Below are 71,499 nucleotides of genomic sequence, written 5' to 3' on the forward strand. Positions count from 1 at the left end.
CTTCATCGGATGCATATTGTGGAAAGTGTAGAAGATCTTTTTATATACACACAAAGCATGAAAAAATACCTCCACCCACCCCACTCTCCTGCTGCTAATAGCTTATCTAAAGTGATCACTCTCCTTACAATGTGTATGATAATCAAGGTGGGCCATTTCCAGCACAAATCCAGGGTTTAACAAGAACGTCTGGGGGGGGGGGGTAGGTAAAAACAAGGGGAAATAGGTTACCTTGCATAATGACTTAGCCACTCCCAGTCTCTATTCAAGCCTAAATTAATTGTATCCAATTTGCAAATGAATTCCAATTCAACAGTTTCTCGCTGGAGTCTGGATCTGAAGTTTTTTTGTTGTAATATCACAACTTTCATGTCTGTAATCGCATGACCAGAGAGATTGAAGTGTTCTCCGACTGGTTTATGAATGTTATAATTCTTGACATCTGATTTGTGTCCATTTATTCTTTTACGTCGAGACTGTCCAGTTTGACCAATGTCACATGATGGCATATATCACATTGGTGGATGTGCAGGTGAACGAGCCTCTGATAGTATGGCTGATGTTATTAGGCCCTGTGATGGTGTCCCCTGAATAGATATGTGGGCACAGTTGGCAATGGGCTTTGTTGCAAGGATAGGTTCCTGGGTTAGTGGTTCTGTTGTGTGGTATGTGGTTGCTGGTGAGTATTTGCTTCAGGTTGGGGGGGTGTCTGCAGGCAAGGACTGGCCTGTCTCCCAAGGTTTGTGAGAGTGTTGGGACATCCTTCTGGGAGACAAGCCAGTCCTTGCCTACAGACAGCCCCCCAACCTGAAGCAAATACTCACCAGCAACCACATACCACACAACAGAACCACTAACCCAGGAACCTATCCTTGCAACAAAGCCCATTGCCAACTGTGCCCACATATCTATTCAGGGGACACCATCACAGGGCCTAATAACATCAGCCACACTATCAGAGGCTCGTTCACCTGCACATCCACCAATGGGATATATGCCATCATGTGCCAGCAATGCCCCTCTGCCATGTACATTGGTCAAACTGGACAGTCTCGACGTAAAAGAATAAATGGACACAAATCAGATGTCAAGAATTATAACATTCATAAACCAGTCAGAGAACACTTCAATCTCTCTGGTCACGCGATTACAGACATGAAAGTTGTGATATTACAACAAAAAAACTTCAAATCCAGACTCCAGCGAGAAACTGTTGAATTGGAATTCATTTGCAAATTTGATACAATTAACTTAGGCTTGAATAGAGACTGGGAGTGGCTAAGTCATTATGCAAGGTAACCTATTTCCCCTTGTTTTTTCCTACCCCCCGCCCCCAGACGTTCTTGTTAAACCCTGGATTTGTGCTGGAAATGGCCCACCTTGATTATCATACACATTGTAAGGAGAGTGATCACTTTAGATAAGCTATTAGCAGCAGGAGAGTGGGGTGGGAGGAGGTATTTTTTCATGCTTTGTATGTATATAAAAAGATCTTCTACACTTTCCACAATATGCATCCGATGAAGTGAGCTGTAGCTCACGAAAGCTTATGCTCAAATAAATTGGTTAGTCTCTAAGGTGCCACAAGTACTCCTTTTCTTTTTGCGAATACAGACTAACACGGCTGTTACTCTGAAACAAGACATGAGAAGACTTGCAACAGAAACTCAGTTCTGCCCTCCCAATACCTGCGGCAGTGGGCAGTGTTCTATAGTGGGGCGTCCGGCTCCTTTTGTGCCAGTCACAAGGGTGAATATAACTGTGTGTGCCAGTGTGCAATAATTCCAACACCATGCAAACACCGTTGTCATTTACCCTGCACATAAACATGGGGTGATAAGTAGCTGCCAAACCCATGGGCGACCCATGCATACAGCGATATCTTCCCCATAGATTTTGTGTTCTGCTCTTTTCTGAGCTCATTCGGTAAGAAGTCTTTTTACAGCCATTTGATTACTCTGTGTGGGAATCCTCTCTGCACTTAACAGCAGCTCGGCCATTATCCTCATGTCTTCCTGGGAAAGAGGGAGGATGCCAGCAACATGAAGACTAGAGTCAGTTGAATCCCAGGACTTGCCAAATAAAATTGTCCAGTGACTATCCCCCCTATTTACTGAATAATTCACTGAACTAGTTTTTGCCCAGCAATAAATTAGATTGACTATCACTCACTCGATCATAGACTACATGATTGGAAGAAAGCTGCTGACATTCTCAGATAATGCATTGGCTGGACAGTCTGCGATCAAATATCATAAAGTGATGTCCTTGGAGAGCCTGCAGAGATTTCAGTTGAGGAAAAGCTGTGGTCACCTGCTTGCTCCATGGTGGTTCTTACAAGGGGATGGTATTTCCCCACTGTGCAGAAAGACAGCACATGGCCCAGGTCCATTGAGCTTAAGTGGTATAAGTTGGCTCTCTCTGGCTCTCTCTCTCTCTCTCACCATACTCACCTGTCTGTCAATCTATTGTGTCCACCCCTATTTTAGCCCTCCTCACCCTTCAGTCCTCAGGCTGTTATTTAGACTGTCAGCAAGACCCTTCTGTCCAGTGTTCCAAATAGGAAGGAGTCGGAGAGAGAGATTTCCTCATTCTATCTGAATCCAAAAGTGAAGAGGAAAACTCATGCCTGACCCTGGCAATAGAGACAACATCATGCTATGGGGTCACCTGGTCAGGAACAGACAGTAAAGGTAAATGGGGTGCAGTGTGTCCAGACACTGTGTCTGACCCCCTCCTGAGTGTGTCGCACCCTCCTCTAGCAGAGACTGAAGGGTCTGGCTGCCCTGGCTCAGCTTGTCATGCCCACCAAGTCTCATTGAGCTGTATTGAACTGAATGGCGTAGCTCTGGGTCAGCAGAGGGTTCAGATAAGTGCTGGAAACAGAGTGGAATGAGAAGGATCCATGACTCGCTATCCTAAATTGGTTCCCTTTTGGAACAAATCAAAAAGGACCTGTATTCTCTGGCCTGTGTTACCCAGGAAAGAAGAGCAGATAACGACAATGGTCCCATCTGGTCTTAAAAGCCATTAATCTGTTTGCATTAGGAATTGATATTCCTTACATTCCTTACATGGAGTCACCCAAGATAAGCAGATTTACATCTGCTGCCCTCTCCCCAACCTCCAGCCCAGAGAGGAGGCCAGTACCTTTGGATAGTGGGGGGGCCAGGGGGAGGGCAGCAGCTTCAGCAGATGTTACTGAGCACGCTCAGTACAAGCCAAGCAGCAACTCTGTGGGAACAGAGCATGTGACCTCCCCCCCACATGCATCCGTCTCTGCTCCAGTCTGATACACCTCTTCCTAGCAACAAAAATCTTGATTGCATAGGGTGACCAGAAAGCAAGTGTGAAAAATTGGGATGGGGGGGTGGGGGGTAATAGACACCTAGATAAGAAAAAGCCCCAAATATCAGGACTCTCCCTATAAAATCAGGACATCTGGTCACCCTATGATTGCAAGAGAACTGGAGTTGTGAGCACCCCTCAGTAATGTTCACATTCAGCTCAGCAGTGTGAACAGCAACCTTTCCAGAGCACCGTCAGCAAGCATTTTGGAATACTCTTAAACAGAATTTGGTTTCAACCATGTTTTCAGCCCTTCAGATTCACTTTCTGAAAGCTTTTTTGCAAGAAGAATTACGCTCTGAGAGAGTGCGTGCTGGGGTGTAGCTGAGATTTATTGAAATGAAACAGAACTCATTTGGGAGAAGTGTGCAGTGGTGACGGCATCCAATTGGGGAACAGAACCAACACCGTGTGACCTAGTATCCAATAACACATCTCTAATAACAAATTATCAATTATCAGAGGCGTAGCTGTGTTAGTCTGTACCCACAAAAACAACGAGGAGTCCGGTGGCACATTAAAAACTAACAGATTTATTTGGGCATAAGCTTTCGTGAGTAAAAAACTACAGATGCAGGCATAAATATACTGGCACATGAAGAGAAGGGAGTTACCTTACAAGTGGACAACCAGGGTTGACAAGGCCAATTCAGTCAGGGTGGATGTGATCCACTCCCAATAATTGATGAGGAGGTGTCAAGACCAAGAGAGGGAAAATTGCTTTTGTAGTGAGCCAGCCACTCCCAGTCCCTATTCGAGCCCAAATTAATGGTGTTGCATTTGCAAATGAATTGTAGCTCTGCAGTTTCTCTTTGAAGTCTGTTTTTGAAGTTTTTTGTTGAAGGATGGCTACTTTTAAATCAGTTATTGAATGTCCAGGGAGATTGAATTGTTCTCCTACTGGCTTTGGTATGTTACCATTCCTGATGTCTGATTTGTGTCCATTTATTCTTTTACATAGGGACTGTCCGGTTTGGACAATGTACATGGCAGAGGGGCATTGTGTTATGAAAAGCCTCCAAAATCTGAGATTGAAGTGATTTAGGAATGATCACTTGCATTCCCCATAAGACGCAACCATCATTCACAGATGATTCACACTGATGTGACATGAGTTGTGTAAACTGGGGATTCTTTTGCTCAAGCACTGTACCCAGTAGTACCATCCCTTTCACAAGAGGAGCACATCATCTTTCGTGGTTTCTTTGTTGATGTCTGAACTAGTGCTGGTTAAACTATCCATCCCATTGAGATAGAAAACTTTGCCTGAAGTTTCTTTGGGTTGATGAAAACTTAGGCATGGCAGCCGCAACAGCCCATCTGCATTGCCATGCTGAGCCCGTTAATGGAACTGAATAGTATAGGAATGAGCTGAAAGTAGCAATGCCCATAGTTGCATACAAGCAGCAGCAAATAGTTTCGGTCCCAAAATTGAAAGTAAAATGTGACGATCCATCAGCTCAGTAAACATGTCTACCAGGCAGGTAAGTATGGAACTTTCCAATTCTGAAGACAATTCTGAGAGCTTCTCTCTCTATCTGTGCATAGTTCTTCTCAGGAGTAGTGAGTGTTCAGGATGCAAAAGCAGTTGGTTTCTCCAGGCCATTAGGAAATACCTGGGAGGGAACTGCACCTACTCCATATGGTGAAGCATCACAAGCCAATTGCAATGATAGCGAAGCATTGAAATGTATAAGAACTTAGTCTGATGTCAACAGTTTTACTTGCATAATGGCAGGTTTCAGAGTAGCAGCCATGTTAGTCTGTATCCGTAAAAAGAACAGGAGGACTTATGGCACCTTAGAGACTAACCAATTTATTTGAGCATAAGCTTTCTTGAGCTACGGCACTGAATGCATCCTATGAAGTGAGCTGTAGCTCACGAAAGCTTATGCTCAAATAAATTTGTTAGTCTCTAAGGTGCCACAAGTCCTCCATTTCTTTTTAACAGTTTTTCTGTTACCTTAAATGCATGCACCCACACTCGCCAGTCCATTTCCATTTCTGATTTGCCTGTAATAGTCCAAGTAAAGGAGCCAATACTGTCTCCAGGTTAGGCAGACATTTTCCATAGTAGTTAAGCATTCCTAAGAATGAATGCAACTGTGACACGTTCTCTGGCTTGAAGAACCACCTTCTCTTTCTCTGGCAATTTCCTTAAGCATATGGCATCAATTATATGCCCAAGGTATTCAATTAAAGGTTTGAAAAACTCGGATTTGTCTTGATGTATTCGCAGTCCACAGTCTTCTAAACACCTCAAGACAGCATCCAAATTTTGAAGATGATCCTTTCCTGTAACAAGGATGTCATCAAAATAGCACTGACTCAAGAGGCAACCTGTAGTAACAAAACAAGACTTTGTGTGTGTTGATTGGGAGATATGTGTTAGATACTGGCTCAATCTCCATTTGTAGGTATGCACTAAACAAATGTAATTTCCTGAAACATTGTCCATCACTAAGAGTAGCAAACAATTTTTCAATATGAGGTAGTGAATACTGGTCTGCAGATAAAACTGGTTTCAATGTCATGTTGAAAGCTCCACACATTCAGACAGAGACATCCTTCTTGATCACTGGCTTGATGCGTGTAGCCCACTCCCTCTGCGAAACTGGTGACAAGACTCCAATGTTCACTAGATGGTCCAAATCAGCTTCCACCAGAGGCTTCAGAACATAAGGCAGAACTTTGGGCTTGCAATATTTCATCTGGCTGTCAGAGTTAACACTGAGCTTCACTGGCACATTGCTCATTGTTCTTTTTCAAAAACTTTGGCGGATCTGTCCAATATCTCTTGAAGATGTCTAGGTATTTTCATCATTGCCTTGATTTCAGTCCAATTCACCCTCAGCTTCTCAAGCCAAGCTATGCCAAATCATTGTGGATACTTTCCTTCAATCACATACAGTGGTAAATTGTCCATCTAGCTGAACTTTCACCTTTTTGGACTAACTTTTTTCTAGTATAAATATTCAAAGCTGGAGCTTTCTTCCAGGGAACTCATGTCAAAGTCTGGTGATACGTAGATGCAGAAATCAGTGAAACAGCAGCTCCAGTATCCAAGCTCCATTCTTGTAGGAACTCTTTCAATCAAGGGTGTAACCCAGATGTGATCTTTGACTCCAGCTTCTGATAATACATGTGGTACTAGGTCTTGGTCAGTGTCACTAGAGCTTTTATCTTTTTCCACATCATGTGTTCCTGACTTCCATCCTTTCTTAGGTTCAGAGTTCATCGATATCTTCTTGGATGTACAGTTACTCTGCATAGCTGGTCGTTAAACTGTGCGACAGGGCATGGCAATGTGTCCTTTCTTCTGGCACTTTCTGAAAATAACCTGATGTACCCAGCAACCCTCAGTGTGCTTAGTTTGAGCACAATGGCCACATGGAAATTCCTTACTTTCCCATGGTCTCCCGTCTCACCGATGCAGCAGGGGAACATCTCAGTCAGGGTGGGCAAACTTTTTGGCCTGAGGGCCACATCAGGTTTCCAAAATTGTATGGAGGGCCAATTAGGGAAGACTGTGCCTCCCCAAACAGCCAGGCATGGCCCGGGCCCCACCCCCTATCCGGGCTTCTCACCCCCGACGTCCTCCCCAAGACTCCTGTCCCATCCAACCCCTCCATTCCCTATCCCCTGACTCCTCCCCACCCCCCGGGACCTCTGGCCCATCCACACACACCCCACTCCCTGTCCCCTGACCGCCCCCGGACCCCCGCCCCTACTACTTCCTGCAGCCCCATCCAACCCCTCCTCTCATTCCTGACTGCCCCTCCCCCGGGTCCTCTGCCCATCCCCATTCCCTGTCCCCTGAGGGCCCCTCTGGGACCCCTGCCCCATCCAGCCCTCCCTGTCCCCTGACCGCCCTCAGAACCCCCACCCCTGGCTGCCCCCCATGATTTCAGAGGGGTAGCCATGTTAGTCTGTATCAGCAAAAAAAGCAAGGAGTCCTTGTGGCACCTTAGAGACTAACAAATTTATTTGGGCATAAGCTTTTGTAGGCTAAAACCCACTTCATCAGATGCATGCAGTGGAAAATACAGTAGGAAGCTATATATACACAGAGAACATGAAACAATGGGTGTTGCCATACAGACTGTAACAAAACCAATCAGTTAAGGTGGTAAAAACTATTTCCCCATTATAATTTTTTCCCCTACTGTTACTCACACCTTCTTGTCAGCTGTTTGAAATGGGCCATCCTGATTATCACTACAAAAGTTTTTTTTTCTCCTGCTGATAATAGCCCACCTTAATTGATTCGTCTCATTACAGACTCATGACCCTCTCCTGGCTGTGTGCTTATATGCACCTTTGGATGCTCTTGGGATCCCTCTGCTAGCTATAGACCCTCAGTGCAACCTAAGCTGCTTACCTGCCTGCTTGTCTGCTAGCCCATGGCCAGTCAATATGGCTGCATGCCTGTACTCATGGCTTCTTTGTTTGCACAAGCTCTGGGCAGGCAGCGGCCTATTCCTTTATTCTGCTTCCATTTGCCTCCTTCCCTCTCTCTAGCTAACTGGTTCACACTGTCCCAGGGGCAAAGAGCTGCCTGTCACCATGTACCTCTGGGGGAACTTAACCTCTTTTTTCAATAGTATTATTTGATTACTTTTCCTTCATCTTGGGCAGGCAATGGGAGCACTGAATACTGGAGGGATATAAAAGCCTCGATGCCAAATGTATTTCTAGGGCCTGCATTGTAGGAGACAGACAGACGCAGAGGGAGATGATGCTGTGGTGGCTTTATTGTTCTGGCTGCAAAACTGAAACTAACATGAAGGCGAGGCTTTGCACTGGAGATGGTGTAACGAGGCTGGTTCTGGTGGGACCCAACCAAGAGTGCCAGTTCAGGACAAATTGCTACAAGCAGGGCTGTTACAGCCCAAGGCTGGGGTTTCTGTGCACACCAAAGCAAACCAAACCAGCCAAACAGAGAAGACTTTGGTTTTACCCCACTGGCTAACCACAAGTCACACAAGCAATTCCCTCAGACACTCCAGTTTCCCAGTATCCCCACCAGTGCCCCTCGTCATGGGGACAAATGGTTATGAAAACTGATACCCCAGTAAAAGAAAAAAGGTTCTCTCGATCCCAAAGGACCAAGCCCCAGACCCAGGTCAATATACAAATCAGATCTTACCCACAAATCACGCTGTTGCCAATCCTTTAGAATCGAAAATCTAAAGGTTTATTCATAAAAGGAAAGAAATACAGATGAGAGTTAGAATTGGTTAAATGGAATCAATGACATACAGCAATGGCAAAGTTCTTGGTTCAGGCTTGCAGCAGTGATAGAATAAACTGCAGGTTCAAATCCAGTCTCTGGAGAACACCCACAGCTGGGATGGGTCTTTCAGTCCTTGGTTCAAAGCTTCAGTGTAGCAAAGTCCCTCCAGAGGTAGGAAGCAGGATTGAAGACAAGATGGAGGAGCTGCAGCAGCTTTCTATAGTCTCTTGCCATGTGGTCTCTGCTTTCTTTGTTCCAAGGACAAGCTGCCCATCCCATGGCCTGGAAACACCTTAGAGTTCTGTCCATAGGCAGGTCCCTGCCTACCTGGCTGAGTCCCAAGGCGTGTCTGCCTTCTCTCAATGGGTCACTTGTATAGCTGATGGTCCTTAATGGGCCATCAAGCAGGCTAGGCAGAGCTGGCACCAACTTGTCTGGGGTGCCACCCAGAAGCACAGCATAAGTTTGAAATACAAACAGTATAGAGCCAATACCTATATCTTTAAATACAAAAACGATACATGCAAACAGATAGCATAATCCTAACCAGCAAACCATAACCTCATCTTAGACACCTTATTTGACCCCCTTTATACACAATTTGGTGCCACTACAGGATCTTGGTTGCAACAATGATCTATATGGTCCCAATTCAAGTCAATAACATCACAGATGGACGGGGGGAATATAGAGTGCCTGGAACATCGAAAGGGCCAGGACATCACAGAAACCATAGTGTTATGCCAAGAGGTTCTGGTGACTGCTTGAATCACAAACCTCATGGAGAGTGGTGTGAATGTACCCTTCAGTTCCCATAAGTCTCAGGATGAGTTCATCAGAAACCCCCACCTAAGACAAAAGGAGGGCTTGAGCCCAGCTACAAGTGTGGACTGAGTGGGCAGAGGCCTTTGCTGAGTAGTGTGGTGGGGGCTAAGGCAGGACACACAGAAATTGAGAACAGACAAAACAGAGGGAGGGGGTTGAGGCAAAAAGCAAGAAAGCCAAGCAGTAGCCTGTGCACACTGTGGACCCTGGAAAAGCTAGAGAGAGAGATTTTGAGTCTGGTGTTGGATAAAGAGGCCTGGGACTGTAATCCAGGGAATTGCTCCTTTGTTCTTGATTTCTTCTGTGTTCAGGACTTCGTACACTCTTTGTAAATAAACAAGCTTGCATCAAAGAAAATACCAGACTCCATCAAATTTCTGATTCCAATTGGAACATCCTCAGCAGGCAAGCAGCTCATCCAGTATTAAACTGGACAGTCCTGCTTTTGTCCCCCATCCAGTATTCAGACAAAACCAGATGTCTGGTATCAGAAGGGGGACACCATTTTGAGGAACATGCCACTCCATTGCTGCCACTGCGACCTCACACGCAAGCTGCCTGCTTTTAAAAATGGCGCCTCCCAAATGCATCATGACGTAGCATGAACCATTCGTCCAAGGTCACGCTGGTGGGGGCAGGGTCAGATGGCAAGAGGAGGCCCACACTGTTCCTGGAAGTACCAGAATGTCCATTATTCCAGGAATGCATGAGTGGCCACCCTAATGGGTCCCCGAGGTAGCCACTCTCATCAAGCTAGCGGGTGTATAACGACAGTGTAGCTGCTGGTCACACAGGCAGTGGTACAAATGCACCTGAAACCTGTGGGTACATACTCAACATGACAGCTATCAGCTGCTACACTACTATTTATACTCAGGCTAGCTTTCATCAAGCTAGTCCAAATACGTCTACATGAGCTGGGGATCGTGCCTCTAGCTCATAGTGTAGACATTGTCGATAAGACCATGTCAAGGTTCCTTCCTCACTCTGAACTCTAGGGTACAGATGTGGGGACATGCATGAAAACCTCCTAAGCTTACTTTTACCAGCTTAGGTTAAAACTTCCCCAAGGTACAAACTATTTTACCTTTTGTCCTTGGACTTTCGCTTTCACCACCAAACATCTAACACCGGTTACTGGGAACGAGTCCGTTTGGAAACGTCTTTCCCCCCAAAACCCTCCCAAGTCTTACACCCCTTTTCCTGGGGACGGTTTGATAAAAATCCTCACCAATTTGCATAGGTGAACACAGACCCAAACCCTTTGATCTCAAGAACATGGAAAAAGCAATCAGTTTCTTAAAAGAAGAATTTTAATAGAAGAAAAAGTAAAAGAATCACCTCTGTAAAATCAGGATGGTAAATACCTTACAGGGTAATTAGATTCAAAACATAGAGAATCCCTCTAGGCAAAACCTTAAGTTACAGAAAGATACAAAAACAGGAATATCCATTCCATTCAGCACAGCTTATTTTACCAGCCATTTAAAGAAATCAGAATCTAACGCATATCTAGCTAGATTACTTACTAAGTTCTAAGACTCCATTCCTGTTTTGTCCCCGGCAAAAGCATCACACAGACAGAGAGAGAGGCTTTGTTTTTCCCTCCCCCCAGCTTTTGAAAGTATCTTGTCTCCTCATTGGTCATTTTGGTCAGGTGCCAGCGAGGTTATCCTAGCTTCTTAACCCTTTACGGGTGAAAGGGTTTTTTCCCCTGGCCAGGAGGGATTTTAAAGGTGTTTACCCTTCCCTTTATATTTATGACAGACCAGCTAAGCTCCAGGATGGAAACCATGGCCAACAAGCCCTCCACTCCTCTGGCCCCATGGGACTCTACAATAAGGGTAAAGCTCATCTGTGCAGGATGCAATACTTTCTCAGGAGCCAGTCCAAGACTGTGCAATGAGCTCCCCAAGAACCAAGGACCATCCCAAACCTCTCCACCTTCTGCTTCTAGGGAAAGGCAGGTTTCGTTGGTCTTGCCTTCTCTAACAAAGCCCTGGTCTACACTACGAGTTTAGGTTGAATTTAGCAGTGTTAGATCAGTTTGACCCTGCACCCGTCCACACGACGAGGCCATTTACTTCGACTTAAAGGGATCTTAAAATAGATTTCTGTACTCCTCCCCTGACGAGGGGATTAGCGCTGAAATCGACCTTGCCAGGTTGAATTTGGGGTAGTGTGGTTGCAATTCGACGGTTTTGGCCTCCAGGCGCTATCCCAGAGTGCTCCATTGTGACCACTCTGGACAGTGCTCTCAACTCAGATGCACTGGCCAGGTAGACAGGAAAAGGCCCACGAACTTTTGAACCTCATTTCCTGTTTGGCCTGCGTGGCAAGCTGCAGGTGAGTGCTGATCTCTTCAGCAGAGGTGACCATGATGGAGACCCAGAATCGCAAAAGAGCTCCAGCATGGACTGAAAGGAAGGTATGAGATCTGATCACTGTATGGGGAGACGAATCCATGCTATCAGAATTCTGCTCCAAAAGATGAAATGCCCAAACATTTCAAAAAAATCTCCAAGGGCATGAGGACAGAGGCTATAACAGGGACACACAGCAGTGCCACATGAAACGTAAGGAGCTCAGGCAAGCATACCAAAAAACCAGAGAGGCAAATGGCCGCTCGAGGTCAGAGCCCCAGACATGCCGCTTCTATGATGAGCTGCATGCCATTCTAGGGGATGCAGCCACCACTACCCCATCCCTGTGCTTTGACTCCATCAGTGACTTATCACGCAACAGGGATGCGCATTTTGGGGATGAGGCAGATGAGGAGGAGGTTAAAGATAGCACACAGCAAGCAAGAGGAGAAACCGTTTTCCCCAAGAGCCAGGAACTGTTTCTCACCCTGGATCTGGAGCCAGTACCCCCCAAACCCACCCAAGGAGGGCTCCCGGGCCCGCCAGGTGGAGAAGGGACCTCTAGTGAGTGTTCCTTTGTAAATATAATACATGGTTTAAAAGCAAGCGTGTTTAATGATTAATTTGCCCTTGCATTCGCGGCCAGTACAGCTACTGGAAAAGTCTGTTAATGTGTCTGGGGATAGAGTGGAAATCCTCCAGTAACATCTCCATAAAGCTCTCCTGGATGTACTCCCAAAGCCTTTGCAAAAGGCTTCTCGGGAGGGCAGCCTTATTCCGCCCTCCATGGTAGGACACTTTACCATGCCAGGTCTGTAGCACATAGTCTGGAGTCATTGCATAACAAAGCATGGTAGTGTATGGTCCCAGTGTTTGCTGGCATTCAAGCAACACCCGTTCTTTATTGTTATCCTCAGGAGAGTAATGTCATTCATGGTCACCTGGTTGAAATCAGGGAATTTTATGAAGGAGACATTCAGAGGTGGCCGTTCCTGCTGGGCTGTGTGCCTATGGCTGCACAGAAATCTTCCCTGCTGTTACCCACGCGGTAGTGGGAGGGGTGAAGCAATCATCCCAGAGAATTGGGTGTGTGGGGGGTTAGTTGGGTTTGTGCTGCACGTTAACCTGAAAACCGCAGCCCCTCCTTTTAAATGGCCAACCCAACGGCTGCTTGGTATGGGAAAGGAGGGCGCTGCTGTTTGAAACCATTTCCACGTTATGAAGGTTAAAGAAGCCAAACGACTGTGGCTTACCATGGCTGCCTGCAAGCCAAATTCTGTTGCCTGCCGGCCCTGCATGTGCGATCTCTCACACCGTACTGGCAGACCCTCAATAGAAGAGGCAAAATGCGACCTTGTCCCGAATGCACAGGTGCTATGTAATGTTAACAGCAAGGTTCACCCTGGAAGAGTCAACCCATTGTTCTCTAAAATGTGTCTTTTTAACTACTACTCTCTCTTTTTTTTCCTCCCGCAGCTGCAAATGTTTCAACGCTCACACTGTCATCTCCGTCCCCGAGGCTAGCGAAGATTGGAAGGTGAAAAAAACGCACTCACGATGAAATGTTCTCTGAGCTCATGCAGTCCTCCCGCACTGAAAGAGCCCAGCAGAAAGCGTAGAGGCAGACAATGTCAGAGTCCAGGAAAGCACAATATGAACGTGAGGACAGGTGGCGGGCTGAAGATAATAAGTGGCGGGTTGAAGATGATAGCAGGGGAGGCTCTACCAATTTTGCCGCCCCAAGCAGTCACTGCCGAATTGCCACTGCCCCACCAGCGGCAGAGCTGCTGCCACATTGCCGCCATGCCTGGAAGAGCAGAGGAGCTGCCGCCCAAAAGCCACCACGGGACAAGGACTGCTGCCCCATTCTGAATGCCGCCCCAAGCACTGGCTTGGAAAGCTGATGCCTGGAGCCGGCCCTGGATGATAGGTGGCATCAGCTTGCTGACAGAAGGCAGGAGTCAATGCTGAGGCTGCTGGAGGATCAAACTGATATGTTCCGGGATATATTTGAGGTGCAGAAAAGGCAGCATGAGCACAGACCCCCGCTACAGCCCCTGTGTAACCAACCACCCTCCTCCCCAAGTTCCATAGCCTCCTCACCCAGATGCCCAAGAACGTGGTGGGGGGCCTCCGGGCACCCAACCACTCCAGAGGACTGCCCAAGTAACAGAAGGTTGGCATTCAATAAGTTTTAAAGTGCAGTGTGGCTTTGTCCTTCCCTCCTCCCCGACCCCTCCTGGCCTACTTTGGCAGTTATCCCCCTATTTGTGTGATGAATTAATAAAGAATGCATTAATTTGAAGCAACAATGACTTTGTTGCCTCTGCAAGCGGTGATTGAAGGCGGGAGGGGAGGGTGGTTAGCTTAAGAACCTGAAGAGAAGAGAAGAGAAGAGAAGAGAAGAGAAGAGAAGAGAAGAGAAGAGAAGAGAAGCATCATTGGCTATGGAGCAAGACTTTTGTTCCCTCCCCAGACTTTTGTTTCCCTGACTTTTCAGAGGTCTATATACTCCATTATGTCTTCCACTTTTTGTGCACCCCCACCCCCCCAGCTGCCCCTGAGTTCACAGGATATAATATAATCACAAATAATAGTTCTATATGCTGACACAACTTAGCCCATCCCCAGTGTTTCTGAAATTAAACCCCTAGCATAAAATCGAATCGAATAGGGATGGGAGGGCTCAGGTATGTAAAGTTAAGGGTGTGCTGAAATGCTTTGCTATACTGGAGCATGAGTTTAGTGCTACAAGCTATATTGCAATTAGGGGTGGCTCCAATTAGGCAGGAAAACAATAGACAGCAATAAAACAATGAAATCCAGCATCTGTGTTCTGTTTAAGTGGTACACTAATTACCAGCTTCTGTGTATGAACACGTGGCATTAACTATAAGTATCACAGTGTCTTCTCATCACCATTTGGTTAAGTGGCAGAACTAGTTTGGGACTATTCAAAGCAGAATCTAAGGTCCTGCATTCAAAACAAGCAAACAAACAACTTTTCTTGTTTGAATTTAAAATTGAGCTGCCAAATTTTCAAATGGGAGTGCTGGTGCCTTAATGTAGGCACCTAAATCCATATTCAGACAGCCTGAATTTTAGAGGCGCCCTGAACACTTGCCTTTCTCAGTGCTTTCAGCACCCTGCTGGGCTGGCCCTGGAATCCACATTTCCCTAACACAGACTTTCCCCTTCCAATCATCCCACTCATCTTCCTCAGCAGCTGAGTGACCCTGGTCACTGCACATTGTCCCTTAGGGGAACTGCAAGTGATTTCACACTCAGGGTGACTGTCACGCAGTACGTAGAGCCAGCACAAGGCCTAGGCATCGCTGAAGTGCCATCTAGACCCTATTGTGAAGGACTAAGTAGGACTTCAGAGATGTCTCGGTCCTGTGCTGGCCCTTTGCATGGGGGTGAAGTGCATCCTCAGCACATCTTGGACCTGGTTATTCCATGTACTGAATCCAGTGAAGGCACTAGTAGCTGACAGTGTTCTGCACCTCCTAGGAGGCACTGAGCAGCTCGCAGTATTGGGCCATTGGTTGCCTTTGATCTCCATCACAGCTGGGCTACAGAGGCTTACAGTGATGAATTCAAGCATAAACACCAAGCAACAGACATAAAACTTCAAACAGGATGATCAAGGCTTATTGTTATCTTTTATTTGGCCTCATTTCCATGCAGGCAGTTCAGCTGGCTCTTTGCCAAGGAGATTATAATTGACCCTAGCCAGTGACAGTGGTGTCTTAGTTACACAGTAACCACAGGGGAACCCTTTAAAAATCACACCTTGTTGTCTTCAGGTTAAAGGAAACCAGGTCCAAAGAACTTCTAGGCAAGGTGAGAGCTCAGAGGCACTTCCCGAGACTTCTGGTCACCATGAACGCTCTCCTAAGTGCAGTTCTGTGTCTGTGCACCCTGGCAGCTTTCTCTGACTGTGTCACAGTCCAGGTAAGAGTTTTTTAATTCCTCCTGCAGCCCCAGGTGCATCACATAGGGCTAAGCAGGATTAGCCTGTGGCAACAAACTGGAAAATACCCGCGCTTCTGACAGTCTATCATTAGTTTAATCTTTAATAATACCCCAAAAGGGCAGGAAGCGATGAGCGTGCAATATGGCTGGTCATGCAGGAGGTAGCTACTGATTCGCTAACTTTGACCAAATTGTGTAAGGAATAAATTCCAATGTGAGCGGGCCCAGTTGTGTAGCGCGTGCCAATTCAGGAACAAAACCCCGCCCAATGTTTATTTTAAAAAACCCAAATCAACGAACCAAAAAATAAACAAACAAAAGACGTGACATTGGCAAGCCACCACCTCGTTCGCTTTGCCTGTGTTTATATCCCTTCCCCACTCCCTGTCACCCTGCTCATGTGTTAAAGCCCTTCTCCACATTCTGCGCCAGTCCTTTGCATTTAGGTTGTAAGGTCTTTGAGGCAGGGTGTTTCTCTTACTCTGTTTGTTCAGCAAAATGGAGCTTTGATCTTGATGGACCCTCTTGGTGCTGCAATCAATAATACAAATAACACTTATAACCATGATCATAATCAGTTTCTTCCTCTGCTAGGCAGGTGGCTATTGGCTTGTCCCCCTCTGTCCCCTATAACTGCAGTAACCATGATGCCCCAGGTATTTCAGTACATAAATTTGGGTTTAACAGGTCCCTGGGTTTGATTTTAAACTAGTGCCTGAATTTTTTCAGAAATAACTGAGAATGTAGAAAGGTGCAGTGAGATAAAACTCAGCAGGCAGCCTATGTGTCAGACAAGGGGCAAATCTATTTAGGAAAGAGGTGGGGAGGATAAATAATTTGGGATTAGAAAAAAAACCCATATACAACACACTAACTTAATGACCAGTATCACAAAGCCTAGTCAAAAATATCTAATAAAGCATAAGGTTTCCTCAAAATCAACACTTTCCTTCAGGAAAAGAGGGATTTTGGCTGAATTTTCCATTAGGAAAATCTAAACAAGTGTTTTATTCAGGTCAATATTAATGTATGTGTCCTCCTGAGCTGCCGCAGTGCCTCATGGGAGTTGTCGTTTGGGTGCCTCATGCTCCCATTCTACCCTATAGGCCATGGACAGAGTACATTTCCCTTGATGCATCATGATGTCTTCCTGTGGCACATTGTGGTGCATCGTGGAACCGCCATGGTTCGGTAGGCCTGGTTACATCAGGGTATGTCAGCACTTGCTCACACAAGTGATCTGTAAGGCCTGCTCAGGCTTATGTGGCCATGGTGTGACTCCTCTGCTCAGATACATGTCAGCATCCTATCTCACCCTCCTCAGATGGACAGTAGAAGTGCAGAGGGTGGCTCTCATCCGCCTCCTGATCCTACTCCTTCCTGCTGGGGGTTGTTTGGCAAAGAGAAGCAGGTCCCACGAGGGATACTCCATAGGACTCTCCTCTCCTCTCCCTTATCTCCTCAGGCACCTTCTAGAGGCTGGGATTATATAAATGTTTACTGTCCCGAGTATAACTAATCTTACACTGGTATATCGCACCTTTCTATCCAAATGATCACAAAGCCACACAAACACTATGGGTGACATTCAGCCATCTGCACAGGGCAGCATATGCCTTATCCACCACTGTCATCCCTTAGTTTGAAAGCTTGCTTTCCCTCTGGTCAGGATAAATGTCACCACAGAGACATAGGCATCACCTCACTTTACACTGAAATGCAACCATCTCTAGGGTGAATTAAAACACGCCACGATTTCAGGACCAGAAGGGACTATTGTGATCATCTAGTCTGACCTCCTGTAGAACACAGGACACAGAACTGACCTGAAATAATTCCTGTCCGAAGTAGAGCAGATCTTTAAATAAAAAACATCCAATCTCGACATTAAAATGATCAGTGATGGAGAATCCACAACGACCCTTGGTAAATTGTTCCAATGGCTAATTACCCTCACTGTTAAAAAGGTATGTCTTATTTCCAGTCTGAATTTGTCTAGCTTCAACTTCCAGCCATTGGATTGTGTCAGACCTTTCTCGGACAGATTGAAGAGCCCATTCTTAAATATTTGTTCCCCATATAGATATGGATAAACTAGGGTCAAGTTGCCCCTTAACCTTCTCTATGTTAAAACTAGACAAATTGAGCCCCTTGAGTCTATTACAAAAGCCAGGTTTTCCAACCCTTTAATCATTCTCATGGCCCTTCTCTGAACCCTCTCCAGTGTATCAACAGCCCTTTTATAGAGCTCCACAATAAGAGTAGAGCAGTATCAGTAATAAGTTGACATAACTCTGCACCGTTTTTAATGCTTTGCAAACAGCAGTCAGGAAGTGAAGGGAAACTATTGTAAATAAATGGCAGAAGGTGGCAATCCTGAACCTGGCTTCTCCTAACACAACGGTTATAACCTGTAAAGGTCAGACTGCCATGCTACATCAGGGGAGAACATAGGTCAGTTCATTAGAAAAAGGAGTCTGAAGGCCAGGAGATGACAATGCCAGCTGCTTTGCTGACTCACTCTGCAATCACTGGACCTCCCTTGTGCTTCATTCAGCCAAGCTGAGATAGCCGAGTGAAGAGCCCGAGATTCTCTGGAAGCTGAAAGTGCTGGGGATGTGGGTGAGACAGGTGGGGGATCCTGGGACAGTGGCCAAGGTAAGTGGAGGAGAAGGCTGGAAAGGTGTGTGCAGCAGTGGAGGAACTTTGGGAAGTTGACTAATGCATTCAATGGGAGAATATCACCATGTTTTGTGTCCCACATCATCTGAGCAAATACCCTGTGTTGTCATGGATGCCTCCTCCTTCTGTGCACAAAGGAATTTCCATAACAGAACAACGCAAGGCTCCATCTAATCTAGTAGCCTGAATTTAGCAGTGTCCAGTGCCAGATGGTTCAAAGACACGTATAAAGTTGAGTTCTCCTGCATGCACCAGTCTTTATCCAACTGCCCTGGAACAGTCAAGGATTTCTGTAGCTTGGGGTATAAAATCCAGGGAATGGACCAAATTGTGGCGTTACTTTTGATTTACACCAGTGTAACAAAGAGTAATTTGGCCCCATCAGGGACTAGATTCTGCCACCATTGCTCCTGCTGAGTAATGTCACACTTCATGAGTATCCCACTGAAAATAAAGGGTCTATTTGTGTATTAAGGTTCTGCTCAAAGGGGGTAAAGATGGCTGTATGGAGACTTATGCTGGGATATCTGGGCTAATGTGTGGGCTTCTACTAAGGTAGCCTTCTTAGAAGAAAGACTTAATCCATATACAGGGCTCTAGGACTCTCAAACTGCTGTAGACTGAAGAGGGACAGAGTGAGTTTCAGTGTGTGTCTCTCTTTGGCAGGTGGGAAAGTTCTCATTCTCCCTGGAGTCTGTGAAGAAGCTGAAAGACCTCATGGACAGTTCTGTGACCAGGAATCCTCAGCTGCTTAGTGCCAGATCCGCCCCTCTGTGTGCCAGCCCTGACCTTCCCACGGAGTTCCTGAGTCTCTGTGACACAACAGACGCTGACCAGATATTTCAGGATTTACGTAGGTGTTTACTGTTGGTACCCTAGAAGCCAGCCATGTTCAGTAGGGAAAAATCCTGCCCTAAGCATCCCACAATGCTGCTTTGCCTTTCCACTCTCAGCACACTCTACTCCCCACATGCCCCAACGCTCTAGTACCCTGTGAGTCTCCAGGCTGAACATTGTGAGGCCATCGGATTCCCACTACAGTGTGGGGTTTGATTTCCCATTTCTCTCTCTGTCTTGGGGAGGATTTTCTCCCAGGAGAAATTCAGTGTTGATCAGCTGCGTGCAGCTCTTTCACTTCCTTCCCCTTGTGGTTCATGTACATTCCCTCAGAGACTCTGTCACCCTCCAGGAGGCCTGTGTCCCACCCCTCAGAGCAAAGGGGCTCTCTGTTTGGCTGTGAAGTGTGACAGGTATGTACTGACCAGGCACCATGGCTTGGAAGGGTCTGTGGTACTGTCAGCAGTTGGAGTGCCCCTGGCATTAGAGGAAAGGGAGAAGCCAGCCCTAACCTTATCTGTTGTCTTTGATTTTAGAACCCATTGCAAGTTCCCCCGAGCTTTGTGAGATTTGTGCTTTTGCTGCATGTGCCGGCTGTTGAAGAGAGTCTTCCTCAGCCTCCAGCCCTGGGAGGTATTACAGCAGCACTGCTCCAGCGCCCTCCATTGCCCTTCAACCTCCGCTTTCTGCTGACCCGAGAAGACAAGACAGTGACACTATGACTCCTTCCATCTTCTCAACACCTCTCCCTCATGGCAGCTTCAGTATTGCCAGCACTGAACATTGAAAATCATTAGCCAGACCCCACCTCACAAATAAAAAATGATAAATCTGGAGGGGTTTTTTATTTGTCTTCTAGTTTCTGAGCCTTAGGGAACACTCCGGCCATGTTTTAGACATTTTCTCCTCTACTATGAGGGACGGAAACTTAAGTTTGTGTTTTAAATGATAGACTCTCACATAATCACTTGACTCCAGGAGCTGGTGCTTTACAATACACCAAATATCACAAAATGCACAATAAATTCAGAAGAGTTGGCAACACTGCTAAACCACAGAAGAGCCAGCAACATGGTGTTCATTCTTATCTGTCCACCAGGCCTGCTCCCCACTCCATAAACCCATCATTTATTTATTAGGGAACAGGCAAAGCACTAATTTTCTTCAAACATACACTTCAAACCTTCATCTATTTTGAGATTTTAGCTAGAAATTAAACCTTCATTGAGCACTGAAAAATCTTTGGATGAGGATTTTTTAATTCCAATTTTAGGCCAAGACCGGGAATAGAACCATAAGGGCCAAAATTAAGCGTGTCAATAAAAGCTGTCCTCACGAACGCCCCAGTCCAGAAATCTCATTGGAACCTGATTCTGCAAGATTCTCAGGGTCAGGGCCTGATCCTGCAGGCTAGCTGCCCATACTTGATCACAAATAATTTCCCACGTCAATGTTTCCTTCGGAGCACAGGTGAGCAAATAACTGAGGTTTTGGTTTAGTGGCTGAACCAAACAATCTGGTAGGGGTTGACCTGAAACATATTTTTCATGTTTGTTTTGTTTTTTCTCACTGAAAGGAAAAAAAACAAAAAAGAAAATGTTGTTGCCCATCAAACTAAATATTTTGTTCAAGCCAAAACAATTTTTTTCTATGTTTTCATTTAGTTTGCAAGTGATTTTTACGTTTCCTTTTTAAACACAAATCTAACTCCACTTGGAAATAAAACATTGTTTCAGAATAAAAAGAATGTTTCCTTTAAAACCTGTTGAGATGAAACATTTTGACTTTGGGGAATTCCACCCCCCACCCCCAGCTGAAACTGTCGCCTGAGTTTGACCCAAATTCACAAATAGGTTTGGTGGACTGCATTTTTCGGTGAATAAAATATTCATCTGAAAAATTTCAAGCCAGCTCAACTCCTGCGTCAGGACCAGCCAGTCAGAACAAAATAGAACAGCACCATGGCAGCAACTGCTCCTCCATGCTGCAGACAGACCCACACATCAGGAGTTAGGCAGAATGGATAGGAAAAGCATTACACATTTTTCAATTAACTACCCCAATGGGCAGGTGCCTACATCATCTTTAGCCCCCTAGGGGGCTGCGTCAGTAGAGAGCATGAAGACTGATGAAGCCTGGAGAGGGAACGGCTCTCTCCCTGCAGAAGTGGTCCCCCCAGCTCAGGCTTTGTGGAAAATTAGCAGAGCAGTGTGTGGGGCAAGTGTCGACTGACACTGCCCAGGCTAGGCATGTCTCGTGGAGAGATGATTTCAGCCTTCTATCTAGGTCTCTTTGTCCAGCAACTTCACCAGCACCAAAAAAATACAATTAAATGAATTGACAAGGGGCTGAGGGTCAGGACTGTCCACTTGTGGAGAAACATGGCCTATGGCCAGCATAAGTAACATGCTGTATTTCTTTTCTCTGCCTCTGCATTGTGTGGGAACTATGCCAATAATGTGAGTTGTCTTTCTTCAGCTGACTGGCCAGTTCCACCCTCCCCTCTGAGTGGTCCCCAAGGGGAGTTCTTTCACCTTTCTTTCTAGTGAAGATTCACCCTCACTATTTACTCTCAGAATTTGAGAACATGGAGCAGAGAGAGCAATAAATGATTGTGTAAAGCACGCTCATGCAAACTTGAATTTCATGCATAGCAGCTTATAAACATAGTCAGAAGCCTTCCCACACACACTTTCCACAAATAAACAACACCACGTCCTCTCCCTTTAAAACTATTGTAACATTGCAGTCTGCCCTTCTGGCCTCCAGCCATCCACAGGCTCTTTTGTCTTCCAACAAAACAATCCAACCTGTGGCCTAAATTCTATTTTTGTGCAGAGACCTAAATTCTATTTTACATCTCTGTCTTGGACCTCTCTCCAAACCAACGTTCAACCCCTGACTCAGATAGGAATGACAAAAAATATCATTTTGTGTTTATTCAGGAAACCAGAGATGTCTTTTCCACATGCATTCATAGAATATCAGGGTTGGAATGGACCTCAGGAGGTCATCTAGTCCAACCCCCTGCTCAAAGCAGGACTAATCCCCACTTTTTTTTTGGCCCCAGATCCATAAATGGCCCCCTCAAGGATTGAACTCACAACCCTGGGTTTAGCAGACCAATGCTCAAAACTACTGAGCTATCCCTCCCCCCTAAAAATAGCGGGGGGGCTTTGAGGCTCCCAGCCGGTCTTGCGGAACAAGGGGCTACTACCGTTTACATCATTATTTACAACATTTCAAGCAATCATCTTGAATTCATTCAGCTGCACACCTTCTCAAACCTAAAGCTTAGTTACCTTTTCTCCCCCAGAACCTCAACATACCCTGGTTTCAGGCTGACCTTGTGTTATTCTAATCTGATCAAAGCCAGCAAGTATTGGAAATCTGATAGGAAAGCAAAGATTTGACAGATTTCCCTTCTAAATTCCAGACCAAAATAAGCTTCTAAATTTCCTATTTATCCAAATTACAACTACGCATGGTTCCAGACCACCCACATGTTACCCATTGCTAACCAGGATAGGTGTGAATGACCAGTAGCATAGAGATGTCACAGAAGGAAATTCATATTTGGACGCACACATCTGGAGGCAAAGCCAGAGTCATGAAAGATTTAGTAAAGGAGGAAACTGAAACCTAACGTGGATACCTGTGAATACAGGAAGCGCTTGGATCAACCTTCAACTGAGACTCAGCAAATAATAATGTGTGCAAGTCAGCAAGACATAAATATCAAAGGAAAGTTGGGTTTTATTTTCCATGCAAACAAATGAGGGTACCTTGATTTGCCTAATTCCAAACATTGTGAGATAGACACTTAACTAGAGTATCTGTGCTTTGCAGGGTGGGTACACTATAGCCAGACTTTGATACTTAGACCTGCCACAAAAAGCCAGCTGTTAATGATAATGTTAATTACAAAAGAAACATTAGTTATTGTGTGCATGAATGAGTGTCAATTTTCTAGTATGAATTTGTGACCAAAGTACCACTTAACCAGAAAAAATATCCACTGACAAGTAAGAATGTCCGGACTATTGTTTATTTATTTACTTATTTTTAACTATAATGCTTCTTTACATCTTTTTCTGTAAGTGGGAAATAACTTGCTGATATACAGAATATGGTAAGTGAACAAGACTTTATTTTTAGCCACACAAACCTTAACAAAATACAGCGATTTGTTTTACAATTAAAAAATGCACCTATTAATATATACAGAAGAACAGCATAACAATGTACAGGAGCTGTTATCTCAAAACTATTGAGATTAAAAATTACGGTGATAAAAACCAAACCGGGTGACACCTGACAAGGATGTGTATTGTACTCTGTAAATGTAGAAAAATTGTGTTTTCCTCATGTATATTTCAACTGCAATTACACCACAAGACCTGGATTGTGTGAAATATTAAAGTGTACCTGCTTGTTGCAGTATTGAGAGGTAAATGCACAAGTTATCACTACAGTCTTATTACTAAGAAGTCAGTGAAGGTGCAGCAGAAGAGCAGCAAACGCAAACGAAAAAAACTAAGGCTCACAGATCTCAAATGGCAGAAAATACACCTATCCCTAGATGAAATTATATAGCTTTATTATAAACACATCCACATCATAGGGGTGCACATACATGTAACACCCAGGAAGACATATGCACACAGCCAGCACAATCTCATGCACAAATCCTTTACTATACGTACATAACTTAAGCAGTAAAGAAAAGATAGGAGTGGTGTGAGGAGCCTAGCAACTAACCATCAACTTGCCAGAACCCCACCAGGCTATAGAAAGGTCTCCCTTGAGTAGCCTCTTGCATCTTAGAAAAACAGATACCACAAAGAAAGGGAAATGTCCTGGAACCCTGGATACCCATAGACCAAACCCAGGAACAATGAGAGTGGCTTGCTTCTAAGCTCAGGGGCCAAGCACTGCCAAGCAGAGAAAGAAACTGCTGATGCTGCCCTGGGCAGGAGGAGAAAGCCCCCTTGCCGGTGGTAGATCGTCAGTGTTCTGCAGCTCAGCATCTATGCTAAGGAATTTATTATTGCTGGGGTCAGGTCACAGGTCCTCCTGGGAAAAATTCTTGGGGGGGGAATATTGGATGGGGGGGTTGCAGAGGGCGGCAGGGCAGGTGGTTGGTTCAGGCTGATCAGCAACATTAAGACAACTAAATGGACACTGAACCAGTCCTGTCTTTAACCCCACGAGTGCAGGTGAAGACAATCACACGCAGCGTTAGACCTCACAAGGTTTTTACAGGAGATGATATGATTCCCCAAGCCTCCCACCCATCCTAACAAAGCTTTGAGGAAAGTGAAGCCGTGACCCTGGCGTGGATGTTGGGAGGGGATCTTCTTCGTGTTTCTCAGGGCTAGTCTACGCTAGACGCACTACATTGGCACAGCTGCACCGCATCTGGTGAACAGCTCTCTCATCAGCATAATAAATCCACCTCTGCAAGAGGAAGTCACTGTGTCGGCGGGAGAAGCTCTCCCACCGCTTAGGTCGGTGTAACTCACGTTGCTCAGGGGGTGGCTTATTCACACCCCCGAGCCACATAAGTCATACCAAAGTGGGTGGTAGTGGAGACCTGGCCTAAAAGAGAATAGCTTTGCCAGTGCAAATGATGCTGCAGGATAAATGCAGAGATTGCAGGGCTTGGCTGGCCCCCTATACGTGGTTTCATCCTTCCTCAGCGACAACCAGCGCAGGCTGCATTGGCGCAGATTTCGCATATATCCATGTCTTGGACAGCCACGTCTGTTCAAAAAGAAAAGAGAATATTTCAGTGATACTGTCAGGGCATTTCTGGAGGGGAATTGAGCAAGCACATCAGGGGACATAGAGACTCCTTCTCACTGCTGCTTTGGGAGCTTTAATAGTCACCCAAACGAAACAACAAGGGAAACTGCACCTTGTAAAGTCTGAGCTGAAGAGCGAAATCTTTTACCAATACACTGGGGAAATAGTTATTCAGGGACTGAACCAGGAACACTCGGTAGCCCAAACCTGTGCTGTACAGAACCAAGATTTATCAAGTTTAAAGCCAGAAGGGACTATTAGATCATGTAGCCTGACTTCCTGGATATCCCAGGCCGTTGAATTTCACCCATTTATCCGTGTATTGAGCCGATTAATTTGTGTTTCACTAAAACATCTCCAGAAAAACATCCAGACTCAACCTGAAGCCATCAAGAGATGGAGAATCGATCACCTCCCTTGGTACATAGTTCCCGTGGTTAATCACCCCTGCTGTTAAACATTTTGCCTTATTTCTGATTTGAACATGTCTGATTTTAGCTTCCAGCCCTCAGTTCTCATTCTTTCTCTGCTAGATGAAAGAGCCCTTTAGTACCTGGCGCTTGAGCTAACAGCTAGATTGTTCTCACATGTTGGAGTCTGGATTTGGTGACATTCAGGATACACATCTTTCCTTTGGACTGAGAGAGTCTAGTCCGGATGGTGCTTATCTGGGAAGGGCCACTTATAGCAGTCTTGATCTAGTGAGTTGTAGTGTTAGAATTTTTTTTCTGCAGTGCTCAGAGAGCAAATAAAATTCAATGACAAACATTATAGGGTTTCATGCAGGAATCACTGGGAGAATTTTCTGGCCTGGGCTATGCAGGAGGTCCGACTAGATCAGGGGTGCCCAACCTACAGGCTGTCTACGGCCCACCAGAGGATTTCATAAGGCCTGCAGTCTGTGTCAACACAATACACTAACGGCCGATTCATTGGCGTTTTGTCGTCATGTTTACAACGTTTTAGTTTACACAAATGTGTAAACAGGTTGGTTCTAATTGTACAGTATTGTATCTAAATACATACACAACAAGATGAACGTAAAATAGAAATCAGTACAGGTGACTGTAAAGCTTATTAAAAATCTATAGAATCTGCATGGCACACACAAGGGTGTGCTTAGGGTTACATGGCCCTCCAGTGTAAGAAGGTTCGGCACCACTGGACTAAATCATCACAATGGTCCCTTCTGGCTTTAAACTCAGCTAAGTTGTAGCAAGAACAATTCCCCTGGGGGAGCTATCCCCTGGTCGCTTCAGCTTGACTCAGGTAACTCCTGCATCAGCAGGTGTCACTACAGAAATCTCTGTGCTAGCTAGTGTCAACCTCAACACTGCCGCAGTCTCTACAGGGACTGCCTGCTGCAGAAAGCTCATGGGTACGCTATTATCAGCTGCTCTAGCAGCAGGCCGAGAGCCTAGGGGGAACAGTGCAGTTCTGTTTCTTCTGGCTGCCGCTCTCAAACGTTTGCGATTGAGCTACAGGGGCAACACGGGAAGCTTGAGAGCAGGCATTACGTACTCAGCCTGTTAAAAATGGCAGGTGCATCGTCCCTTTGACATACGGGCTGAAATTCTTCGGGCAGCTCCGGGTTTGCACACACAGAAATGAAATTTGTCCTAGCCATCATACGGGGACTGGCTGTGGTGTTCACAGCCAAGAGTTCCTTCAGCTTCTTCACAGTCTCTAGCGGGAACGAGAATTCCCCCTCCTATTTAGAGAGAACCAAAGCAATATGTCAAGCAAAGAGTCATTACACAGATCCCTCTCGCGTCACCAGAAGCCAGTGATGCCAAAACACGTGCACAACGTTACATTCCAGTGGGAAAGGATGGTGCTCGCTGTTGAGTTATTTTGGAACCGCAGGAGGGGGCCTGTTAGATTAGCACTCACTGTGGCCCAATTGGCAGTTCTTCAGTACAGAGACCTTTGAGATCACCTCACCATGTGACCAAGCTGGCCAATCAGCTAGCCAGAGGCTTTCTACCCATCGTACTGAACAGCAGCAGCTGCATGCAATATTGCACTTATCCCTGCCAGACCCTTCAGCTAAAAGTCTCATCTGCTCTGGAGTGTGGACAGAGAATGAAGAATGTACCCACTCCATGAGGAGGAACCCTGTCCTTTGCTGTGGTCCAAAAAGAGTCCTGTATTTTTATGTAAAAGCTGGCCCAGCCCTGTGGTGGTGACTACTGTTTCTACTCAGCTTGGTACCAGCATCAGACGATGCTTAACAGATAGGCAACACTACGCATTTGCAGTCCAGTGGGAGAGGGATGGGTAGGTAGGAGGAAACAGACTAGGTGGAGTAGCAGGGCTTGGAGGAGCAGAGCTTGACTCATCGCCCCCTTCCTTTCCCACCAGACAGAATGTCTGTTCCTGGGCTGCAGAGCGGCCAGATTTTAGAATGGAAGTTGAAACATTTATTTGAAAATTATTTCTGTTTACACTCCACAGACGCCACATGCCTCACAAAGCATCTTTTATGCATCTCTGCAATGTGCCATCAAGATCTGTGCCATATGTCAGGTACTTTGTTTACCCTACACAGCCCTTGAAAGCACATTGCAAAGTCACATGGATGTCAGTCACCATCTTGCCGAAGATGCTTTGTTGGTCATGTGGCTTCAAGGACATATGGAATGAAAGCAGGCAGAGGGATTTCACAAATGAACAGTGTCAGTGGGGTTTTTGCCTTGAGAAATCAGTTTGAACCTGGGGAAGCTGATCTGGCCCAAGCGAAAGGGCTAGAATCCTTTTCGCAACTGAATTGCACAAGCATTCAGGTCTCATGAGTGACAGGGTGAAGCCAAGATCAGTGAATATCAACACAGGGTTTAAAAAATACAAATGAACTTAACATTCTGTACAGTCACAGGTAATAGCCCTGCCCACGGGGCTGGGCTCAAAGTGCAAGGAGCTGGATGTTTAGAGCTGAGCTTCTTACACTCCTGCGTGAGTGTGTGCACGTGGCCACTCTTGGCAAGACATTTGGTTTGTTACTGGCAGTAGAATAAGAAAAGAGAACCAGGGGCAAACAGCACATTAAAGATATGAGAAAAGGCAAAAACAGGTTTTCAATTAAATGTGGCTTCATCGTGTATAAAAATAGCCATTGCTGCAGCCACAAGGCAGACAGGAAGTTGGAGATTTTTTTCCTTTCACAGAAAACCATCTGTTCCCACCCACAGTCCTTGAGCTCAGGATCAGCTTGGGAGAAAAGGAAGAGGTGACCTCACAATCAGCAGCACCCTGCCCCAGAAGGGGAAAAGAAGAGTAAAGCAAAGCGGAGCTACTGTATAACAGTTCCTGGCAGACCTGCCCTACACGCAGAGGCTTGATGAACAGCTGATGATATTATACACCTTGGCATTCCAATGAAGTTAGTGAAATGGCAATGGAATTCAGTGATCATGGGCTCCTGCTGGGGTCTGAGCACAGACAGAATTCTCTCTCTCTTGTTCTCTGTCTCTCTCGCACACACTCACCCGCCCCCTTTGGGTCACATTTGCAAAATAACACAGCACCCAACCGCTTCCCGTTGTTCCCAAAGGCCCCAAGAGTGCGTGCTGAGTACTTTTGATAATCTGGCCTTATTTACCACACCCCTTTTGATTTAATAGCCTTTAGGTCCATTTTTTATTCCCTATGTGACATTTGTGCAGGCTCTGTCACATAAATTAGCTGATTATTTGCAGGAGGAACTTCTGCCCAGAAGCAGATTAGCCAGGTGGGCCAGAAATAACTTAGCCCCTTCTGTGAAATAGGAGATGTCCCTAATCACTATGTCTGGAGGTGCCTGGCAGCAGGCACATGCCAGGCCACCATCAGGCATACACTTAGCACTTATAGTCCAGAACATCTCTCATTGGAGGAGTCCAAAGCATTTGTGCAAACGATCAAGTCTCACAAACCTAAATAAATACAAACCCCGTTATAAATAAAAACCCCATTATACAGATAAATGGAAGCACGGAGAAATGAAACCTGTGCATCCTGCTGAAGCTGTGGCATGGTGAGGATTAGAACCTATGAGTCTACTTTATAATCTCCTCTTCTAACCATGCTCCCTTGCATCACAGTTGATGAATCTGTAATAATTAAAGAACAGAGGCCTGAGAGCCCATGATCTCACCTGGACATAGACAGGCTGGGAGCTGGGCACCAGTATCAGAAGCATAACAGTTACTGGGAAAACAATGCCTTTCATGGCACCCGCAGGTTCTACTCCCTTTTCTTCTCAAGCTACGGCTTTTTTCTTGATTTGAGTGCTTCGCTCTCCTTTTCCAGTGTCTCTCTGGCTCCTTTTCTCTCTTCTCTCTGCTCCTTTGGATTCTAAATACTCAGTTCCTCTAGCAGGCAGGCCTGTTTCTTCCCAAATGGAAGGGAAGCTTTATAAGGCCTTCACACACCATTGACTTGGTCATTCATTAATCCAACCACTGATTGAGCAAATTTATTGCCAGGTAATTAACACTGAAAAGACTAATGGTTAACTACTTATCAACAGAGCAGGCCAGCCCCACCCATACAGGTCCCAATGTTTATGAGTCTCTTCAGGCCTGGGAAAGTGGCTATAGCACAAGGAACCACAAAATTCCAGCTCTTACGTGCCTAATCCCAAGGTACTGTCTGAACCATGTCCCCCCATGTGGTGTGTCCTTAATTTCCCGGCCAGCTCATGTGTCCGCAGCGTTCTGAGAACGAAAGAGGATTGGAAAGAGATAAGAGGCATTTGGCCACTTGAAGCAACTGCTGGTCACTTGGCTCACTCCTGGAACTCCAATGAGTAAGGAATGCAGTGAGGGATCTGGGGGATTTGAATGTGCTCAGGACCCGAGGTAACTGCAGTGGATGGATCAGTGAGTTTCTCTCCCTGCTGCTCTTTGAAGCACCTTACTAGAGTGCTCCCATATGCATGGTACAGCCTAGCCCCAGAGCAGCTCCCAGCCAGTGCAAAAGAAACAGTACGCAAGGAATGCAAAGGGATTGTGCAAGAATTTCTCATGGTCCTTAACAATGATACAGTCCTGGCAAGACTCTTTCCACCCTGTAGCCAGCCAGCAGGCTCTCCAGCTGCAGACCGACAAACCACACAATCCCCACAAAGTGAGCATCCCCATCAGGGACCTGCACCCGGTTCCTGTTGGGAGTGAAATCACCATGGGCCCTTCCTGAAATGAAAGGTAAAGTCCCCTGAATGGCTACATCAAGATGGCCAGCCCACATCAATCACACAGTATTGCTATGGCCCCAGACCCCCATGGGCGCTGTGCAAGCACAGCCCAAAGGGAAGACCCTGCCCCAAGGAGCCAACCATCTGAGTATAAGACAAGAGACAACAGGTGGACACAGCCAGATTGATGGGGGAAGGACAAGGAGACAGTGCTGGTCGGCATGGTGGCCAGGGGTCCCAGCACATTAGCAGCCTAGACACTGCTGAGCTTTTGTGTAGGCTTCAGGGAACAGGAGTATTTTGTGGAGGGCTCTGAAGGAAGCTAATGAGCTCATTTGGTGGGTACTCGTGGGGAGCAACCACCACACATGAGGGGCAGCCTGGGAGAAGGCAAAAGAAGTTTGTTTGAAGATGTAACAAATGGGCGATGCAGGCTGGTATCATGGGCCAGTCATAGGCAGGAGGTGGCCTTGTGACACTGAAAGAGAGATGACAAGTAGGGCGGAAATTGGCAGGGAAGCTGGCTCAGAATTAGGTCTTATTCCCCACCCCCCAAGCCTCAGCCCTTCCCAAATCTAATCGACCCCACACCTCAGCCCCAACCCACACCACACCACTGCCTACGTCCATAAAGTGTGGGCAAGGGGCCTCTTTCCTTCTCTGAGCTCCTGAAACTATCTCCCTTACCATAAAATAACCCCTTTGTCCTCTCCTACCAGCAACCTTCCCTCAATACTCCCTGCCCCACTCCCCCAGACCCTCTTTCCCCTTCCCAGGGCTACCTGTCCCACTCCCCCCGACCCCCTACTCTGCCCCCAGCAGTCCCTGCTTTGGAATATTCTGAAGGGGTCCAACAAGTTGTCGGGGTATGTGCTGAGCCCCTGGACTGACTCCTGGACGCCCCACAGCCCCTCATTCTCAGGTCTCTCCTGAACTTCAGGGCGCAGCTGAACACACCCACAGTCCAGTCTCACTTGCCTTTGGGAATCACCAGCATCTCTGCAAGGTGCCACAGGGCTTGGCAAAGAACAGAGACGGGTGTTTCTTTCTGGCTGTCCTTCTCCTTAGCCAGCTGCAAGTGTAAACAGAGTCAGGATGAGCTCCACCCTGCCATCTGGTGGTGAGGTGTGGCAAGTTGTGGAAAAGAACTTCAGGGGCTGATCTCATTTGCATAGGCACACCCACCCCACCTAGAATGAGGCTATAGCTGCCCAAATGGTCACTTTGGCTGCTGTGGGATCCCCAGTGTCTCTGTTATTGGGGCAGGAAGAATAAATTGTTATTACCCTGATTGTGGGAGTCAAGGACAGTGGAACTGCACTTGGCCTTTTGTTATGATGGAGGGACTCGCCATCAACTTAATAGCACTCGCTAGGCAAGGGACATGGTTTCCAAAACTCTGTGATTTGAGAGAGACTGGGAACAGGTGTTAATACTTGGTAGTATGGACCTTACATGCTAATTGCACTTCCTCCTCTCTCCACTGTGGAATATCAGAGCTAATTTTGATTCTATTAGGAGTCTAGTTACAGGCTGCTGAGCTGAATTCACTTTGGGCTAATGGTGTACCAGCACTGAGGCTCCCCTACTACATGCTGAAATCACAAAAGAGCTAGACTTACTAAGAGCTGAAATCACTGAGTGTTGTGTTAAGTAGTGGGGGAGCCTGAAAATATTTGGTGGAGCAGTTTGCGGGACAGCAACCGGTGTGGAGTGGAGCCGTTTGTGAGAGAGCAGAGCGGAGGCATTTGTGAGACGGTGAGTGGAGCGCTGTGGGGTAGTCAGCTTCAGGTCATGTAAGGTGTCCCTTACCTCTTTCCCCCCCGCCACAGGCACATTTTTACCCAGACCGGGGAGTAAAACCCTGCAGATAAAATTTTGGACTCTGGGGCTGCCCTTACCAGGGACAGAGACTTTTGGGTCGTTGGACTTTTGGGACTTTGGGTGATTTTGGGTTGCTGGACTCAAGAACTAAAGGGAAAGGACATCGCCCAATTTGCTTGGGGTGGGTTTTTTGCTCATGGGTTGTGTTATGAATCCTGTTCATGGTGTTTCCCCAACATAATGCCACATGGTTTCTCTCTGTCATTAAAAGGCTTTTTGTTCCACTCAGACTATGTGCTTGTGAGAGGAGAAGTATTGCCTCTTGGAGGCGCCCAGCGGGGGTGGTATATATTTGTCCCAGGTCACTGGGTGGGGGCTTGAGCCGGTTTTGCACTGTGTTATTGGAATGGAACCCCTAGATACTGAACCCGGCCCTTGTTGCTGCCAACTCGGACAGGCAGAAGGGTTACAAAAGGAGGAAGGGATGCTAATGCTATCACCTTGCCCCATGAACAGACCATGCCAGCTGCCCTTTGCTGCTGGTTTTTACAAGGCTGCCATGAGAAGTGAGGAGCGAGGTGGGGCACAGACACAAGGGAAAGGGGAGGATTGCTTGGAAAGGGCCCAGTCTGTATCCAGGTAGCCCACAAATACCCAGGGTAACACTGCAGTGGTGCCCAAGTGATTTAGGAGCATGTTTCATTTTCAGAAGTGACTTAGGCACTTCAGGAGGCAGAGTTTCAAACGTATTTAGGTGCCTAAAGATGCAGAAGACACATGAAGTGTGGATCCAAAATGCGAGCTGAGCAAACAAGGGGAACCTTTTTCCTCACCCCCATTCATTTCAATTCAGAAGGAATCTGACATTGCAGCTCAAGATTCAGACAACTGCTTGACCAAAAATGAAACAAAGGGTAATCGTCTCAGAGGCTGGGTCAACTGACTGACTCGAGTCATTCCCAGTGTGTCCTGGCTCTCATCTCCCCCTTGTGCTGTGTCCCCTAGATCAGCTGCACTGCAGCACTAGAGAACCACCTCCGCTTTCCAGCCCCCCTTCTCTGCTTCCTAGCCCACATCAGCGCCAAATTTGCTCAAGGCGTACTTCTGTTCTCCAGCTGACCCGCTGACTGCCACACTGGAGAAGTTCCCACTCTTGCTTCTCTCCCCCTGCACATTGCTCTGCAGCTAAGACCCAGACTTACAGGCCGCACCCATCTTTCCTCTCTTTGTCCCTCTCACGCGCATCTCCAAAGCTCAGATCAAGACGTCAGCATTACATGACATGGAGATATAGCAAGAGATGGAGCATTTTCTTGAGGCCTTCCCTTCAGGGGCTTCATGAGAGTCACAAGCTCTGACCAACAACGACAGACAGTAACAACATCAATGGTAATTAACGCTTAGTACTTCTCTAGTGCATGTGCAGCTGCCTGTGATGTGAGAAGGAATATCAGGCACTTTTCAGGCCTCTTGTCCCAACTTCCCTTTGTAAGGAGCTGGGAGAGAGATGCTCGCAGGTCCCAGAAACAGCAGGTGGGGCCGGGAATCTGGATTCTCCTTGCAGCTTTCTGTTGAGAAGCCTGGGATGGCTGCGTGCCCTAGAGCCCAATTCAGAGCTGCTCTAGGAGATGGTGAGTCAGATGGGCTCTCTGCATTGAATTGACCATGCAATGGTTTGCTGCACCAGCGCACGCCCTGCAGATTTAATTGCTCTGAAACATCCCATCAAACTGACTGTGCCCTGGTCTACACTAGGACTTTAGGTCAAATTTAGCAGCATTAAATCAATGTAAACCTGCACCCGTCTACACGATGAAGCCCTTTATTTTGACTTAAAGGGCTCTTAAAATCGATTTCCTTACTCCACCCCTGACAAGTGGATTAGCGCTTAAATCGACCTTGCCGGCTCGAATTTGGGGTACTGTGGACACAATTTGACGGTATTGGCCTCCGGGAGCTATTCCAGAGTGCTCCATTGTGACCGCTCTGGACAGCACTCTCAACTCAGATGCACTGGCCAGGTAGACAGGAAAAGAACCGCGAACTTTTGAATCTCATTTCCTGTTTGGCCAGCGTGGCAAGCTGCAGGTGACCATGCAGAGCTCATCAGCAGAGGTGACCATGATGGAGTCCCAGAATCGCAAAAGAGCTCCAGCATGGACCGAACGGGAGGTACGGGATCTGATCGCTGTTTGGGGAGAGGAATCCGTGCTATCAGAACTCCGTTCCAGTTTTCGAAATGCCAAAACCTTTGTCAAAATCTCCCAGGGCATGAAGGACAGAGGCCATAACAGGGACCCAAAGCAGTGCCGCGTGAAACTGAAGGAGCTGAGGCAAGCCTACCAGAAAACCAGAGAGGCGAACGGCCGCTCCAGGTCAGAGCCCCAAACATGCCGCTTCTATGATGAGCTGCATGCCATTTTAGGGGGTTCAGCCACCACTACCCCAGCCGTGTTGTTTGACTCCTTCAATGGAGATGGAGGCAATACGGAAGCAGGTTTTGGGGACGAAGAAGATGATGATGAGGAGGAGGTTGTAGATAGCTCACAGCAAGCAAGCGGAGAAACCGGTTTTCCCGACAGCCAGGAACTGTTTCTCACCCTGGACCTGGAGCCAGTACCCCCCGAACCCACCCAAGGCTGCCTCCTGGACCCAGCAGGTGGAGAAGGGACCTCTGGTGAGTGTACCTTTTAAAATACTATACATGGTTTAAAAGCAAGCATGTGAAAGGATTACTTTGCCCTGGCATTCGCGGTTCGCGTGGATGTACTCCCAAAGCCTTTGCAAAAGGTTTCTGGGGAGGGCAGCCTTATTGCGTCCTTCATGGTAGGACACTTTACCACTCCAGGCCAGTAACACGTACTCGGGAATCATTGTAGAACAAAGCATTGCAGTGTATGTTTGCTGGCATTCAAACAACATCCGTTTTTTATCTCTCTGTGTTATCCTCAGGAGAGTGAGATATAATTCATGGTCACCTGGTTGAAATAGAGTGCTTTTCTTCAGGGGACACTCAGAGGAGCCCATTCCTGCTGGGCTATTTGCCTGTGGCTAAACAGAAATGTTCCCCGCTGTTAGCCACAGGGAGGGGGGAAGGTTGAGGGGATAGCCATGCGGTGGGGAGAGGCAAAATGTGACCTTGTAATGAAAGCACATGTGCTATGTATGTACTGTTATAGCCATGCGGTGGGGAGAGGCAAAATGTGACCTTGTTATGAAAGCACACGTGCTATGTATGTAATGTTAACAGCAAGGTTTACCCTGAAAGAATGTAGCCACTGTTTTACAAAATGTGTCTTTTTAAATACCGCTGTCCCTTTTTTTTTCTCCACCAGCTGCATGTGTTTCAGTGATCACAGGATCTTCTCCTTGCCAGAGGCTAGTGAAAGAAAGAAAAAAAAATGCACTCACGATGAAATGTTCTCCGAGCTCATGCTGTCCTCACACACTGACAGAGCACAGACGAATGCGTGGAGGCAAATAATGTCAGAGTGCAGGAAAGCACAAAATGACCGGGCGGAGAGGTGGCGGGCTGAAGAGAGTAAGTGGCGGGCTGAAGAGAGTAAGTGGCGGGCTGAAGACAGGGCTGAATCTCAAATGTGGCGGCAGCGTGATGAGAGGAGTCAGGATTCAATGCTGAGGCTGCTGGAGGACCAAACCAGTATGCTCCAGTGTATGGTTGAGCTGCAGCAAAGGCAGCTGGAGCACAGACTGCCACTGCAGCCCCTGTGTAACCTACCGCCCTCCTCCTCAAGTTCCATAGCCTCCACACCCAGACGCCCAAGAACGCGGTGGGGGGGCCTCCGGCCAACCAGCCACTCCACCACAGAGGATTGCCCAAAAAAAAGAAGGCTGTCATTCAATAAATTTTAAAGCTGTAAACTTTTAAAGTGCTGTGCTTAAAGTGCTGTGTGGCATTTTCCTTCCCTCCTCCACCACTCCTCCTGGGTTACCTTGGTAGTCATCCCCCTATTTGTGTGATGAATAAATAAAGAATGCATGAATGTGAAGCAACAATGACTTTATTGCCTCTGCAAGCGGTGATTGAAGGGAGGAGGGGCGGGTGGTTGGCTTACAGGGAAGTAGAGTGAACCAAGGGGCGGGGGGTTTCATCAAGGAGAAACAAACAGAACTTTCACACCGTAGCCTGGCCAGTCATGAAACTGGTTTTCAAAGCTTCTCTGATGCGTACCGCGCCCTCCTGTGCTCTTCTAACCGCCCTGGTGTCTGGCTGCGCGTAAACAGCAGCCAGGCGATTTGCCTCAACCTCCCACCCCGCCATAAATGTCTCCACCTTACTCTCACAGATATTGTGGAGCACACAGCCAGCAGTAATAACAGTGGGAATATTGGTTTCGCTGAGGTCTAAGCGAGTCAGCAAACTGCGCCAGCGTGCCTTTAAACATCCAAATGCACATTCTACCACCATTCTGCACTTTCTCAGCCTGTAGTTGAACAGCTCCTGACTACTGTCCAGGCTGCCTGTGTACGGCTTCATGAGCCATGGCATTAAGGGGTAGGCTGGGTCCCCAAGGATACATATAGGCATTTCAACATCCCCAACAGTTATTTTCTGGTCTGGGAATAAAGTCCCTTCCTGCAGCTTTTGAAACAGACCAGAGTTCCTGAAGATGCGAGCGTCATGTACCTTTCCCGGCCATCCCACGTTGATGTTGGTGAAACGTCCCTTGTGATCCACCAGAGCTTGCAGCACTATCGAAAAGTACCCCTTGTGGTCTATGTACTCGGCGGCTTGGTGCTCCAGTGCCAAGATAGGGATATGGGTTCCGTCTATGGCCCCACCACAGTTAGGGAATCCCATTGCAGCAAAGCCATCCACTATGACCTGCACATTTCCCAGGGTCACTACCCTTGATATCAGCAGATCTTTGATTGCGTGGGCTACTTGCATCACAGCAGCCCCCACAGTAGATTTGCCCACTCCAAATTGATTCCCGACTGACCGGTAGCTGTCTGGCGTTGCAAGCTTCCACAGGGCTATCGCCACTCGCTTCTCAACTGTGAGGGCTGCTCTCGTCTTGGTATTCATGCGCCTCAGGGCAGGAGAAAGCAAGTCACAAAGTTCCATGAAAGTGCCCTTACGCATTCGAAAGTTTCGCAGCCACTGGGAATTGTCCCAGACCTGCAACACTATGCGGTCCCACCAGTCTGTGTTTGTTTCCCGAGCCCAGAATCGGCGTTCCACAGCATGAACCTGCCCCATTAGCACCACGATGCATGCATTGGCAGGGCCCATGCTTTCAGAGAAATCTGTGTCCATGTCCTGATCACTCACGTGACCACGCTGACGTCGCCTCCTCGCCCGGTATCACCTTGCCCAGTTCTGGTGCTGCATATACTGCTGGATAATGCGTGTGGTGTTTAATGTGGTCCTAATTGCCAAAGTGAGCTGAGCGGCCTCCATGCTTGCCTTGGTATGGCATCCGCACAGAAAAAAGGCGCGGAACGATTGTCTGCCGTTGCTCTGACGGAGGGAGGGGCGACTGACGACACGGCTTACAGGGTTGGCTTCAGGGAGCTAAAATCAACAAAGGGGGTGTCTTTATATCAAGGAGTATTTCAGGCAGGACTTCACGGAGGGTTCCAATAAGAAATGGTGCACCTAAGTTATTGTTCTTATTGGAACGAGGAGGTTAGCCTGGCCTCTGATTGATACATGGCTAGATTTACCTCGCTGCACCTTCTCTGTGAGTGACTGCAGTGTGACCTAGAGGAATGAGTCCACTAGACAGGGGAGGAGGCAAATGAGTATAAAACAAATCTGGTCTATTTCTTGTTTTGATCCACTCCATCTATCTTTTACATCTTTGGCTGGCAGCAGACGGTGCAGAAGGACTGCATGCCATATACATCTCATGGCTGCTCGGCAGAAGATGGTACAGTACGACTGCTAGCCATCCTCATCTCTTGCCTGCCCGACGGAAGATGGTACAGTACGACTGCTAGCAATCCGTATCGCCTGCCTGCTCACCATAAGACGGTTCAATAGGACTGACTGCAGGACTAGAGAGAATGACCTGGTCAAGTCACTCCAAATTTAGTCCCTGCGCCCATGTCTGCCCAGGCGCTCCCAGCCGACATGGCCAGGAGCACCTCAGACACGACGAGGACGGCTACCAGTCGTACTGCACCATCTGCTGCCAGAAGGCAATGGGTTGCTGCTACTGTGTAGCAAAGCCGTACCGCGTCTGCCAGCACCCAGGAGACGGTTACCTGAGCGGGCTCCATGCTTGCCGTGGTATGGCGTCTGCACAGGTAACTCGGGAAAAAAGGCGCGAAACGATTGTCTGCCCTTGCTTTCACGGAGGGAGGGAGGGAACGGGGGCCTGACAATATGTACCCAGAACCACCCGCGACAAGTTTTAGCCACATCAGGCATTGGGATCTCAACCCAGAATTCCAATGGGCAGCGGAGACTGCAGGAACTGTGGGATAGCTATCCACAGTGCAATGCTCCAGAAGTCGACTCTAGCCTCAGTACTGTGGAAGCACTCCACCGAGTTAATGCACTTAGAGCATTTTCTGTGGGGACACACACACTTGAATATATAAAACCGATTTCTAAAAAACCGACTTCTATAAATTCGACCTTATTCTGTAGTGTAGACATACCCTTAGGCTTAGTTTTGGACCCAGTATTCTGTGCAAGACAGAGCCAGTTTGCTCAGACTATATTGGTCTGAACTAGACCCTGCTTTGCCTACCATGGCTATATCTGGATCCAGTCTTCACCACTTTGGCCCATCACTAATAATGGTTAAAGGGGAATCCTCAAGTGCTGCCCAGTCATTGGGCTGAACGCTGCTCTCACTTACACACCAGCAACCACTTCTGACATCATTTGGAGCCACATCACCCACTCCTGCCATCTCTGGGGTGGAGCACTGTCGAACAAAGCACTGCCACAGCATACAGCATGATTTGGGAGGAGAAGCGAAGGGTTAATTCTGGCACTTCCCGGGGAAGGTGAAGGCAGAGTAATGTGCACTGAGAATGACAGTGAGGTCCACTGAGGATAGCTTTCAAGCTTCCACAGAGCTGAAGACCTGAAGAAGAGCTCTGTGCAGCTGGAAAGTTTGTCTCTCTCACCAGCAGAAGTTAGTCTAATAAAAGAGACTATCTCACCCACCTTGTGCTTTTTAAAGCAGGATGGGTAAGACTGGCTCAAGTTTTTTCAAAGCTGCAAGGCTGCTCCCTGCTGGACAGAGGAAAGTCCTGCAAGGTACCAGAGCCCGGTTAGTTCTGACTGACTCATGATGGTGAGTGTGAGGAAATGCCTAACTCACGAGCAGGTCCTTTAAAGGGGGAATCTATACAACGTGGACTCCGTCTGACGTGACTTGCTGTGAAGCAGCTGTCTTCAGAACAGACCTTCAAACTGAATTCCCTTTTTTTTACTGAGCGAGGGGTGGAGAAGCTCTTTAGAGCCATCCTGTGTTCTCCAACACACAATACAGGTCTGCACAAGAGACTATCGTATCGCAATGCTCACTGATCACTTCGCCCTAGAGATAGAGTGAGAAGGATCCATGCATGTCATGATATCCACTGAAGCCCCCACCTTCCCATAATCTGCAGCACTAGCTGGTGATTCTGGGGATTTACTCATATTGATTATTTATACTGATTATTTAAGGGAGACAGATTCCATTACACTCCACCGCACATTTCAACATTGGGGAGTCCTGCTTATAGCTCTGCTCACCCAAGCCAAGAACAAGAAGTGCTCTCAGTTCTGCCCTGAAGGTGGGCTAGGTCACCACTCCCTGGGGGTGCCTTTCACCTTTGCTGGAGTTCAGGCATTTCCCCCAACTGCAAGGTGCTGGTTGAGATAAGGAAAGACAAGGCCAGGGTTATTCTAGTAGTTCTGACATGGCCAAGAAAAACATGGTTCCCTTACCTCACCCAGCTCACTGTTTGTCAACCAATCACCCTCCAGACCATCCCCATCTTCTCTCTCAGGATGCTGGTCAAATCCTCCATCCCATCCTTGAGGCTCTTCAACTCACGGCACGGCTGATAGATGATTCACAGGGTTAGAAACAACCTGTTTTGAGGACGTAAAGAGAGTGCTGTTACATAGTAGGAAGCAATCCACTTGTAATACCTATGTGCAAAAGTGGACAAGATTCTCTAACCAGTGGGCGAGTTCTCTAACCAGTGCACTCTGGGATATTCTAGGGTGGGCGTTTCTCAGTCACTCCTGTTGAAGCTGTGCCCCTGTTGCTAAATAAGGAAAGACTCGATGGACAGCAAGAGAGCGCGCAAGTAAGGGAGCAGGAGAATGACTTTGTAGCTTGGTAGGGAGCACGCCAGCCTGGGAGGTGAGATCTAGGCTCCAATCTCCCCACTCCAATGACTTTTTTAAATTAGGAAGGAAGTTGTCATTCTTGCCTCCCTCGTCATTTTGTGTAAGCTTGTCTGTAGGGGCCCCATCTGATGGGCAAGCTCTGACCACGCTGCCTGGATGAGGACCTGCAGGCAAGTTGAGCTGACAAATGCCTAAGTTCCCCCAGTTCATGCATCGCTCTGGGGCTTAGGCATCTGGATGCCTGGTGTGGAGCTGCAGTGTGCTTGGGTGATACAGTCTGGAAGCCCATGAAGATAGATAACATGCACCAGCAGGAGCTGAGCCATTGTTTCAACAGAGGGCAGATGGTCACTGGGGCTGAAGTGCACTATATTAGTTGTTGGTCTACAGGGTGGGCTGTGCTATCAGGCTATGCCCAGCAAAGTAAGTGGAGCCTTGGGCTGTCAGTCAAGGTGTCTGTTGTGTGACCTTTGTAGGTCTGCACATGCACAGAAGGGGATTCCTGGCCAGAGGTACGCAGGCCTCCGAATCTTGCTTATGCTGATGCTTCATGTGAAAGGCACCTGTTTACCCAACAACAGCTCAGGCTCTGTGTTTACCTAACAAGGTGGGACTTTGCATTGATTGGCTGGTTTGTTAATATATATCCTGTATGTTATGACCAGTTCTTTGGCACTATCTGCGGGACAGGTTACCCCAACCATGACTCTGCCTGGTCAGCCGAGCTCCAGTATCTGTTGCCTCACATCTTTAATAAAGAATGTGTTAAATACTTACTTAAGTTCCAGGTAGTCAGTACCTGGACGGACCAGGTGGGTAGCAAGCAGAACCCGAGTGCAATACCACCACCCAGAGGAAGGATAGGGAGGGGCTAGCCCCCCCACCCCCAGCACACAACTGTCGAGACCACAGTGTGGTCTTCAGAGTCAGAGGGCTGAAGATATCCCTGGTGATTGAGGCCCAGGGTCTAGGTGGGGTCTCCAGGAGTACTAGAGTGCCAAGGGGCTTAGTGCAGGACATTTTGGTGTGTGAACATAGTAGGTCACAAGCTTTAATGTAGTCCTGGACTTTGGCTCATGTACAGGCCACCAGATGCACCAGGAAGCCAGGCAGAAAATCTTCAGGTGGTCAGAATGGCCCACCAACAGAGTGTCATGGCAGAGGTGAAGTACTTCTAGCTGGGGGCACCCTGGTGGGATGTATATGTGCCAATCGAGGTAAGTGATTCCCACCCTGTGTGGAGCATTGCACCCTGGTTCTGGCTCTCATTTGATCAGGTTGTTCCAACACCTCCTGAGCTAAGCTCACCTGCAGTTACTGTAGCAACTGGGAGCATCCCTGGGTGGGGGGTCCAGAAGGGTAGTAATAGAAGCCCAGGCATAGGCCCGAGTGTGGAAGATAGTCAGGTGTGGAGACCTCTTGCCAGCGAATGGGAATCCTTAATTGGGGGTGGGGTGGGGATTTCTGAGCACCTTTCAAGTCACCCATTGACAGGGACCATAAATTCACAGGACCGAATTGCTGCCCAGGAGTAGCTGCTGGGCACCCAGGCACTGAAGGTGCCCCACCAGTCAGTCTGGAGTATCATTATGCTGGGGTAGACAAACCAATGGAAGTTCACCTCAGTACTACTCGGGATAAAATCTTGGAAGGTGAATACGTAGACGTATTATCACTGCTGCACAGGGAGATGCTGACACACAGTGAGCCAAGTCCGAGCAAGCAGGGCAATGACATGCCCAACCGGCCCAGGATAGCTAGAGCATGGGGAAATTTGGAGGCTGTTTCTTGATCCAGGCGGGCGTTATTGCCAAGCCTTACCCAGACACAGTAATAATCAGGGTATAACCGGGTGGGCAGAGAATACATTTGGAGGCTTGCTTTGTTTATTTGTGATGAACAGTTTAGATCGAGGGCAGCAACACAAATTGGGATCCGGTAGGAGATACTGCATCATACGCTGTGGTCGGATTGGATGACATCACAGGGACCCGGAGTACACAGAGACGTTGGCCGGTTAATTCTGCTGCAAGCCCAGCAGAGGTCTGACGTGCGTAACGCTGTTTGCTGGGGATTCAATGAACGTGGTTGTTTTCATAGCATCTGCAAATTCAGGCATGCTCGCAAAATGTGCCTTGGGGTCCATACAGCCCATTCTTGCAAGCGCGGTAGGGGAAGGTTGCAGTAGGAGAACAGGATGGGGACAGGTCAGGTGCCGCCCATAGGGGCAGGAGCAGGGCATGGGGGACAAAACACAGGAGGGGTGGGAAGCGAGCTGAATGCAAAGGGCTGGTTCAGGGCACCATCCCCAGTTAAGATGGAGGTATTAAGGGTGCTTCTTTGGGTTACTCTAATAAAGTAGATGGGGCATATTTGTGGGATGGATTTACTGCAAGTTTAGGATCCTCTGTGCGGGAAAAAGGAGTCATGTCTAAAAATTTGAAGTCCTTGGTGGGAATGAATCATAGTGTAAAGAAACAGATTAACCAGGACTGTAATGAGGATAGAGCAGCAGGACAATTCAATCAATTACCTATTCAGAACTTGCAGTTTCCCCCAGGGCTCGGTCCCTAAGAAGGCTCCGGGTGAATATTGATTAACTCATCACATGTCATTCCCACAGGGTAGCACAGTGAACAATGAAATAGACCCAGCATTAAATCCCTCCTCCCCCTGCTGTGGCATAGACATAAAGTTGGTTCTCTCACCACCCACCTGTGTGCCCTGACTAAGCTAGCCAACACTTTGCTGTGACCAGAGTACCCAACTAAAAGCTATGCTAGGTGCTATATCTGTCTTCAGGTAACTGAACTAGCACCAGAGACCTGGGTTACTTTTTAACACAATGCAGTTAGCCTATGGAACTCATTGCCACAAGATATGAGGACAAGTGTATGATGGATTCAGAAAAGGATTGGATGCATAGAAGAACATCCAGTTACAGTGATGGAAACTAAGAAAATATGAAAAGTTTGGAGGGGATACAAAGATATTCTATAGCAAGTCTCTCTCAGTCTCTCTTGTTGATGTGATTTAACTATGCATAAATAATTAAATATAAGCTGGAACAGAACCTGGGTGTCCTATTTCCCCAGGAAGTATCATAACCACTAGACTACAGCATAAGTCTCTACTAGTGGCCCACTGAATATTTATTTATGTGTACAGTGGATCCACTTCAATAGGAGAGACGGAGAAAACCCTGGCCAGAGTATCCATAACCCAGTAATTAGAGTGCTTCCTGGCTAACGTAAGAAATATGTGTTCAAGAACATGCACCACATCAGACAGAGGCAGGATTTGAACCCAGGTCTCCTGCATCCTGAGGAACTGCTCTAACCATTAGCATAAAAGTTACAAGGAGGGCACCATCTTCCCCACCCCTGACTGTTTGGTGAATCTAGGTCTCCTTTGCTTGTGTTAAAATGCCCAAAATAGAAACACAAGTTTTGTTTCGGGTTGAATGAAATGTTTTGTTCAGCTAAATCCATGATCTGCCCAGAGCTACTCATCAAGAGCCACCTTTAAACTAGTGGGTTTCGTCCCCACTGTTCCTATTGTGAAGCTGTTCCAGAACTTCCCTCCTCTAATTCTTCTAGTTCCCAGAATAAATGTATCCAGGGCCAGTTTATCCCCATTTCCTCACATGCTGACATTATCCTTTAGCTTCTCCCTCCTTGGTGTACACCCGCCTTATTTAAGGGGGTTCTCTGCGGTCAGACAAGGGCCTAAACACACAGGGTGGATGTGGGTTTTACTCAGTTCCGTTGGAGTACAGAAAGGCTCACGGCTCCCTCCTCACTGTTCCCTCTTTCTCAACTCAGGGACCTCCCATCCCCTCCTGGAATCTCCCCTCAATAGCCGACTACTTTTCATTCGCCCGGTGACTCCTTTTTTTCCCGGGGGCTTTTGCCACTGCCCTCCCCATCCACTCAGGCCCCTGTTCCCAACTCTCTGAGGGCTGACACGCCTGCTGCCTGGAGATGGACCTAGGCTGAGAGCTGCAAACTCTGGGGCTGCAGTTCCAGGCAGCAGCATTCCGTGCTTCCAACCAAGATGCCTCTTCCCGGCCAGTCAGAACTCGGAAGGCAAAGCATTGTGAGCGCAGCTAGCGTAGCCCTTGTGAGGTCTGCTGCAGCGGTGGAGCTGTCAGCAGGCGCACAATTCTGACTGGCTTCTGCAGAGGGAGGGGCAGGGCCTAGCCTTATATGTACAGAACATGGGCTACACCTGCATAGCTCCTGAGAAGCTGTGATGATTAGTGGCTGCTGGTGGCCCAGGTAGGCGATTGGTGATGAGGCCTGGAGGGGGGGGGGGGGTGTGTGTGTGTGTGTGTGTGTGTGTGTGTGTGTGTGTGTGTGTGTGTGTGTGTGTGTGTGTGTGTGTGTGTGTGTGTGTGTGTGTGTGTGTGTGTGTGTGTGTATATTAACCACATGAAACAGTTCTGTAGTTGGCCTCCTTTGCTTGAATCTACAGTATGGGGAAAGTTAGACCTGTGGGCAGGGCAGAGGGAAGTTCTTCCTTGGCCTCTGTCTTGCATGCACACAAGTCTGGAGAAGTGTGTCCTCAGTGCAGTGGTAGCTTTATTTCCCTGCCTAGCTGTCCTCTGACTCCTGTCCATGTGGCTAGAGAGCAGGTCAGTATGGTGTGTTAACAGAGGGGGTCTCTGAAGAGAGAGACTGGATGCTAGGGAGCTCCCCTGAGTCTCCTAGGATGGGGGTTGCCAACTCCACACCCAGCTGGCCAAGGAAGGGCGAAAGCCTGAGAAAAGAAAGAGGCATTTTGCTGATTGAAAATACCAGTGCTGCTAATCCTGGAGGGAGGACCTGCCAGCTGGGGCTTGTTAGGGAGAAGGAATTTTAAAAGGAGGCAGCAAACTCTAGCTGGCTTTCCTATGGGAGGAGACCTGGGTCCTTGCTCTATGCTTTACACAACTCACTGAGTTGTAAGGAGATAGAGACTGTGCAGGAGCAATAGCTCTTGCTGGCCCCTGAAGAAAAGGGTTAGGATCTGCTTGAGCCCAGCTTGCAAAGGGGGTTGTGCTGGGGCCTCTACTTTACCTTCCCTCCTGTCAAGGTGCTGATACTGTAGAAGAGTATGCCCCTTTTCCTTGCTTGAAGGGGCCATGCTATCTTGAATGGTGAGGAAGGATGGGTGGCTTCAGGTAGAGCCACAGCTTTAGGAAGTGAGCCAGTCCGATGCTTTGGGGTATTGGGAGAAAAATAGCTGCTCTCTGTAATACCCTGAGACTAAAAACCTTCTCTCCTCTCACTGCAGGATGGTATAGTGGGGAGGGTATTAGCCTGGGTCTTCCAAAATATGGGTTTGATTCTTGCCTCTGCCACATATGTCCTGTGTGGTATTAGGCAAATCACTTCCATTCTCAGTGTCTCCTTTCTCCTTCTGTAGGATGGGGATAATGCCCCCGACGGTTGCTGTGAGAATAAAAACCATTAAGGATTGAAGTGCTCATACAGTGCAGTAAGGAGCTAATTAGATAGAGCTGAGCAAACCATGCTGCTGCTGGATGAGCACACTTCATCCCCAGCCAACCAGGAAATTCCTTGTCCCAGTTACAGAAAATACCTCTGTGTGCAGTGGCACAAACCCTTCTGGTGTTGCTGGTATTTGTGGTTGTATGCAAGGCTGCAGTTATCTGTTACTGATCCAGTTACAGACAAGCCTCTGTAGCAGTGTGTTGGGCTCTGACATGTTCGTTTTGGCAGGGGAGCTTGCTCTGGGTTTTTGTTACTGTCCTAGCATTGTAATTGGTGTAGAAACCAAGGCCAAAACAACCGCTGGTCGTGACTGCTTTGACTCGTGTATATTTTTGACATGCCAGTGCTGAACCAGCTTAGGCTTGACTTCCAGAACTGCTATGCCCTGGAGTTTCCATTGACTGCACTTGGTGCTGGGGAACTCTGCACTTCTGGAGATGTCCTTTTTGGCCTTGGAATCTCTGAATCCAAGATTGGACAAAACCAGGGGGTCCTACTGAGAATGTTGGCTGAGGTCAGCTCCTCAGTGTGGAAAATTTCACTTCCAAGGGAGACCCAGAAAAGGCTATGAAATCAATTTTTCTCTGGCAATTAGTTACCAACATCTTATCCTTTCTTAAATGGCAAGACTGGCTAGTGACACCAAGGATCCTGAAAGCCACTCTGATTACTGATTCTGGTTTTTAGTGGCTTGGAACATGGATTGTGCACCAGCATGGGAAGGCAGGGAGGAAAACATGGTAAATGCACCTAAACTACTGGAATACTTCATGAGAGAGGGAAAGTTTATGGCTTTCCAATCTGACCCAATGTAGAACAGGTCCTGGCTGACATCTGGGCAACGTTCCGTGGGATGCTCCATGAAAGATGAACTGTCAGGCCTGTAAACATCCCCCATCAACTGCCGTGAAGGCAAATACCTCTTTAAGTGCTGGCAAAAGATGATAACTTGAGAGCCCCGGAGACCGAAGGCCTCTGTGCCCATCTAGAGCAGGAACAGCAGAGGTGACAGCTAGGCAAGGTCCCTACACCCCAGTGCCTCATGACCTAGTGCACCGGCAGCCCACTCTCCATTGCCAAGTCAGCCACTGTCACTCTGAGTCGGACAACCAGGGAGAGAGAGTTGATGCCAGTGACGGTGGGTTGGTTGTGGTGGACCCCAGGCCGGTAGGTTCTGTCTTTAGTCATCTGAACTACTTCACAAAATCCACTAACCAGCTGAGAGGGGCAGCCATGAAGCAGGCTCTTTCCACCCGTCTGTGTAGCTACCACAAGGTGTTACAGCAGGTGTTCAGGCCCTTCAGACAGAACTCTCTCCCCTGGATGGTTCTGTGCAGTGTCTAACAGCAGCCTTGTCTTGGCTTCCCCATTCCTACAGGCTTAAAGCAGCTATACCAGGACCATCTGCTCTGTGATGCCACCACAGTTGCAGAAGGAAAGAGGTTCCCATGTCACAGGTAAAGATTTCAGTATTTTTTTATTAAATTAAAAGTTTGGTTGATAAAGGTAATATACTTATATTCTGTAGGTCGTTTGACTCAGTATTGCATGATGTCTTTTTTTTTAAATATAAAATTTAACACTGCACACATTAAATGGATTAAAAATGGCAAATGATCAGGTCTAACTGTAAATGGGGAATCCTCACTTAGGTGTATTTCTGGTGGGGTCCTGCACAGGTTGGTTCTTGGCCCTATGCTACCTAACACTTGTAACTCTTCTGCCAGGCGAAGTCTGCAGCAATGAGGGCCAGGTTCAATATCTAGGGATTCGTCTTACATTACAACATGGAAATGGCTTGAGCTCCCCACCCAGTAATCTGGGAAAACTGGGCCCCACTATGAGGTAGTATTTCTCCACTGGCAAGCACTGAGTCTGTGTGTAACAAAAGAACTTTTATCAAAAAGGGACTCAAGCAATAGCACATCATTCTCCCTCCCTCCACACCATCACAGGGCCTAATAACATCAGCCGCACTATCAGAGGCTCGTTCACCTGCACATCCACCAATGTGATATATGCCATCATGTGCCAGCAATGCCCCTCTGCCACGTACATTGGTCAAACTGGACAGTCTCTACGTAAAAGAATAAATGGACACAAATCAGATGTCAAGAATTATAATATTCATAAACCAGTCGGAGAACACTTCAGTCTGTCTGGTCATGCGATTACAGACATGAAAGTTGCGACATTACAACAGAAAAACTTCAAATCCAGACTCCAGTGAGAGACTGCTGAATTGGAATTCATTTGCAAATTGGATACAATTAACTTAGGCTTGAATAGAGACTGGGAGTGGCTAAGTCATTATGCAAGGTAACCTATTTCCCCTTGTTTTTTCCTACCCCCCTCCCCAACGTTCTTGTTAAACCCTGGATTTGTGCTGGAAATGGCCCACCTTGATTATCATACACATTGTAAGGAGAGTGATCACTTTAGATAAGCGATTACCAACAGGAGAGTGGGGTGGGGGGAGAGAAAGCCTTTTGTAGTGATAATCACCCATTTTTTCATGGTTTGTGTGTATAAAAACGTCTTCTACACTTTCCATAGTATGCATCCGATGAAGTGAGCTGTAGCTCACGAAAGCTTATGCTCAAATAAATTGGTTAGTCTCTAAGATGCCACAAGTACTCCTTTTCTTTTTGCAAATACAGACTAACACAGCTGTTACTCTGAATCTCCCTCCACTGCATCCCACTCACAGTTGGCTGTCCTTGGTCAGCAAAGACCTTAATTCTACATTTCCTGAGCTGAGTTCAATTTACCAACCCTCTCCACTGACATAGCTACAACAACACTGCATACAACTCTCACCGAGGCATACTTCTAGACAATCATGGAATACAGGAATTACATTGCCCACCAATGCAATGCAGACTCTGATGCAGATCACTGTGCCTGTCCTTAGCACAGGCAGAGGAGGACAACCTGCTGTAACAGAACTATGAGGGCAGCATATAACAGCAGAACTTTAAACTTTGCCAGTGCAGCTGGGTTAACGTAGGAATTGTCAGGCTGGATCAGACCAGTGGTCAGTGTAGTAGTCCAGTCCCCTGTTCTTGCAGTTGCCAACAGTGGATACTTCAGAGGAAAATATATATGTGGTTTTGCTTTGTTTTTGTCTTGGAATAATCTATTGATGGGGTAACTTTTTCCCTCCGAGGTTAGCATCTGACCCAGCAGCCTTTATATACCTTCCAATGGGTATTACCTTGCATTTATCAACACTGAAGAATCTGCTATTGTGTTGCCCATTCATGTAATTTTGTTAGGTCCCTCTAAAGTTCCTCATTCATCTTCAGCTTTGACTAATGTAAATTGTTACCTTTGCTGTTCATCATTTCTTCTAGATTGCTAATACATTAAACAACCCAGTCCTAGTATCTTAGTTTATTTTGGGAACCCAATGTGAAAATGTTTGATCTATATTACTTGCTCTCGCCTCATGTGAAGGACTCTATTAGGTAATCAAAGTGTTATCATTATCTCAATGTTTGTCTCCACCTTCAGCAACAGTTAAAAGTACCCTTTAACACCATGTTGCAAAACTAGCTCGAAGGAGAGGGTGCCTCTTACTGAGCCAATAATACTACTTCCTGCAGCCTGCTGGCCTTTCCTTCAATGTCTCCTTTCCAAAATCTAATCAGGTCTTGTTCTGTTCTGCCAGAGTGCTAAGGAGGTCAGAGGCCCCTGAGGGAGGCAGAACTGTAGCTGGTGTGTGCTCCATTAATCCTATTCCCCTATCCCCATAGGTTGCTGGTGGCAGCTGTCAGCCCTTACTTCAAGGGCATCTTTACCAGCTCCTTCAAGGAATCCCAAGATGGAGAAGTTGTGCTTCAGGACATGGCCTCTTCCATTGTGCAAACCATACTGAACTACTTGTACATGGGAGAGATCTCTCTTACTAAAGAGTCCGCCCAGGGGCTTTTTGTAGCAGCCAGCAGGCTTCAGATTCTACCCCTGCTGGAGATCTGCACAACAGAATACAACAGGTAATACAACAAACCTGAGGCTAGCTGGTTCTGCTCTTGGGGGCAGAGGGAGGCTAATGCATGTGTAAAAATGTCTCTCTCTCTTACAATCTACCCAATAACATTACAATCTCTGGTTATTCCGACCAGGTTCCTTGTGGAGAATGTCTCCATTGAGAACTGCCTTGTATATTATGCACTGGCTTATGCACACAACAATGAAGCTCTGCTTGGTGTCGCCATGAACCTCATTACCACAAACTTTGGACACCTCTCCAAAGAGGAGGATGACTTCTTACATCTGGACCTCAGCACTCTGGTCAGCATAATCTCTCTGGATGGCCTCATGGTCACCTCTGAGCTGGTTATCTACCAGGCTGTGAAACACTGGATGAGGTTTCAAACAACTGAGCGTAGCCTTCTCATTGGTGAGCTGATGAAGCACATCCGCTTCCTGCTCCTTAGCCAGGATGAGGTCCGGGAGGTCCAGTCAGACTGGGAGCGCTGTCTGGATGTTCAGATGTGGCAGAAGAAGCTGGACAGTAAAGATGGACCATTTGATTCTAGGGCACTCAGGCAGGGAATGTATAATGAGTGTATTGTGTGTGTGTGTGGGTCTGTCCAGGTGGGTAAGCAAATGGATGGAAAATGAGGAGCCCCCCGGACCAGGGGGATGAGGTAGATGAGGCTTTCTTCCGGCAGCTCACGGAAGCTACTAGATCGCATGCCCTGATCTCATGGGTGACTTTAATTTTCCTGATATCTGCTGGGAGAGCAATACTGCGGTGCATAGACAATCCAGGAAGTTTTTGGAAAGCGTAGGGGACAATTTCCTGGCGCAAGTGCTAGAGGAGCCAACTAGGGGGGGAGCTTTTCTTGACCTGCTGCTCACAAACCGGGTAGAATTAGTGGGGGAAGCAAAAGTGGATGGGAATCTGGGAGGCAGTGACCATCAGTTGGTTGAGTTCAGGATCCTGACGCAGGGAAGAAAGGTAAGCAGCAGGATACGGACCCTGGACTTCAGGAAAGCAGACTTCGACTCCCTCAGGGAACGGATGGCCAGGATCCCCTGGGGGACTAACTTGAAGGGGAAAGGAGTCCAGGAGAGCTGGCTGTATTTCAAGGAATCCCTGTTGAGGTTACAGGGACAAACCATCCCGATGAGTCGAAAGAATAGTAAATATGGCAGGCGACCGGCTTGGCTTAACGGTGAAATCCTAGCGGATCTTAAACATAAAAAAGAAGCTTACAAGAAGTGGAAGGTTGGGCATATGACCAGGGAAGAGTATAAGAATATTGCTCGGGCATGTAGGAATGAAATCAGGAGGGCCAAATCGCACCTGGAGCTGCAGCTAGCGAGAGATGTCAAGAGTAACAAGAAGGGTTTCTTCAGGTATGTTGGCAACAAGAAGAAAGCCAAGGAAAGTGTGGGCCCCTTACTGAATGAGGGAGGCAACCTAGTGACAGAGGATGTGGAAAAAGCTAATGTACTCAATGCTTTTTTTGCCTCTGTTTTCACTAACAAGGTCAGCTCCCAGACTGCTGCGCTGGGCATCACAAAATGGGGAAGAGATGGCCAGCCCTCTGTGGAGATAGAGGTGGTTAGGGACTATTTAGAAAAGCTGGACGTGCACAAGTCCATGGGGCCGGACGAGTTGCATCCGAGAGTGCTGAAGGAATTGGCGGCTGTGATTGCAGAGCCATTGGCCATTATCTTTGAAAACTCATGGCGACCCGGGGAAGTCCCGGATGACTAGAAAAAGGCTAATGTAGTGCCAATCTTTAAAAAAGGGAAGAAGGAGGATCCTGGGAACTACAGGCCAGTCAGCCTCACCTCAGTCCCTGGAAAAATCATGGAGCAGGTCCTCAAAGAATCAATCTTGAAGTACTTGCATGAGAGGAAAGTGATCAGGAACAGCCAGCATGGATTCACCAAGGGAAGGTCATGCCTGACTAATCTAATCGCCTTTTATCATGAGATTACTGGTTCTGTGGATGAAGGGAAAGTAGTGGATGTATTGTTTCTTGACTTTAGCAAAGCTTTTGACACGGTCTCCCACAGTATTCTTGTCAGCAAGTTAAGGAAGTATGGGCTGGATGAATGCACTATAAGGTGGGTAGAAAGCTGGCTAGATTGTCGGGCTCAACGGGTAGTGATCAATGGCTCCATGTCTAGTTGGCAGCCGGTGTCAAGTGGAGTGCCCCAGGGGTCGGTCCTGGGGCCGGTTTTGTTCAATATCTTCATAAATGATCTGGAGGATGGTGTGGATTGCACTCTCAGCAAATTTGCGGACGATACTAAACTGGGAGGAGGAGTAGATATGCTGGAGGGGAGGGATAGGATACAGAAGGACCTAGACAAATTGGAGGATTGGGCCAAAAGAAATCTGATGAGGTTCAATAAGGATAAGTGCGGGGTCCTGCACTTAGAACGGAAGAATCCAATGCACCACTACAGACTAGGGACCGAATGGCTAGGCAGCAGTTCTGCGGAAAAGGACCTAGGGGTGACAGTGGACGAGAAGCTGGATATGAGTCAGCAGTGTGCCCTTGTTGCCAAGAAGGCCAATGGCATTTTGGGATGTATAAGTAGGGGCATAGCGAGCAGATCGAGGGACGTGATCGTCCCCCTCTATTCGACATTGGTGAGGCCTCATCTGGAGTACTGTGTCCAGTTTTGGGCCCCACACTACAAGAAGGATGTGGATAAATTGGAGAGAGTCCAGCGAAGGGCAACAAAAATGATTAGGGGTCTAGAACACATGACTTATGAGGAGAGGCTGAGGGAACTGGGATTGTTTAGCCTGCAGAAGAGAAGAATGAGGGGGGATTTGATAGCTGCTTTCAACTACCTGAAAGGGGGTTCCAAAGAGGATGGCTCTAGACTGTTCTCAGTGGTAGCAGATGACAGAACGAGGAGTAATGGTCTCAAGTTGCAGTGGGGGAGGTTTAGATTGGATATTAGGAAAAACTTTTTCACTAAGAGGGTGGTGAAACACTGGAATGCGTTGCCTAGGGAGGTGGTGGAATCTCCTTCCTTGGAAGTTTTTAAGGTCAGGCTTGACAAAGCCCTGGCTGGGATGATTTAACTGGGAATTGGTCCTGCTTCGAGCAGGGGGTTGGACTAGATGACCTTCAGGGGTCCCTTCCAACCCTGATATTCTATGATTCTATGTGTGCTATTTTGACCCTCGAAAAGAGAACTGGGAAAAGCTGCCAGCTTTGAATTCCCTGTACTCTCCAGCCTGCGTGGCAGTGGGTGACAAGCTGTATGTATCCGGAGGCACCCTTAGGGACAAATCTCACTCAGATGCCCTTCACAAATATGACTTTCTTAAAGGCCAGTGGATACATCTGCCTCCCATGTCGGTACCTCGTACTTCACATGGGTTTTTAGCTTGTAACCAGAAGCTTTATGCTTTGGGAGGCTTGTTAGCCGATGGCCAAGGATGTTTGGTGAGGTGCCAGCTATGCCCGTTTATACCATCCGTGACTTTAACTGCTAGAGCTCAGAGCTCCTTTGCAGCGGGCAGTCAATACTGACTGACAGGTGCCCCAATGGCAGCACTAAGAGCCTCTCCACACCCGTGACTTTAACTGCTAGAGCTCACAGCTCCTTCGCAGCGGGCAGCCAGGATTGACTGACAGGTGCCCCAAGAGTTTGCCCCGTGGAGGCGGCACAACTCAACGCTAGGCTCTTAGTACTCTCACCTAATGGCCAGGCTTTAGAGCCAAAACGGCTGAGGTTCTTTAATTGTGTTGGCTGCTTTACAGTAAACCAGAGAAAACAAGTCAGGCTTATGCATAAATGGTTACCAAAATTTATTAAGCTAGATTCTAATCATGTGGTTACAAAATTGCTAGTGCCTACTTATTTAAATGTAGAGATGTTACACACACAAACAAGTTACAAAACTGAAGCCACAATCCCAAAGAAAGAAAACAAAGTATAGAGCTCTATTTCAAAATATGTGTACACTAAAGATAGGAGATCAGGTGTGGGTGCTTCTTACCCTCCTTGCATCTCTCGATTCCAGCGGTGCCAAGCCAGGATCGGTCACTCAATTCCGCGGAAAGACGAATAAGGGACAAGGCATAGGGACCCTCTTAGCTGCAGAAGCCTTGGGAGGCTGTCACTTATCTGACCAGCAGATAGATAGTGAAAAGCACTCAAAAATCATGGTGCTGTAGGTCCCCTACTTATACCTCTGTACTCCTTTATTCTCTTTCTCCTTTCTTATGCCAAATTGAGGCTGGTCTGTCTGGGTGACGCCAGCTTTCGCAAGAGTAGTTTACACTTGCAAGGGAGAGAAACAATAAGTGTTGACTACTGGACATTTCTTTTATCAGGGTAAATATTTTCCCAACTAGGATGTTGGTGTGTGTGCATCACGCTAGTTAGTAGGGGCTAAGAGCCATGTCTGTCACAGGGCCTCTGCCTGCTGTGAGCTTAATCGTTGTATCTGCCCCCAGAGGCACATTGTAGCAGCACACCTGTGCTTCTCACAGCTTCAAAGGCTGTGCTGGAATATATGTTAAGTGCCCTGTTCCGGCTTCCTCCTGTGTTTCCAGCAATGCTGGTCTGAGGGGGGGGGCTGGCTGTCTGGCTACAAGGCTGTTGCAGGTTTCAAAATTACCTTGGTTCTGCAGAGTGCTTTGACTTGATGGAGAAGACCTGGACTCCCATCTCTAGGCTGCCATTTGCTCTGAGCTGTTCTGCCTCTGCTGTGCTCAAGGACAAACTTTACTTAATAGGTGGAGAGAGAAAAAATAACTTGTTCCCAGAGATGTATAAGGGAGTTCTGATTTATGACGTTAACTCTGGCACATGGACACAGGTTCCTCTGACGGTGGAGTGCTGCTTTGCAGGTGCTGTCCCCATGAATAATGGGATCTGTCATTGGTGGCTATTCCAAAGAAAGAATGAGACAGTTTCCTGTTAGGTCCCCTTCTCCAAGGAATTATTTGTGGCTCTGCTCTGTGTTTCTTCATCGGCAAGGACGGCAGAATGGATGAGGATGTTTTTGTTCCACATTTGCCAAGAGGAATTGCTGGTGCTAGTGTGGTGCAGGGGGAGAAGAGAATCTATGTGTTGGGAGGGGAGAACTGCTGGGTATATACTAACCTCAATGTACTTAATGAAAGTCCAGACACATATTATGACACCATTTACTTTTGGGAACCCAGTGACCTCACCTGGACTGAATGCCCAGAAAACCTCCCTATTGTTGATGGGGTAAGTGGGTTTGGGTGTGTGACGATGAAGATACCAAAAAAACATATTCTCTCCCTCTTGTCCTAAAGGGGACAGGAGGAGTGTGGCTATTCAGCAGGTACATGTATAGCTGCTGTTAATGTTTTCTAAAACCTATACCTCTCAGGGTTGTCTGCAGGGGAAAAGTCACAAGAATATCTGCCCCCAGATGCCTTGTCTTAGCCTAACCATAGATTTTTTTTTTTTAACTGAAATCCAAGGGACAGCATTTGAAATTAAGACACTTGATTCATCCAACAGTATGTGAAATTGAAACCCAATAACTATCTTTATATGCCTTAACTTCATGCTTACCTATTTTAAGTCCCAAAAGTTGACCATCCTCCCTTTTCTCTGCTGTGGAGTCTTGGTAGCCGGGGATGGTCGCTGCTGGAGTATGAGGATGACTCCAACTACATGGAGCTAATATTTTAAGTATTGTGTGAAGGAAGATTCCCTTCCTTCCACACTTGCTACTTTAAATATGTTTTTAATTGCCTATTTATTGATGTCTGGATAAGTGGGTTTTTTTTGTGTTTGTTTATCTTTGACGCTCTGGGGTTCTTTGACACTCAAGGTGATGCTAGAATTTTCAGTTCATTTTTTCATTGAATTGTTACAGGGTCTTGTGGTACAGCTGTGGGGCATAGCCAGTCAATAGCCTTCTCCTTAGATGTGATGGTAACTTAACCATCTTTGCTTTTGGTACTTGTTTACTGTCCACACTGACTTAAAATACAAGTAAATGCACAGAAATGTTCAGACTTCTTTAGAGCTGTCAATTAACTCTTTAATCCCTGAAAGTCTCTCCAAACATGGGTTGGTTTTTTGTTTTTTGTTTTTGTTTCTAAATTTGGGTATGTAGTCACCTGGCACACGTGCGTCTCACTCCTAAAACTGGGGACCAGATGTCATTTATCTGGTGTCAGGTGTTAAAGGGACACTCCCCTGCTGCTACCTGGGCTGTACCTGTTCCATAGGCAAACTGAGCTCCCTGAAGCTCTAAACTGTCACCAGAACAGCTCTAGCAAGAAACTATTGAAATTCCTCTTCCATTTCAAGGAGTCAACACTAAAGATGCAATGCCTGACTAGCAGGTGTGATCTCAAAGGATGTTTTGTCCCCTACCTCAGCAAATACTTCTGTAATTCTGTTGCAGCCCTGGTGAGCAAGAAGTCAGTTATGGCCCATTTGTATTCACAATTCTAAGGGTGAGAGCAGGAGGATAAGGGAAGAAGCAGCCCTCTTTCCCTCCCCTCCCTCTCCCACCCCCAGAAAAAGCCTCCTATTTCAGGAGGGGCATGTGCATGTGTATTCATTGCTATAAGGTCCTGGCCTGTGCTAAATGGAGCCGCCGAGCCTGCCTAAATGAAGACTGGGCCTCAGTCTGTGAGGATGTGACGCAACAGGGAGAGGGGAGTGTTGACCTGGGAATGTGCCCTGGGGATGGGAGACCTGAGAGCCTGTAATCTGAGCCAGGAGGGGGAGGTAACACCTCTGCCCAGGAATGTGAACAGAAGCAGCAGGAGAAAGCCTGCTGGGGGGGGTTAGTTTTCAGTTTGGGGCTGGGTGGAGGAATGCAGGGAACCCCAGGGCTGGGGTCTAAGCTCCCTGCTCCCCCAGAAGGACTTGACTGAGGGGTCTTGGTTGTGCCCACAAGCTCTGTTTTGGACTGTGTTCCTGTTGTCCAATAAACCTTCTGTTTTACTGGCTGGATGAGAGTCTCAGTGAATCCCAGGAAGAGGGGTGTAGGGCTGGACTCCCCCACACTCCGTGACAAGTCAGAACTACATGAGTAGAAAGGTAACAATGTTCCAGAAGGATGAAGGTCAGACCTACCCTGCTATCTTCTTGACCCCTGGCCCTCCCCCTCTAAGGCTAAATTCAAATCTCTTCCTCCCAGCTGCCAGGTTTGGGAGTTGCCTCTATCTGGCAAATGAGAAATCCCACTCCAAATAATAAAGGGAGGAAAGCAAGGCCCTCTGTGTCCCTTGTCTTACTAGCAAACTGTGGGATGGCAGGAGGGGGGAAGCAGAATGCCCACCTCATGCATAAAACTAGCAATTCTCCATCTCTCCTAGGATCTCTGCAGAGCTCAATCCTCCCCTGCCTGCAGACTTTGGAGGCTGAGGAAAGGAAAGCAGAGTCTAGTTCCTGGCCAGCTGTCAGCTCGGAGTCATAAGGGGGAAGAGGAGGATCTGACTGCTTGACATCACTTCAGCCTTCTCCCTGGAAAACAGTCCTGCATACATGGAATCATGCATGCAGTAGCTTCTGTAGACATTTGATGGGGTTAGTTTCCACGAATGCAGTGATATGGAAAGAGAGGTTGTGTATCCCCTGGCCCACATAATATAGGACTCCTGATGTAGGATATATCTTTAGTATAAACAAAGAAAGGGGTGGGGAGGTTGGTAGGACAGCAAGTCCAAACCACTACAAAGCTCTCGGCATAGAACTCACCTTGATCAACTCACTCAAATTTTAAAGTTTTTTAACTTTGGGCCTGAACTGACTGCGGGTCTATGGAAAAAATAGCTTATGATCATCTAAATTAAATGCTGTCAGAATGCATGCACACAAGGAGGCAGTATTAAGCTTCCCTATGGCACCTTGCAAGTCCCAGCCCTGGAAATCTAAAAAAAAATATTCTAATGGTTTTGGTCTGTAAGTTAAATGTGCTGTTCATATCTACAGCTGGGCCTGTGTCAGGAAGAAGAAGGATAAAGATGACACAACATAACTACCAGTCTCAGGGCATTGGGAATGGAGAACAGACTTTTCAGTTCTAGCTTAGCAGCTAAAAACCCAACCCGAGTGCAAAGTTGACATCCCCAGACTCTCTTCAGTGGTTCATAGAATATCAGTGTTGGAAGGGACCTCAGGAGGTCATCTAGTCCAACCCCCTGCTCAAAGCAGGAAGAATCCCCAACTAAATCATCCCAGCCAGGGCTTTGTCAAGCCTGACCTTAAAAACTTCTAAGGAAGGAGATTCCACCATCTCCCTAGGCAACCCATTCCAGTGCTTCACCTCCCTCCTAGTGAAAAAGTTGTTCCTAACATCCAACCTAAACCTCCCCCACTGCAACTTGAGACCATTACTCCTTGTTCTGTCATCAGCTACCACTGAGAACAGTCTAGAGCCATCGTCTTTGGAACCCCCTTTCAGGTAGTTGAAAGCACCTATCAAATCCCCCCTCATTCTTCTCTTCTGCAGACTCAGCAATCCCAGTTCTCTCAGTCTCTCCTCATAAGTCAAGGAAAGTGAGGCTGGTGCACGTCACAGTGGCCATCACAAAGACTCCTTGGACACTGGGCTCTGTGGAAGGATTGCTACCAGGACTTTTGTGCATGTGTGATGGGTCTAATACAGCAGTTCTCAAACTGTGGGTCGTGACCCCATTTTAATGGAGTTGCCAAGGCTGGCTTAGACTTCCTGGGGCCCCAAGCCCCACCACCCAGGGCCAAAGCCTGAGCCCCACCGCCTGGGGTGGAAGCTAAAGCCTGAAGGCTTCAACCCTGGGCAGGGGCCTCACGTTACAGGCCCCCTGCTGGGGGCTGAAACCCTTAGGCTCCTCTACCTGGAGTGGCCGTGCTTGGGCAGGCTCAGGCTTCAGTCCACCCTCGTGGTGTTGTGTAGTAATTTTTGTTGTCAGAAGGGGGTCATGGTGCAATGAAGTTTGAGAACCCCTGCTCTAGCAGACTGAACTTCCCTCTTGCGCACACAGAAGCTCCCCGAAACAAATTATTTGCCCATTAATTCTGCCCCAGTCCCCAAACAGGCAAAGCAATTCACAAGCCAATCTAAGTGCAAAGGTGGACTTTTTAGAACAGTTTGGAAATTTATGTGTTAAATAGAAATCTCTGCTCAGCCTTAATACTGGTGCCATCACTGCTCCTTCATCACCTGTGCAAGAATCATCAATGATTTTTGGAAAGGGAAGACCTGGCTCTTCTTTCTTTAAAATGGGCTGTATAAAAGGAACTCAAATCAAAACTGGTTCTCCCGGCTGAAGTACGAGCAGCAGGTTCACAATGTAGCGTGTGCTCACTGGTAAACCTTGGCACACAGGGTGGTGTATTAGTCTGTGAAGCAGAAGGACCTGAGTTGGTGCGTCAGTGAGGCAACACCATTTCTTCCCTTTTAAGGCTTTTCTTGGCAGCAAAAAGGGATGCTCCAGGGCCTGGCCACTTCTAACTGACCAATAGGATTTTAGGGGATTTCTTGGCCTCCCACAAATAACCATTAGCAAAGAGGGCAAAATGAGCCCTGGGCTGAGACCCCCAGGACAAATATGAACCTAAAGGCCAATGTGTATCTCGAGTCTCCCCATGGGGCTCTGGGGAGCAGGGCAGGCATGTGTGATAAATTCCATCCAACATCCCCCTTATGTCCCAGCCCAGGGACGTCTCTGCCTACCTATTTGCCCTGTGCTCCCCTTGGCAGCAGCAAACAAGGTACATGTCCCACTGCCCAGGAGACCCCAGTCTGGGCTAAAGGCACCTCCAGGCTTTTCCTCTCTCCCTGCCTGGGAATTAAGGTCACATCTTTACAGAGAGTTGAAGAAGCTGGAACCCAGCAAGTCTGAGTTAATGTCATGGTTTCACAGTGTCTCCTTGGAAGAAACAAATATCTACTTAATCCCAACTGAGTGGAGTTCAATCAGTTCTCAGCCTGAGTGCAGGGCTTGGTCTTCACACTCATTCCTTAGGTTATCGTGCCCCCCAGTGGCCGTTTCATTTCCCTCCTGGAGTTTACACAGAAACACAATTTCCTTTGCACAGATCCATGAACTGTAACGTTTGTCTCTTGTCCAAGCTGGGGCATTAAACGCCATTGAAACTTTCTCTCTTTCAATGGAAATAACAGACAAAAAGAGGGGACGTGCCTACCTGCCACTCTGTCAGTGGGATAGTCACGCCCTTCTTCCTTTGTCTTATTGTTGTTACTTCATGGAAGGTCTGGGAGGGAATAAACAGCTGAGTTAAGTCCAGGCTGAGGAAAGAAAAGAGCCACCATCCTCCTGAAAATCCCAGTGCCCCAGGGAAAACCTGGCCCGGCTACTGGAATCACTGATGTGCAGGAGATTTGAGTGGCAAAGAGATTGTCTGACTAGGCGGGGCATGAACAACAATCTACAGTAATGGCATTAACCGCAAGCACATGCTAATCATGCTCTGAAGAGAAGGGCAATTGCCTCGCATGCTCTTCAGCCATGAATGCAGGTTAAATATTGGGCAATAATGAGTGTGCTGGGGGAAGCTGGTCCAAACATACAGGTGGAAATAATTCCTCAAAACACCTTTCCACGGAGAATACAACCATAGGTTAGAGACACACATGAGCTTGTCCTTGTGGAGTGATTAAACTGAGGGCTTTGGAATCCCTTGGCATCTGCCTGCACAGGTTTGAATATTTGCTAACTACAAAATCCCCATTTTGTTTTCAGCCCCACCCACAAAGTCATGGGGCCTCCTTGTCAACCACCTCCTGGCACTGGCCAAGCTGGCCATCTATAAATCAAGAAGGAGGGGTTTGGACAGGAGGATTCCCAGTAACCAAGGCTGTGGGGCTGAATTTTGTGCACTTGCCTCTTCAAATCTCCAGGCAGAGTTCCTCTGGTCAGCATCCACTTGCTCCTAGCACTCTTTTTGAGGAGCAGTGGGCGCCGTCCGGGGTTCTCTGCTTGGTATCCCCTTTGGGAAGCCTGATTCTAAACCTATGGCTTTCAATCCCACTCCTTTTTTTTCATTTGTTGGCCCTGGAATCAGCTGATCCCTGTGTTTTCACTGTTGCGCCCCTTCTAAAGACAGACAGGCCCTTTAGTATGCTAGATGGATCTCCATAGGGATTCTTCAGGTTCATGGGGACCAAATAGGCAATCCTAATTTATTTGCAACTAAGAATCTCCATGAATTGATCAGCCCTGAGTGCACAACAGTCATTCTTAATGGGTTTGTAACCCACAATCTCTGCAAACTGATCAGCCCTGAAAGGTCATCAGTCACTCCAAATTTCCCAGATACTGGCAGTCTCCAGGAACTGTAAGCCCTGAATGAAATGCAGGTATTCCCAACTTGTTTGGGAAGAAGAATCTGCACAAATTGATCAGCCCTGAAAGATTAGCAGTGACTCCTATCTTGTTTACCATGAACAAACTCATGAAACTGATAAACCCGTAATGATCAGCAGTGATTCCTAACTTATTGGCAATGAACAATAGTGGGAACCAATAAGCCCCAAATGGTCAACAAAAAGAAAAGGAGTACTAGTGGCACCTTAGAGACTAACCCATTTATTTGAGCATAAGCTTTCGTGAGCTACAGCTCACTTCATCGGATGCATTCAGTGGAAAAATGGTCAACAGTCACTCCTATCTCGTGGGACAGGAGCAATCTCTGGGATCTGTAAATCCTGAATGATCAGCAGTAACTCCTAACTAGCTCGCAATGATGAATCTCTGCTAACTGAGAAGCCAAGAATGATCAGAAGTGACTCCTCACTTGTTTGTCATGAAGAATCTCTGAAACTGATCACCCCTGCTGGTCAGCAGTCACACCTGATACACTTGACATCAGCAACCTGCAAGCGCGTTAAGCCCTCACTGAAAAGCAATCTAGCAATAAATTATTGCAATGATGAATTTGCGCAAACTGATCAACCCTGAATGATCAGCAGGGACTCCTATGTTGTTTGCCATGAACAATTTCTGCAAACCAATTAGCCCTGAATGGGCAAAGGTCATTCCTAACTTGGTTGCAATGAGGTATTTGCATGAGCTGACCAGCCCTGAAAGGTCAGCAGTAACTCCTAACTTTTTTTCAGTGAATAATATCCAGGAATTGACCCCTCTGAATGGTCCGCTGGGACTTCTAACTTCTTTGCTACGAAGCAGCTGGATGAGGTGATATCTTTTATTGGACCAATGTCTGTTGGTGAGAAAGACAAGCTTTTGAGCCTATCAGTCCCCATCCTCAAAGGAGACCTTTCAAAAGATGAGCCTGAGAGCTTAAAATCATAACTCTGCTAGACAGGAATCATCATGGTCTGAACAGAAGCACTATTTATGGCTTATTACCACAATCCTTACCCCTCTAATCCCCCCCCTTTTTTTGTCCTCTGACTGCAGAGGTGTTAATGGGACACCCTACCTTGAGTGGTCCCTTAGAATGGGTGCCAACTATTTATGCTAAATAATCTGTTACACTTTGCATTTTGCTGTGACATTTGGAGTACCTTTCCCAGGCCTGAAGAAGAGATCTGTGTGGCTCAACAGCTTGTCTCTCTCAACTTCAGAAGATGGTCCAATAAAAGACATTACCGCACCCACCTTCTCTCCTTTTTGTTCTTGGAAGCTAACCCTGGCGGGAAAAAACACTATCAAGGGAGTGTTAGAGGAGTGGAAACTGCCTTTAACAAAGACTGTAGCTTGTTAATTTAGGTCTTAGCCTTAGAAAGAGTATTTTTACTTTGCATGCAACCCTTTCATAGATTCATAGATATTTAGGTCAGAAGGGACCATTTTGATCATCTAGTCTGACCTCCTGCACAACGCAGGCCTCATTGTGGGGATGGGCTCTTCTTACTTTAAACCTGACCAGCAAATGCTGACCCATCATAAACTATCACATGACTTGACTTTGTACATGGAGCCTAGAGCATGGGATGGGCACAATTTTAGCAATAGAAATAAATGAATCAACTTTATAAAGTGCCACCACAATTGATAAATGAAATATAGGACCCAGTCTCCCAGAATCAAAGACTAATTAATTCATGATTCAAAACCCAGAACTCTTCAGAGCAAAAAATACCTTCAAAACACTACCATCATCCCATCATTCAGCATCTCATGAAAACCATCCAGAAAGGGCTGGGAACACAGCTGAGACTGTCAGCATGATATGAAGGTCAAAAAATCAGATCTCTCAAATGATGTGGGAAGCAACTTCCATAGTTAATACACCTCACAGAGAACAACCCATCCCTTCAGAAATAAACCTCGTGAGCAATGAGGTTGGTTGCATTAGCTGATCTTGGCTGCCATGGAATATACCAGGGCCATGGAGGTCAAGAAGTGGTTTCTGGAGTAACCAGAACCCAACCCCTATGAGGCTTTAAGAGTTAAAATTTCCAGGGGCATTTAACCAATAAATGGCTAAAATGGTTTCTAATAATGCAGTGCCTCCAAACAGTCTCCCATCTGCCCCTTGCCTACGGACATTCATGTGAAAGCTCAGAGGCTAGAGCTTTCCATGGATTTTTATCTCGGGCTCTTCAGCTATCTACCTTTATTCCTTTTACTTGGTGTCACTTAACCCAGTGGTTCTCAACCTGTGTATGCAGAGGTCTTCCAGGGAGCACTCAACCCTTCTAGATCAGTGCTTTTCAACCTGTGAGTTGTGACCTCCCAGGGGGGTCACAGAACAGGTTTAGGTGAGTTGCAAGTGCAGGGCCAGTGTTCGGGGGTGGCAAGCAGGGCCCCATGAAGCTAAGTTACATGCTTCAGCACTGGATGGCGGGGCTTGGGTTTCAGCCCTGCCACCCAGGGCTCCGGCTTCAGAAAAGGCTCACAAGTGAAAAACAGGCTCAAGTATCACACTGAAATGTAGGTACAATTTTATTTTCCAATTGATTTATTTTATAATTATATGGTAAAAATGAGAAAGGAAGCAATTTTTAGTTATAGTGCGCTGAGACATTTTGTGTCTGATCTGGACTTCGGAAAGGGGTACAGTAGTCTGGAAAGGTTGAGAACCATGACTTAACCTATTTTTTTTTAATAAACTTGTTTTATTTTTACAATAAACCAACCCAGTGCTGTCTTTGAAGGGAAGAATGTGTTTACCCCAGTAAATTAATAAGCTGTAAGATTCTGACTCCTTAAAAGAACAGTAGATTTAATATTTTCTGTGAATGTACAGTGGTAGGTGCTGTGCATTGCAAAGAAACATCTCAGAGGTGCTTGGGGGCTGGAGTTCACTCATTGTTACCTGCTAGGCAAGGTCTGGCCTGGGAGAGCCTTGAGGAGTTTGTTGGTGAGGAGGACAGACTGGTGTGGCAGGAAGCTGATGCACAGTCTAACCCCCAGCAAAGCTCAGTCTTGCTTAGGAAGAGGTAACACAGTGGCTCCCAGTTCTAGGCATCCCAGGAGCGTGTTACACTTGGTCTACTATATCAGTGGACTTCAGTGTAGAACTGCCATGTTCCCAGAACAATCAGTAATCCTGGTTGTAGTCAACCTCCTAACAAAGATGGCACACGTCCTACTGTTCCTGTACTGTACTGTTCCTACTGCGTGGGAGATGGCTCGACTCTTCCTGCAAAATGTCTTCCATTACCCCAGGTTAGTGGCGGGCATTGCATTGGACTGGGGACCACAGTTCATCTCCTGATTCTGATGGGAATTTCTCAGACACCTTCTTGGCATCGAGTCCCTCCCCTCATCTGTCTATCACCTGCAAACTAATAGGTGAACAGAGAGAGGCAATCAAATCTTGGAGCAGTATTTCACTGATTCCTGTGTTGCCACCAGGATGACTGGTTCCCCCTTTCCCCCGATGTTTCACATTGAAGTCAGGTATACCAATGTGATCCAAGTGTAGGATAAGTATAACATTCAAGAATTAGAGTTAGCTTAAGTTTGGTTAAGAAAATACAGATCTGCAGTAAAGAAAGGCCCTGACTAGCAAGTAGAAGGAAGGCCTTGAAAATAATGAGTTGTAAGGCCTAAAGAAATGAAGTGGGGAGGATGTCTTGTTCAAAGAATAACCAATGAAATTAGGGAAAATTTCTAAAAAGAAGGCCTCTGGCCAATAGGTGTGACCTGCATATAGTTTTCAATAAGACTAAAGAATCTCTCTGAAAAGAGTCAACATGGACCTTCCCACCGCACATACCAGTGTTATCTCCCATGTGAACCAAGGTGCAACTAAAACACAGTTGGTCAACAGGAAGGAGTGGAAGAGATAAGGAGGAAAGGCCTTGGGGACAAAGAAGGTTATAAATCTTATCTGGATTAAGACTAGAAATAAGGGTGAACTGTCTCAAATTGGCTTTTAGCTGAAGCCAGTAATTGACAATGACATCACTTGTTTGTTAAAGGGTATAAAAAGTGAACTCTTATAGGGTTCATTGCTAATCCTGCCTGACCACAGTGGAGCCAACATCCTAACAACAGGCTCTAAGCATTCCTGGGTTTGGCCTGCTTGTAAGTATCTTGATCAAATGCTTATAAATGTTTTATTACTGTTTGGATGTAGTAAATTGCTTATTAATTAGGCTTTTAGGCATGTTTAGAGCAATTGTATAAGTATCATTTGGCCTTTGGATTTAATAAAGGAATTTATGGTTCAATTAGTGTTTAGTGATTTCCCAGATCCATATTAATAATTTCAAATATTATTAATAATTCCAATCCCACATACCTGTTCTTTGAAAACTCTGGCTTTCCTCACTGCTTCCACCCAGACTTAGCCATAAGTTCCCTAGTACTGGCCACCACAGATTTAGCCTCCCACCTACACCAGGTGCACCAGGAGGGCCAGGAACAGTTGCAGTCCACCAAACAAGCCTATAAACACCGAGCAGACCAAGACCGGCCCCAAATCTTACCCTAGGGGGAAAAGCACGGCTCTTAGCCCAGAACCTTAAATTTAGCCACCCATCTGCCACACTAAACTACCAATACCTGGGCCCTTCAAGATTATAGAATGGGTGAACCCAGTGGCCTTGAGGTGAAAGATCCCCCCTGTCTTTCACATCTTGCTTTTAAAGCCATACACCAAGAACCCAAACCCAAACTTCTCCCATCTGCCACTGCCACTCATAACAGTCCATAGACAGGAGGAGCACTTGATCTACCAAATCCTCAACTCTCAGGGAGTTAGGTGAAGGCTCCAGCAGCTAGTGGACTGGGAAGGCTATGGGCCAGACTAGCAGTCTTGGGACCCGGTAGAGAACATCCATGCTCTAGACCCATTGCGAGAGTTCCATCAGAAGTATCCCAAGAAACCAGGCCCCAAAACTCCTAGGAGGCACCCTCAATGGTGGGGGGATTCCGTCAGGAATCAGGGTCTGCAGAAGAGCCAGTCCCCAGGCAACCTAACAAGTGCAGCTGGCCTGACTGATGTCACCTGATTGGTGAGAAGAGTCAGCAGACCAGTTCTTAAGCCCAGCAGCAGTAACAGTTAGGTGGCTGCTCAAATGTCCATTGCAGCAATAGCTCCTGCACCTCCTTGTTCCAGCCCTGCTCCTGCCTTGCCTCTGCCTTGCCTCACCTCCCTCCAGGTAACCTGAGGCTGACCCTTGACTCCGATTCCTGACTCTGGCTCTGACCTTCAGTTCTGGTATCTGGCCTCTGACTGCAGTTGAGAGCCTCAGCTCTGATTCCTGGCTTTAACCACTGGGACTGACTCCAGCACCAACCACTAGGCATGATTGCCCATGTCCCAGTCTCTGGAGATGGAGATGCAGAGGGGCAGCCCACGGGTAGGCGGAGGCAGCAGGTCCAAAACCCCCTTTCTGGTGATGAGTGGTGTATACACTGTAGTCTGCCCCTGATATAAGGGGCTAAGTGGGGACTGGCAGTAGCCCAGACTGAGGTGAGGTGGGGTTAGAGGGTGGGGCTTCCCCTGGGTGAGACCCAGAACCTGAGAATGTGGGGGTACTGCCAGGAGGCAGCACCCCAGAGAAAGGGGCACCGGGTCCTGGGAGGGACACGGGCCGGCGGTAAGGCAGCTCACCGGCCTGCAGCGGCCGCTCCAGTGGCTGGACGAGCTGATTCCTGACAACTACCAGCAGGAGGCGTCGCAGGGGTGAGTCCAAACCTTTACAAAGCCTAAGAAGGATTGGACCTGTTTTTTTGACTTTGGGACAGGCCACTTCTGGATAGTATCCAGTTTGGCCTGTAGGGGGTTGATAGTTGCTTGACCCACCTGGTGTTTAAGGTAAATTAGTTTGTTTAGGCCTATTTGACACTTTTTAGCCTTAACATTAGTTCTGCCTTTTTTATGTGCTTGAAGACTTTTCAGAGATGCTTCAGGTGTTTTGCCCATGAATTCAAAAATATGGCCACATGGTTGAGATAGGTGACTGCCGATTTTTTTTAAATTCCGCTAGGAGACTATTTACAAGTTTTTGGAAGGTGGTGGGTGCATTTTGCAGCCCCAAAGGGAGCACATTAAATTTATACAGCCCTACATGGGTGATGAAGGCTGACCTTTTCTTGGTGGATTTATTTAGCGGTACTTGCCAGTACAGCTTGGTTAAGTTTAAGGTAGAGATGACTGGGCACTTTCCAGTTTTTTTTAATAGCTTATTTGTCCGTGGCATTGGATAGTTGTTTGGGTGAGTTATAGCATTTAGCTTAAGGTTGTTTATGCAAAAGAATATTTTTCCATTTGGTTTAGAAACTAGAACCACCGGAGATGCCCACGCACTGTTAGAGGGGTGGATTACACCCATCTGTAGCATGTCCTGGATCTCCCGTTCTATAGCCGTTTTGGCTTGAGGACCCACCCAATAAGGTTGGGCTTTAATTGGGCGAGCATTACTTGTGTCAATGGAGTGGTATGCCCATTCGGTCCATCCTGGGGTGGCTGAGAACGTTGGGGCATAGCTAGCGCACAGCTCCTTGATCTGCTGTCGCTGCATACGTCCGAGGGGCATGGAGAGGTTCACCTCTTCCACGCCCCCAGCACTTTTTTTTTGTAGTAGTAGACACCTTCAGGCCACTTAGTGTTGTTTTCTTTCTGGGCTATAAACTGACAAACCTTTAATTTTTTTGGAATAAAAGGCCTTTAGAGATTTAATATGGTACACTTTAGGCTTTAGGTTTGAGGTGGGGGATGCTATGAGATAGTTAACAGCTTCCAGGCGCTCCTGGACCGTGAATGGCCCTTTTCACAACACTTTCATTTTATGGTCCTGGAGCGCCTTCAAGACCATGACCTGGTCCCCTACTTTGAAGGAACGCTCTCTGGCATGTTTATCATACCAGGCCTTTTGTTCTTCCTGAGCATCTTTTAGATTTTCTTTAGCAAGCGCTAAAGAGGTTCGGAGGGTGTTTTGTAAGTTGTTTACAAAATCCAGAATGTTAGGTCCTGGAGAAGGTGTAAACCCCTCACCAACTGTAATGGCCCCTTAACCTTGCAGCCATACACAAGTTTAAATGGTGAAAACCCTAAACTGGGATGTGGTACAGCCCTGTAGGCAAAGAGCAACTGCTGCAACATTAGGTTCCAATTATTGGAATGCATATTTACAAATTGGCCCCCAAAGTTTTATTAAACTTTTTCACCAGAGGAAAAATGGAGCTGCAACTCTCTGGAAATATGGAAAGCTGGCAGAGATTTAAACAGAGTTTCACCCTACTCCAGTGACACCGTCAGAGGACCCAATCACATCAGCCACACCATCAGGAGCTCATTCACCTGCACATCTACTGATGTGATATATGCCATCATGTGCCAGCAATGCCCCTCTGCCATGTACATTGGCCAAACCAGAAGTCTCTACGCAAAAGAATAAATGGATGCAAATCAGACATCAGGAACGGTAACATACAAAGCTCTGTAGGAGAACACTTCAATCTCCCTGGACATTCAATAACTGATCTAAAAGTAGCCATTCTTCAAAAAAAAAATCCTTCCAAAACAGACTTCAAAGAGAAACTGCAGAGCTACAATTCATTTGCAAACTTAACACCATTAATTTGGGCTTGAATAGGGACTGGGAGTGGCTGGCTCACTACAAAAGCAATTTTTCCTCTCTTGGTATTGACACCTCCTCATCAATTATTAGGAGTGGACCACATCCACCCTGACTAAATTGGCCTTGTCAACACTGGTAAGGTAACTCCCTTCTCTTTGTGTGCCAGTATATTTATGCCTGTATCTGTAATTTCACTCCATGCATCTGAAGAAGTGTTTTTTTTTTTACCCACGAAAGCTTATGCCCAAATAAATTTGTTAGTCTTTAAAGTGCCACCGGACTCCTCTGACATTACCCCTCTGATACTTAATGCTTATACATTTGTTGACCTTCTATCACAGGATGATTTGCCCCTTGAAGAGATCAGGGGTCCAATCTGCCCTGTGTGCACTCTGCTCGCCTTCCCAGGTGGGGAAAGTCCTCACAGCCACCCAACGGGTGGACTGTGTGGCTAATCAGACACCTGCCTAGGGATAACAGAGAAGCCTCCAGAGAGTCCAAGGAGGAGAGTGAGCAGAGACTGAGAGAGACCTGCTGGCAGGGAAAGGACAGATAGAAAAGGGACCAGTTCAGAGAAGCTGATCTAGGGCTGCAGCCAGCCTGAGTTACCAACACAGGCTGTGGGACTCATGACTGTCGTCAGTTGGCTCGCGTGTGCGTGTCCTTTCAGTGTGCTGTTGAGCTCTGCACAGATAGCTGGTTTAGCAGACCTCACTAGTACTACCCAGCGTTAAGTGCTGAAGGCTGGAATGTCGTTGCCTTACTAACGCTATTCAGGCTGCCCAGTGCTTCTGTCCTTGGTGCAGATGAGGCAGCCCACTCATTCAGCAGACCTCAATGTTACTCAAAGAAAGACCACAGGCATTCGGCCAGGTTTAGTGTCAACGGATCATGGTCCTAGTGTCCTGGCTCTGTGGTTACAGGTACACGAACACATGTGTGCCCATTACAATTGGCTCAGGTCGGTCAGCAGCAGCACTTTCTGCAGCCCCCTCGGCTAGATAAAGGGCTAAGGCGAAGTACCCTGACAGTTACAAGCTGAGGTAAACAACTGGAATACACAACTTATACACCACCTAGCGTATTTCATGACCTCCGTTTGTTACCTCCTCTTGTTCCCGATATCTTGAACAAAACATCCCTGTGACAAAGTGGGGGATTTTCTTAATGGTTTGTATGAATACTCTTTGTGTCTGTTTCCCTATGAGCTGCATGTTTAACAAGGTGGTGGGAGAGGGTGTTTTTTGTTGCAGGGGACCAGACATTGCATGGATGTGGACCACGGCCTGGACACTGTGTAACTTAGCAACTCATGACCCAGAGGCCCACCCCATCTTGAAAGCCAGCTGGTTTTGGCCAGCGTGAGAACAAAGGGCTGAGGAAACAGGGTCCCAGTGAGGTGGAAGGCAGCCGGTTCTGGCCAGTGGGGGAACAGAAGACAGAGGGCCCAGGTGATCTGTTTGCCCAGGAAAAAAGAAAATCTCTATTCATTATTTTGTCAAACTAGCTTATCTTGTACTAGATTGGGATGTATCTGTCCTTGCTGGAACATATTTATGTAAATATCTGTTGCCTAGTACACGAGCAACAACGTCACCAAGTTCATGTACTGGACAGTGAACTTGTGAGTATCTGCTTTAATACAGGGCCTGACTTTGGTTCACAGCCTCTCGTTCAGGCCTCAGATCTTGCACCAGGCCCAGTACCCCAGGCGCTCTCTCTCTGCTACAGTGACTTAAGGGGGAACAAGGTTTGGGACTGTAGGGGCCAAAGGGTCTGTAGTCTGATAAGACCAGGCATCCTGGCTCCCAGATCCACTCCACCCGCCCCAGGTGCCGCACAGGAGGTGTCTGTCTGAGCCTAGGATGAGGGAAAGGGGGTCCCACTGGCCCTGGGAAGGAGCAAGCTACTCTCCCATGCAGCAGAGCCCCCCAGAGACCTGCCGCAGTTCGGGACATTAAAGCTGAGGAGGCGCCGGGTGTCTCTGCATGAACTGTGCATGCCTGGAAAGCACCTTGTGGGGGAGGTCTGCTAGCTTGATGCATCTGTAGCTACAACCATTGTCCCTTGCCACAGCTGCAGGCTGCGCTATGTGCATGCCCAGAGCTGGGTAGAGAAGCAGCACCTAGAGCAGACGGGGCCAGTCAGGGTCTGTGTTTGTGCTCTGCATGGCCGGGAGCAGCCTGCCTTGCCCACAGGAGGGCTGGAGCCCTGCACCCCTGTGCTCGGGGCCAAGGAACACTTGGGGCTCAGAGCAATGGGGGCGTGGCCTCTCTGGGGTCTGGCAATATGTGCGCTGAAGCCTGGAGAGCCACGGGCTGCGGGGCTGGGATGCAGCCCTGGACTGATTTTTAAGCTAATTTCATGATTTTTGTGGGGTGAGGCGACGTGAAGTGATGAAGGTTTGGGATGGCAACACTGTTCTCTGAAACACAACAAAAGAAAGAGAAAAGGCTACACTTCGTCCATGCGGCTGTGTGCAGCTAGGAGACTCGCTGAGATAGAAGCCCAAATCAATTCTGCACATGGCTCAAAAAGCTCTCCTATTCAGTGATTAGCTCAAAGAGAGGAGAAATTAGCCCTCCGCGATTCTCTAGCACTTGCTTATGAGAGGATTTGTCACAGGAATCCTTAGAAATTGCTTAGA

The 71,499-nt window shown here is 47.2% G+C and overlaps 2 protein-coding genes across 2 annotated transcripts; one reads left to right on the top strand and one right to left on the bottom strand.

Moving 5' to 3' along the window:
• The first annotated feature begins 15,657 nt into the window (after positions 1 to 15,657).
• GUCA2A (guanylate cyclase activator 2A) lies at positions 15,658 to 19,870 on the top strand. Its single transcript, XM_077837384.1, has 3 exons — positions 15,658 to 15,729; positions 19,099 to 19,285; positions 19,806 to 19,870. Exons 1-3 carry the CDS (start codon positions 15,658 to 15,660, stop codon positions 19,868 to 19,870), a joined length of 324 nt encoding a protein of 107 aa, XP_077693510.1.
• A 5,097-nt stretch (positions 19,871 to 24,967) lies between these two features.
• On the bottom strand, positions 24,968 to 29,287 carry GUCA2B (guanylate cyclase activator 2B). The gene is made up of 3 exons (XM_077837045.1): positions 29,213 to 29,287; positions 26,599 to 26,788; positions 24,968 to 25,035 (listed from the first exon to the last, which is right to left on the bottom strand). The coding sequence occupies exons 1-3, from the start codon at positions 29,285 to 29,287 to the stop codon at positions 24,968 to 24,970; spliced, it is 333 nt and encodes a 110-aa protein (XP_077693171.1).
• Between the last annotated feature and the right edge of the window lie 42,212 nt (positions 29,288 to 71,499).

The sequence above is a fragment of the Eretmochelys imbricata genome, chromosome 18 (genome assembly GCF_965152235.1).
Source record: "Eretmochelys imbricata isolate rEreImb1 chromosome 18, rEreImb1.hap1, whole genome shotgun sequence".
NCBI lineage: Eukaryota > Metazoa > Chordata > Testudines > Cheloniidae > Eretmochelys > Eretmochelys imbricata.

Excerpts from the sequence above, each read along its gene's own strand:
- GUCA2A (XM_077837384.1), top strand. The coding sequence starts at position 15,658 with ATGAACGCTCTCCTAAGTGCAGTTCTGTGTCTGTGCACCCTGGCAGCT. Across the intron at positions 15,730-19,098 it reads CTGACTGTGTCACAGTCCAG|GTGGGAAAGTTCTCATTCTC; the intron begins GTAAGAGTTTTT and ends TCTCTTTGGCAG. Across the intron at positions 19,286-19,805 it reads CCAGATATTTCAGGATTTAC|AACCCATTGCAAGTTCCCCC; the intron begins GTAGGTGTTTAC and ends CTTTGATTTTAG.
- GUCA2B (XM_077837045.1), bottom strand. The coding sequence starts at position 29,287 with ATGAAAGGCATTGTTTTCCCAGTAACTGTTATGCTTCTGATACTGGTG. Across the intron at positions 26,789-29,212 it reads CCCAGCCTGTCTATGTCCAG|GAGGGGGAATTCTCGTTCCC; the intron begins GTGAGATCATGG and ends CTCTCTAAATAG. Across the intron at positions 25,036-26,598 it reads TGCCATTTTTAACAGGCTGA|ACGTGGCTGTCCAAGACATG; the intron begins GTACGTAATGCC and ends CTTTTTGAACAG.